At 38.1% G+C, this 72,089-nt stretch overlaps 4 protein-coding genes across 6 annotated transcripts; 1 reads left to right on the forward strand and 3 right to left on the reverse strand.

Annotated features, from left to right (window-relative positions):
- Positions 1 to 1,651: 1,651 nt before the first annotated feature.
- On the reverse strand, positions 1,652 to 38,838 carry LOC148863808 (AAR2 protein family). Of its 2 annotated transcripts, none has more exons than XM_088979715.1 (13): positions 38,545 to 38,838; positions 38,166 to 38,248; positions 20,833 to 20,890; positions 18,268 to 18,327; positions 16,883 to 17,012; positions 15,703 to 15,926; positions 8,310 to 8,402; positions 8,141 to 8,212; positions 7,940 to 7,972; positions 4,141 to 4,281; positions 3,680 to 3,736; positions 2,538 to 2,630; positions 1,652 to 2,117 (listed from the first exon to the last, which is right to left on the reverse strand). In XM_088979715.1, the coding sequence occupies exons 1-13, from the start codon at positions 38,683 to 38,685 to the stop codon at positions 2,058 to 2,060; spliced, it is 1,245 nt and encodes a 414-aa protein (XP_088835841.1). In that variant the 5' UTR covers positions 38,686 to 38,838; the 3' UTR covers positions 1,652 to 2,057. The 2 variants fall into 2 exon arrangements, with proteins under 2 accessions (XP_088835841.1, XP_088835842.1); XM_088979716.1 differs by having other exon boundaries at positions 38,541 to 38,838.
- A 12,691-nt stretch (positions 38,839 to 51,529) lies between these two features.
- On the forward strand, positions 51,530 to 54,323 carry LOC148863809 (multicopper oxidase LPR1-like). The gene is made up of 3 exons (XM_088979876.1): positions 51,530 to 51,872; positions 52,468 to 53,925; positions 54,065 to 54,323. Exons 1-3 carry the CDS (start codon positions 51,636 to 51,638, stop codon positions 54,116 to 54,118), a joined length of 1,749 nt encoding a protein of 582 aa, XP_088836002.1. The 5' UTR covers positions 51,530 to 51,635; the 3' UTR covers positions 54,119 to 54,323.
- Positions 54,324 to 57,569: 3,246 nt separating this feature from the next.
- LOC148863810 (multicopper oxidase LPR1 homolog 1-like) lies at positions 57,570 to 59,984 on the reverse strand. Its single transcript, XM_088980070.1, has 4 exons — positions 59,915 to 59,984; positions 59,439 to 59,687; positions 57,892 to 59,358; positions 57,570 to 57,789 (listed from the first exon to the last, which is right to left on the reverse strand). The coding sequence occupies exons 2-4, from the start codon at positions 59,661 to 59,663 to the stop codon at positions 57,739 to 57,741; spliced, it is 1,743 nt and encodes a 580-aa protein (XP_088836196.1). The 5' UTR covers positions 59,664 to 59,687; positions 59,915 to 59,984; the 3' UTR covers positions 57,570 to 57,738.
- Positions 59,985 to 67,705: 7,721 nt separating this feature from the next.
- Positions 67,706 to 70,624, reverse strand: LOC148863811 (multicopper oxidase LPR1 homolog 1-like). 2 transcript variants are annotated; one of them, XM_088975152.1, is made up of 4 exons: positions 70,444 to 70,624; positions 69,736 to 69,994; positions 68,032 to 69,492; positions 67,706 to 67,922 (listed from the first exon to the last, which is right to left on the reverse strand). In XM_088975152.1, exons 1-4 carry the CDS (start codon positions 70,497 to 70,499, stop codon positions 67,872 to 67,874), a joined length of 1,827 nt encoding a protein of 608 aa, XP_088831278.1. In that variant the 5' UTR covers positions 70,500 to 70,624; the 3' UTR covers positions 67,706 to 67,871. The 2 variants fall into 2 exon arrangements, with proteins under 2 accessions (XP_088831278.1, XP_088831279.1); XM_088975153.1 differs by having other exon boundaries at positions 70,172 to 70,530.
- Positions 70,625 to 72,089: the final 1,465 nt, after the last annotated feature.

Raw genomic sequence — 72,089 nt, forward strand, 5'->3', positions numbered from 1 at the left:
AGAAGGAAGGAGTTTTGATTATCTTTGGAGATTGAAAGGTTAATTAGGCAAATTTGGAAACTAAAAGTTGCTCCTAGTTATAAGTAGTTTTTATGGAGGGTGATTCCGATTGCCTCTTTTGCTCATAAGAGGTTTTAATATTTCCAGTTCCTGTGTCTTTTGTTGTGATATAAATGAAAATGCTATACATCTATTTTTTTTTACTGTCTGGTGGCAAGAGCTTTGTGGTTCAACTCTCCTTGGAGAGTGAGAGTAGAATTCTTTGTTAACTCTGAAGCTGCTGATACTATTATTGGTATTTTGAATCTTTTTGCTGCAGTTACGGATAAAGTGAATGTTCTATCTTGATTGTGATCTCTTGTTATTATATTTGGATTATTAGAAATAATGTTATTTTCAGAAATCAAACTCTTTCAGTTAATCGTTTGGTATCTACTATTAGTGTGGTTTTTAAGATGTTCTTATGCTCTTCTGGAGCACAGTGTTTGAGCGATCAACTTAGACATTTCCTGTCATGTGGTGCCTCGATCTTTTATTTCCTCGTTGCATTATATTTTCTGCGATGGAAGAACTACTGATGCAGACAAGGGTTCTTGGCTTTGTTTGTTATAACTCTAATGAAACTTTTCTTGTTGCCGCAGGGGGGAGATGTTTGATTCGAGAAGGACCAATAGAGACAGAATTGTGGGCAATATAGAAAGCCTTGTGTTTTGCAAAGGAAAGGGATTTTTTTGGCCATGTTTATCTTCTCAGATTGCTCTGTCCTAATTAATGCTTTAACTTCTGCTTCTATTGGGGATGTTCCATTTTCTTATTTATCTTTGCTGGACAAAGTTACTGACCTTTTTAGGTCCTTTTTGTTTTCAAAAGTTTAATATGCTATTAGAAGTTTAGAACAAGTAATATTGCTGTGCTCATTCTATGGTGAGCATAGCCAAATGTACTTTGGATGATCTTTTGTGGGAGTGTGTTCCACCTCCTTGAGATACTTTCTTATATTAGTAATGCTATTTTAATGATAAAAAAGAGTTTTATTATACCCCTCTGGCCCTATCGAGTATAGACAACCACAAAAAACGCTTTTTTTTTTTCAGTACATAAGACATACAATTGCCACAACCACATACCAACACACAGAATACTTCTCAAATTACTAATAAAGAATTAGTGAAGGACAGCGTTTTGGGCACATTCAGGAAACATCTCAGTGAATAAATAAAATATTGTTTAGAATAATAAAAGAAATTCCACAGAGGTACTTCTCTCTTTTAAAAAATGTACTCAGTTTGGGAAGACCGCAAGTACAGGTTTAAAAATATCAGTATACCCTTCCCAAGCTAAGCGCCTAAGCCTTAATAATTAGAGAATGTCTGAATTGTAACTTTTATCCAAAATAATAATAATAATAATGGTAATACTAATAATAATAATAATAATAATAATAATAATAATAATAAAGTATCAATATGTATCCGTTTTTGAAGTTACGGATATGTGGCACTGGCTACCGGTGGATATGAACCCAACACAAACTGACAGTGAAACTGTCGGTTGATGACTTCTTGCCTTAGATACGTCACTTGTTGCTTCAAGTTTTCTCAGTTGACAAATATTAAAAATTATATAATTTTAAATATTAACACAAATTATATTTAGTTTCTAAGAATTAAGATAGTCTCATGCATATTTTAGTGTTTCTCATGTATATATGACTTGTTTATGCTCATCTAAAACATTGATTAGTGTAATTTCTACCTACGAAAATGGAACAATGTTTTATCCATTCCTTGAGTCATTTGTTCTGCGTTCACATCAGAACTTCAGATCTACAATTTAAATGCAACAGTAGCATGATATACATACTGGAAACTAAGTTTTGCCCTCTCTGACTACAAAAACGGGTTAATGTATGCTTTGAACCATGGACAGCCATCACGTCTGGGATCAAGCGATTGAACACCCTGGCTATGGCAACTGCTGATCAATGAGATACCACAGAATCGCGTTGTTTGATTGAACTTGTTACACATCAGAGCTTGTAATTGTCAACTGTCGCTTTAAGCAGCTGAAGCTTCACTGAAACTTGCGTCATCCAACAGTTCAACAACAGGAGCAAACTACAAAATGGATAAGTTTCACCATTATTTACTGAGCAAACATGGATTACTGCCTTACTGGAAATTAGAAAAGAGAGGTTATCCAATTCCATTTGCTGGATTGACCAAATCCATGTGCCAGATGACTTCACCCCCTAGCCAGTTCGACAGCAAGTCAACAACATGGCCAATCCACAATGTACATCAGATAGGTAAAACTTGTCTTAGAAGTGCCACATCTATACTCCATCAGATGAGGGCCAGCGTTTTTCCCTGTGGGGGCTATTGAACTAAAACTTGCCCTCAAGAATATGGAGAACACCATCACTTCTATGCCGCAAGAAATTGCCATGGGTAAGATTCCTATCTTGTCTCAACCTCTTTGCTACATGTTTACTTCAAGCAAGCCCGCAATATAATGTCTCAAAGTTCCAGATGTACCTCATCATCATTTTCCGCATAGATGCCATCTACTGCACTGTCCTGGAATTCCCACCCTAGAGTGGTCTCTAGCAATTCTTTAAGTTTGTATGTCTACAATATCAAAAGACTGAAGTTAGAAATTTCCCAAAGCAACATCAATTAGTTTCTGCCATGTAAACAATTGAGAATTTGGGTGTACAAGTTGAAAGCCACAAAAACCAATATGAGATAAACCAATATGGACCTCAATCAACTGAAACTCAAAACTGCATCTACAATGTATCAGCCAGATGCCATGGGATATTAATGCTAACCACCAATTTAAACTCCTAATGTTTACCGAGGTTTGAAACAATGTGGGCTAATTCAGATAACTTTCAAAATAGAATCTTTCCTAGTTTCAATGTAATAGTATTCATCCTAATACCTCTAATGCAGAATTCCATTAATTAAAGCTTTATCCAACTTTGGCATCAGAGACTGAATTGTTTCGAAAATGGCAAGTTCTGCTCACAATGGCTCTATTAAATATATGGATGTCATCATATCCAATTTTTGTTCAGAACTCTAACATTCAACATATCATAAAGCAATAGGAGTATCATCTGGTAAGAAGAAGCTTGAAGCTGGACATACGATAGTTCGTAGTTCATACACTATCAATTGAACATGACACATTGAATGAACTATGAAGTGCATAACCATCTGAGGAACCATTTCACAGCATGCATGCCTTGAATCCAAGTGAAGATGCTGGGAAGAAAACTGTTCTCTCTGACACTTAACTAAGATGCTTATCAAATAGGTATATTTAAATTTCCTCTACACAGTTGATGTAAATCTCGTGCTTGAAAGCATGAGAACGTGGGTTCAAGTTTGAGAGCACCCACTTTGTGCAAACAATGCCAAGGTTAGGACCGTATTCAGTCTACCCCTCCCAAGACCCCAGATAGCTATGACCAATAATGGGCGATGGCCTTTAGTCAAAAGCAAGTTAAAATGCAAATATCCTGATGAATTAAATAGCCATGAGTTTGGCATTTCTTTGCATATAATCTATTAATCTTTGAGAATCATTATTTGAAATTAAAGCATGAAGAACATTGAGAGACAAGAGAGAGACAAGAGAGAGACACAGAGGATGGTATAAGAATACAAACCCATGATAGAAGATCTCCATCAACAACTGAGGCTTCTTTTACTAAAGAAAAGAAATCCTGGAAATAAAATTCCCATACAAATATCAGAAAATGTAATGCTAAAAAAATATAAGATCAACAGAAGCGAGAAATGCCATTTAAGGCCATTAAAAAAAACCCAACACTGAGTTCCTTCAAGAAAAGTGACTTTAAAATGCAACCAAGAAAAATTGGTGACAGTGTATTTCCTGTAATTTATGACTGGCCCACCAGATGTATCAAACATTTTAACAAGTTTCTTTCTCCATAGAGTTGCTTTGTTACAGATCCTTGGTGACAGTTACAGTTTTCAGATATTTAAACCAATGTTTTTTTTTCACGTACATCATGATTCAATTATAGAAAAAAAAAAACTACCTTACCAAATCCTCACCCGGCCAAATAAAAAGAAAAATAAATAAATTATAAATAAATAAGATTACCTTGCAAAGACGGTGCAAAAAACTGTCCTTTGAAAGCCATGAATCATCTAAGAGCACTGATGCCCCCTTTTGCACGGCTGATGTATTTATAGAATCTTTCTGAAAACCATACTTCAACTGGTAGTAGACAAGTTTTATAAACTGCAGTCTACAAACCGTCAGATAGTAGTTGACATAAAGGATGAAGAAAACAATTAACATGGACATTTGTTGTGATTAATATATTCATTGTTGTTATTATTCTATATTATTGTTTTAGATAAGAAATTGTTGCAACATCAATTAACTGGATAAAGCAATCTGTTGATTCTATTCATCAAAATTGTCCAACAAACATTGAATAAACACCATGAAAATGGGTATACACACTAAAACAAAGTAGGACATGTCAACATTCCTCTCCTTTCTTTCCCACCCCTTCTCTATTTTTGTGTTTATTTATTTATTTTTTGTTTTTAAAGTTGAACAAAATAACTCAAGTAGCCAATCAACTTTAAGACTTTCATATTTCCTCATCAACTCACCATTAATTCTCTTCTGTTTCTCATTAACTTCTTTGATTATCTCTCCTCATTAATAATGCCATTAACTCTTTCTCCTCTAATAACTCATTTCACTAATTCTCTCTCCTCTCAATTACGCCATTAAGTTTCTTAAAATTCATGGACTCTTTTTCCTTTTTATTTTTCTTTTCTTTCTTTGAAAAAATGAATAATAAACCAATCATGCTTTGCTTAGGGGTGATCATTTCAGCTAGGCCTGGGCCTGCATCAGACCCACAAATTTCAGGGCCAAGCCTAGGACTAATACTTCAAGCTCAGCTTGGCGCACAAACAAATAAAGTTAAAAAATTAGGGCCCATTTGGCGCGTCTTTCCATGCGGTCTTTTGTCTGTTTACAAGCCGGGCAGACCGATTTTCGGTATATTCCCATTTGGCTCGCTGAAGATCTAGCTGCCAAAAGCCAGAGCGCCGAAAAGACACGAGAAGCCCATTTTGTGCTGGTTTCAGGAAGCTCCAAATGAAGCTTTTAGCATCTTCCGCATTTTATTCTCATGCAGAAAGACATGGAAAGACGTGCATCTTCCAAACTAGCTTCAGGCTGCTCAGATCTTCATGCAAAAGCTCAATGCGTCTTTTGACTATCAGAGCTACCAGAAGATCTTCCCAAAAAGACTTTCCAAACAGGCCCTTAGTTAATAAAGATATTATAAATAGTTAAATCACCCAAAAATAATGCTTGGGTTAGACATAGAGGGCTCTTTGTATGTGTGTGTGTGCGTGCGTGGTTTTTTCTCCTTTTTTGAATCTTTATTTTTATTCCACATCATATTACAGAAATAACCATTCATGAGTGAGTCCCACCAATTGGTGGCATTCCAATAGTTTGAATGCCAAGAGTTACCATCATCCCAAACGTTTGTTTGGGGGGAGGGGGAGTTTTACTCTCTTTAAATTGCATTTATTTGTTTTATAGTCAAATTCTAATTAATTCATTAATAAAAAAAACTATATTTTGAAATCTAATAATTAAAACTAATAAAAAATTAAACTTCAGCAAGTTTTTATCTAGCAGTTATTAAAAATTAAGAAACTAATAAAAATTAGTAGTTCATAAATAAAAAAATTAAAATGCATTTGAATTCCATTTAAAAATAACTAATATTAATAGAAAAGTTAAAATTAATAATAAAAAGTAAAAGATCATGTAAAGTAATAAAACAAATAATTTGCATTCCATATAAAAATAATAAAATTAATTAAAATAAAAGAAACAATAATGGCTTAATTGGAAATGTCATAAGGCTCCTTCTACTTAGAGATGACTATTTATAACCTAGCCTAGACTAGCTAGACCTACAAATTTCCGAGCTCAGGCAACTATTTTCTTCTAGGCTAGGCTAGGGATGGAAATGTTCCCCATTTCCCTGATCCTTGCGGGGATTTTCCCCAAAATGGGGCAAGCATGGGGATGGTTTCCCCCTGTAGAAATGGGGGTGGGGAAACTTTCATCCCGTTGGTGAGGACGGAGCGGGGGTGGGGAGAGCACTCCTCACCCCACCCCATCGAGATCCTTGCTATATATATATAATTCCAAACCATAGATATTTAGGTTTTTAGTAAACTTAAGGCTTTGAGGTCCAAAACTTGGGATTTATGTTGAACATTTGTGTTTTTCTTATGAATTAGTTAATGAATTTGTTTCAATATTTTTTAACTTTCATCCCTTTGGTGGGTATGGAATGGGGATAGGGAGATCCTTTCTATATATACAATTCCAAACCATAGATATATAGGTTTTTTAGTTAATTTAAGGCCTTGAGGTCCAAAACTTGGGATTTATGTTGAATATTTATGTTTTTCTTATGAATTAGTTAATGATTTTGTTTCAATACTTTTAAAAATACGGTCGAATATGTTTGAATATACTTGGATCTATTTTGATAGGATTGTAAATTGTAACTATTTTATTTTTAATTTTTTTTGGAATCAAATGAAGTTGACATCTTAAAAGAAATGGCGAATGGGGATCTCTATGGGGATGGAGAAATCCCTATCCCCAGTGGCAAGGATGGGGATGGGGAGGGTCTCCCCATTCCTACCCTGCCCCATTGTCATTCCTAAGCTAGGCCTAGCTTGGAACCATACCTAGCCCACACATAGTGCAAGTTGGGCCCAAGCTAAGCAACCCCTAAGTTCAGCTTGGAAGTTATATACGTATATTGGTAAATATTATTATATAATATTTAGATAACAAATTTTATATAGGTATATGGTATATATTAATATATAGACCATAATTTTTTATAATTTTCTATAGTTGACTAAAATTAAATAAAAACTTTAATTTGTAAAAAGTCATAGTTTACAATTAACATGGGCAAGCATGTCCCTATCCCAAGCCTAGACAAATTACTAGTCTTCAGGTGGGGGCTAGACCGAGCATGGGTAGCCTTAAAACTGTTAATACACTATCAAAATTTGGCTCAAGATCTTTTATGTTCTTGCTTCATTGGGCTACACAATGGAGGGTAGCCCATCTCCCATACCCATAACCCCAAAACCCTTGGTGACACTAGGATTCGATCCCAAGTCTACTAGAACAAGCCAGTGGTAGTACCAACTGAGCCCCACCAATCAGTAGCTCGGGATCAACTTGACCCATTTCATCTATACTTGGTACTTTAATTACATGAGCTCCTTCGTCTTCAATTTTTCTTAACAAAGCTCATGCATCACATGGGTCCCAACTAGTATATAGCAGTGTTTTAAAAGGCGTGGGAGGTGTACGCCTAGAGGCACACCTCTAGGCGAGGCGCTCCCAAAACGCCCTGAGGTGTACACCTCTTGCACTTTTTTCATGAGGCGTGCTAGAGGCGTACGCCTCATGCACATCTTATATAAAAAGACAAAAAAAATGAAAAAAAAAGGAAAGGAAAAGAAAGGGAAGGGAAAGAAAAAGAAAGAGAAGAAAAAAAGTGAAAAAAGAAAGACAAGCCCCCCCCCCTTTCAACTAATGTTATGCATCTTTATTCTTCTTAATATAAAAGATTTTTATTAAAAATAAAGAAAAAATGAGATCCCCCCTCCTCTTAAGGAGACTTACGCCTCCTTGTGTTCGGGAGGCTTACGCCTCTTGCATTCTGAAGTACACCTCACACCTCTAGGTAGTGGAATGCCTCCATGTTTTAAAACATTGGTATATAGTAAGATTACCACAACTACACAATTGTTTGTTTTCACATGATTAAGAACCTAAGAGAACTGTTTCAAATTAATGAGGGAATTCAACACATTACCTTTATAAACAATTGAGTCCTTGTGCAAAACGGCTGCAAAACAGTATATAAAATATGTCTGTTTAGACAATTATATGGCAAGATTAAAAATTTATAAAGCAACAACTGGTTTTATGTCCATCATAAGCTGCTCAATGATGTTTCAACCTAAAATTTCATTAATGTTAGAAAATTGGCAAATAAATGTTAACCAATACTTACAGCTTCTGAACAGCTGAAAAATAGACTAACTATAGCTTTCCACTGAAAAAATGCTTCAAGTGATTGCCCCATCTGCATGTTATCAAATGTAATATAGATTTAGATAATCTTTTATTCATGTATAGTTAATTGATAAATATACAAAATTTCCATATTGGAGTGCACATACCAGAAATGCAATAAATGCAAATTGCAACTCCCCCAAAAGTAAATCTTCTGCACCTCCATACTCTTTTACCAATATGGTTTCTAACAGTTGTGTCTGACACAGAAAGAAATATTTCTAAAATTAGATGATACAATAATTCAATAAGATTTACCGCATCTTTTTTTTTTTTTTTTTTTTTTGGGGGGGCGGGGTGGGTGGATCTTAAGATTGTTCTTGTTACATTCTTACTTTTCAGCAGTCTTATTCCCAGCGAAAGAGGTGTGGAGCAAGCAGATCCTTCCTAAGATTTGGGCTTTTGTTGGGATTTAGAAAGTGGTACTTAATAAGATTAATACATGAAATATGCTCCTAAAAAGGAGGCCTAAGAGCTGTTTTTCACCCAATATCTATTTCCTGGTGCAATGCCAATGATGGAACTATATCCAATCTAATAATCCCTTGTTTATTTGGGTCTTGTGTTTGGGACTATATCCCAAAAAAGGAAGTCTAACAGGTGCATGTAAGGTTAATACATAAGCCTGGTCACCTTGTTCTTGGCACAAACATGCACTTTCTCAAAGGTTTGCCTTTTTTTAATTACCCTCTTATACATTCGTATGTGTTTTACACCTTTTTAATGGTTTATTAAGTTCTAAATTGCCTTTTATTGGTGCTTGTGTACTAATAATGGTCTATCAACTTTAAAAAGATAAGAAACAAAGACCTTTTGAATACATGAGCCCTAGTTGTGGAAAAAATAGAATCTCATACAGCAAAGTTTCCACTGAAGAAGATACAACTAATCTATGATCTCTAACCCTAAAAATAGAATTAACTATGGCCAAAATCATAAAACCAACCCTCTAGATCAGCCATATGTACATCAGTCACATACTCTATCTTGTATTGGAGTTTTCCTTGAGAAATACCAACCATCCAAAGTTTGCATCTTTAACTCAAAATATGTGCCAAAAGAAGGGCTTCTTTGGCCATGTGGAAAGGGATTTTAAGCTGAATTTAGGCCCATGAATAAAGGGCAATGAGAGGAACATGTAGGATCCTTTCTCTTTACCATATTGGTGCAGGGAAGATTATATGATTCTGTTAACAGGTCAACCAGAGAAGATCACTAGCTGACCCCACCTGGTTTTGCTCAGTGAGGAATCATGTGTATGATCTGGATTCTAGACCATTATTGGATAAGGACTTCTGAAATGGCCAGATGTTAAAGGGGTTTGTTTAGCTCTGCAGCAATGGTTTTTTAAACTAAATTTGCCTAGTGAAAGAGGGAGACTTGGAACCCAGACCTAAACAAAGGATAATAACTGCCTAGAAATCCAACCCCTAAAACAAGAATTATCCATAAAACCCCTTACCAAACTAATAAGACAATACTGACATCATCCATCTTCCAACACCAACAGCAGCAACACTCTTACCAAACTCTACCCTTTCACTCAATATTACTTACTCAGTCCCTTTCTTAACCAAGCTCATCACTTAATTAGTAACAGCAACTACAATTTCAACACTATTGATGTCATAGAAATTTCTTCCTCTCAATCAAGCCTTGTATCACCAGATGGGAATACATGAATCCTGTTGCACTATTCCACTTTGTTCGGTGCCATAATCCATTGTTAAATACTTTAATTATGGGCCTTCAAATCATTTCTCACTACTTCAACCCATGTCTCTTTTGGCCTGTCCCCATCTCTTCTAGACCCTTCAACCAGCAACAAATCACTTCTCACTAGTGTCATAGAGGGTCTTCTCTGTACATGAGTCCATGACCAAATCATCTTAGTTTTCTTTTCCTCATTATATCACCTATTTGGACTACTCCTAGATGCCAACATACACGTTCAAAATGACTATAGCTGAGATGAACGAGTGGGAAGACTAGAACGGCAGAATTAGAAAAAAGTGCATTCATGGCACTCTCCATGTATCAAACATGATTACTGTTAAAAGCTACTTATTTTTTTATTTAGAATCATTTATTTCTTCTCCATCTCTCAAAAAGTTGATTCAATTCCATTTTCCATGTCCTCTCATTTCACCCAGTGATTTAAAAGGCATGCCTAGGCACACAAGCGAGGCATATTTTAGGGTATGCGCCTCACCTAGGTCCCTAGGCACAGCCCTTTCAAAAGGCACATGCTTGGTGCACCAGGGTGTGCGCCTAATGCGCCTTGTGCCTCAGCCCAGGCATGTCCCTTTTGAAAATTTCACATTTTTTTGCTTTTTTTAAACCTAGCAGCTAGGCCAGGGGCTCTGCCCTCAGACCCCTGTACCACACCCCTTGAGGCAAGCCCAAACAAGTCCATGTTAGGGTCTTAAATCCTTAGTTCTCACACAAAAAATAATCATTTTGTAATTTTAATTGCTTTTTAAGAAGATATTTTATTAGGATGAATGAACGAACAGCATTAACAAATAGGAGGTTGCCTCAAGGGGCATGGCACAAAGGCAGCTCATAGAATCAGGAATGCAATATGTTTTACATCAAATTAGCTACTTGAAGTAATGCAATATGTTTTATATGTTTGATTTTATTTTTAAACTTTCATTTGAATACGCTTTGCATGTTATGTTATGCCTTTTAATTTTAGATAATAGGTTTTTTAAAATATTTATTTTAAAATTTAAGTTTATATTTTTATCAATATTATGCTTAATATTTTTTTTTTGAATTTTTGACATTTTTTATTTTTTAGTTTTTTTTTTTTGTATTTTTTTGTGCCTTGCTTCAAAAAGGCGTGTGCCTCACCTTACGAGGTACAGCCTCACTGTTTAAAAGAAAACAGCACAAAAATTACAATTGGGCCCAAAACAACGAATCCCTAGTTACTCCTTGCTTAGCTAGATAGTCAGCAAATGCATTAGCCTCCCTTCCCACTCATTGTATAGTCAAATTCATATGTTGTGTTACCCATTTGAATTTCTTCATTTCATTTCTATAACACCATATCAAGGTTTTAAAAACCAACCTAGAAACAGAACCGTTCTAACTACCGGTTTCCGAGTAATTTCTTTGCAACCTCTACAATCTTCTTCTTCTTCTTTGTACTGGATCTCATATCTGAGTTTGTGTCTCAGACTCTCAATTCTTCTTGTGCTGAGATCCAAGTTCGTGTCTCAGACTCTCAGTTTCTCCCCTCTCTATCCTCTACAACTTTCTTAAATCACAAACCGCTGTCCGGGTCGAATGAATCGGCGATTTGACTGCCCGGGTCAGCAGTTTTCTGACCAAGCCAATGGTTTTTGACCCAAGAAGGAGTTAAGGGTGAAATGGAACCGGTTGCTTGGATGGTTTTTGGGCCAAACGGTCCGATCATCTGAGTCAACAACGGTTCAAAAACATTGCACCATATCATTGAGTCTAGGTCTCTAAGCCAACTCACCACCACCTTGGAGTCCCCTTCTATCACCAAATTCTCCAAGCCTATCTCACTTGCAATCTGTATACCTTGTAGGACTGCATACAGTTCAGCCCTTAAGGAGTCTCCATTCCCATTGGTCCTGAGTAGAGTGCTCTCAGATTCCCGTCCTTATCTTTTATGGTCCCTCCAATTCCAGAAAGGTCTAGGTTGCCCTGACTACTCCCATCAAAGTTCAGTTTCATAAAGCCTTCAATGGGAGGTGTCCAAACCAGCCATGTTTTACTCTTCTACACTGAACTATAAGCCACTGAAAACCAATTCCTCCAAATGACATCAAAGGAGAAATGTCTAAACAGTTCCATGGTTTGTAACCAATGTATGGTTCTGGTCATTACACAATCCATAATTTGTTGTTTACTTCTCTCCTTCTCTTGGAAGATTCTAGCATTTCTTTCTTCCCATAATGTCCAAATCATTGCTGTTGTAGTGCACCTCCATATTACTCTTCCTCTTTATCTTCAGCCAAACAAATGTAGATGGGTCAAACAACATCTTAATCTCCATTGGCATATTCCACCTGCATCCACACAAAGAGAAACACCACTCCCAAATTTCTGCAGCAAATGAACAGAAAATTAGTAAGTGATAAACAAGATTCACCATCTGATTTACAAAGAGTGCACCAATTTGGGGAAATACACAAAAAAAGGCCTCTTCTTTTGCAAGTGATCCAGAGCGTTAATTTTCCCATATACCACTTCCCAACAAAAACCCTTAATTTTAGGGGGAATCGGCACACTTCCTTCCAAGGAAAAGACTGAGAGGAGGGGGACTGACAAACAGCTTTCAAAAAAAGAGGCACAAGAGAAGAAGCCTTTAGGATGTGGACACCAAACTCTCCTATCTGGTTTAGAAGCCTCTAAGCAGACTTTATCAAGAAGTAGGAAGTAAATCCTTTAAGGGTCGGTCACCAAACCAAGTGTCTTCCCAAAAACGAATTAAGTTCCCTAAGTTAACATCATACTTGATAAGATTAAGGAACTTAGGAAGCAGATTGTGAATTGCTTTCCAAGGTGTTGCAAGGCAGCCCGACATGATACACCAGCATCCCAGCCACTCTCCAATCTCCCATGAATACTATCCACTACCTCAACCCACAAGTTTTCCCTCTCTAGAGGCCACCTCCATAACCATTTTCTCAAAAGAGTTGCATTCTTCTTTCTTACATTCCCAAGACCTAGCCCACCCTCTTCCTTTCTTTTGCACACAATCTCCCAGTTAATTAAATGGTCTTTTCTTGTCTCTCCTAGCTCCCAAAGGAAATCCCTAATAATTTTTTCTAATTTATTTTCTTCCCTTGGAGGGATCCTAAAAACAGAGAGAAAATAAATAGGTAGGTTAGCCAAAGTAGATCTTATCAAGGTAATCCTTCCTCCTAAAGATGTGTAACTCCTCTTCTAGGCAGTCAATCTCTTTTCACATCTTTCTACAACTGAGTTCCAAAATCTGCTTTCCTTAGGATTGGCCCCTAGAGAAAGTCCAAAATACGTCAGAGGCCAAGGGGTAATATGACACTCTAAGCACTCCTCTACCAAGATTAGAACATTCTCCAACAAATTAATCCCTGCTATACAACTCTTGTCCAAATTGATTTTCAGATTATGATATCATCTGCAAAGTCTCCCCCTTCACAAAAAATTATGATATCATCTGCAAATTGGAGATGAGTAATCGGAACCCTATTTCTACCCACTTTCTATCCTTTAACTTCATCTTCCCTATCTATCTTAGAAAGGAGTCTGCTAAACCCTTAACAAAAAATTATGATATCATCTGCAAATTGGAGATGAGTTATTGGAACCCTATTTCTGCCCACTTTCCATCCTTTAACTTCATCTTCCCTATCTGCCTTAGAAAGGAGTCTACTAAAAATATTTGCCATCAAAGTAAAAAAGAAAGGATGGAAAAATGACAAGACCAAAGGCATCCAAAGACCCGATTACACCACCTTTCCCCAAACCCTCGTTGTTGCAAGAAATGAAAAGATCCAAGAAGGAAGGATTTATGTGCAAATTGGATTTAGAAAAGGATTATGACTTGGTGGATTGGAAATTTTTATTAGAAGTAATGCATCTACACATTCATTAGCTATCAAGATTTGATCAATTATTTGTCTCCCATGAACAAATGCCCCTTGGAACTAGCTTACGAGGAAGGGGAGTATTTCTTTAATCCTCGAAGGCAGAACCTTAGCAATTATTTTGTAGATACTAATCATCAAACTTATGGGTCAGAAGTCCTTAGGTTGACTAGCATTTGGGTTTTTCGGAATCAAAGCCAGAAAAGTTGCATTAACTCCAGGGCTAACAATATGTGTGTTTGAGAATTCTTTTAAGACTTTAATCAAGTCATCTTTCAATACTTCCCAACAATCCTGATAGAAAGCCATTGTAAAGCCATCTGGACCCAGTGCTTTAGATCTATTCATGGAAAAAACTGCTTTTTTTATTTCCTCCTCCTCAAAGTCCCTTTCCTGCCACCTTGCCACCTCCTCTTCCAATAAGGGTCACTCTAATCCTTTTAACCTCAATCTATCCCCCAAAGGTCTTCTGTAAGGATTTAAAATGGTCCACAAAGATTCTGGCTATTTCATTCTGACTAGAAATCACTTCCCCATTAATCTCCAACCTAGCCACAAAGTTCTTACACCTTCTACCATTGGCCATCGCATGGAAGAATTGTGTGTTCCCATCCCCTTCCTTTATCCATTTTTGTCTTGATTTTTGTCTCCAACAGATTTCCTCTCTGCTTAGAACTTCCTCCAAATCTTTCTTCATTTTGCATCTCGATTCCCCTTCTTCCTCATTAAGGTTTCTCTCATTCTCCAATTTATCCAATTCTTCAATCTGAGATGTGAGAGTAAGCTTCCTTTCTTTTAGTCTTCCGAAATGGTCTCTATTCCACTCCTTGATCTTGCTTTTCAATCTTAGCAATTTCTTATGGAATTTGATTCCCTCCCACCTTACCCCCCTTAGATCCTCCTTCCACCACTCCTCTACTCTGTGAGTAAAATCTGGATGTGTCAACCACATATTCTCAAATCTAAAGGGAGTGGGACCAGGTAAAAAAAATTCAGATCCTAATCTAATGGGATGGTGATCTGAAGTGACTTTGGGCAATGCTCTAGACACCAAAAATTCCCAATGATTTTCCCATCCTATATTAAACAAAAATCTGTCCAGCTTTGAACACAGTGGATTTTCCTAAAAGTTGTACCAAGTGAAACTAGTATGCAAAAGAGGAATCTCCGTCAACTCGCACATGTCTATAAATTCATTGAATTTTCTCATACTGGTGATTATTGACTGACGGGGGTTAGAAGTTTCTTTTTTTTTTTTTTGACAATTGGGGTTAGAAGTTTCATTAGAGAACCTTATCACATTGAATCCGCTCCAAAACCCCAAGAACCCTCCCACAGGCCCCATATTGCATACAATTCCTCCCATAGATCCCACCTTTCTCTATGACTATTTGGCCCATACACATTAGTTAATACCCAGGAGAACCCGTCATCCACATTCTTAAACCTTACCGATACAGTATATCTACCAATCAGCTCCTCCATTGAATCCAATACCTCATCCTGGGGGGCCTCAGGGGGTACAGTGATATTATGGAGAGACTTGTAAATAATGCAGGCAACTAAAGGATTCTGTCATGGATGGTGGGTATTGCAGACAGTGGATTTGAAAGGGGCATAAAAATAATGTGGTAACAAAAGCCCTGATTTAATAAATTTCTCTTCTGATAAATAACTCTAAGTTTAATCAATATAATTTCCTAGGAGCATGTTGTTTAATGCTATGCAAATAACTGAATAAACACCACATAATAAAGAGAACATAATTACACAAAGATACACTAAAAGATCTAAATGGCTAATCAAAATAGTGAAATTGTATAAACTTGCATTCACAAAGCCACCAATCTTTTAGCTTAAAAATTATTTTCAGAAGGTAGAGCATTACTTTGTCAATGTTCAAAGAAGTAAGTTCTTGTCCTGAAATGCCCTTATTCTTGACAACACGGGGAATTGATGTGTAGTAACAGCCTCGTCTCTGGGATTTTTCAGCAGATGTTGAGAACTTACTATTCCTTAACTGCTCTGCTAAAGCTTTCTCCATGACTGTCTTAGGGACTTGTTCAACCAGTCCAGATTCACACACAACAGTAATTTCACGTCCAATTGGTTCTGTAATTCCCAAAAAGAAGGAATACAAGGATTCTAAAGATACAGTAAAAGGAAATCAACAAAGACATAAGATGAATTCTACAAGGGCAAAATGGAGGAACAGGGGCACCCATACCTACCATCCAAAACAAAACTCTAACAAAAACTAAGGCATTTCTAAATATTAAGTCCACAATAAGTACAGCACAATGTTTTAAAAGGTTCAGGCAAACTAAAAAAACACCTGGAGGTGCACAGTGGAGGCATGGAGACACTTAAGGCATAGACCTCCAGCTTAGTGGTGTATGGGGCATATGCGTCTGTTGTGCTTTATACAGGAAGCATATGCTTCATATGATCTTAATTTTTAAGCTATCTTTTTTTTATGAATGATAATAAATTTATTAATTCAGAAGCAAATTTTTAAGCTATCTTTCTATATTAAGAATGTTATAAATAAAAGTGGAAGAACCATTTTAGCGTGCTCCCCATTATACTAACATAATACCTAGGATGGTAGCCCTCCAAATTTGTTTTCATGTTCTCCATTATCTTTTAAGCTGGCTTTCAATCTGAGAAACTTTCTGACACCCTTCACTGCAATCATTCTACTCCTTTGCCTTCCTCTTGTACTTGCTCCTCCCCACTTATGGAAACTTTCCCTTTACTCCTAATTTAAGCTGATTTTGTGCCTCTTGTTCTTTCCATAACTTCTTTAGCAAGAAGTGGAGGGGCATGTTGTTGTGTCCAAAGCCTCTTTCCTGATGAGGTTATTGGGTGACATATTAGACTCGATTTGGGAAGAGTACAAATACAAACATGTACAGTGCAGATACAAGGTTTCGCACTGAACATATTTTAATTTGCGCTCTTCCTAAACTGAGTGTTAGTTCCCATAATATAAACAAGAAATACATAAGAGCATTCCAAGGGTCGCTCTAGATTAAAGAAGTGACACCAAACGCCACAATGCATACCAATCCGTTCAATGGTACTCTTTGTGATGTAATTTGAAATCTGCTTCCAGGTCCCAAAATGATTCAATGCATAAGGCCCCAGTTGGTTGTCAAAGTCAAATCTCTTAACTGCATCATGATACTTCTCCTCCTACAAGGAAAAGAGTAACAAGTTCAATGGTTTCCAATACAATTGCATGTACACAAAAGGAAACTGGTTATCTTTATCGAATTCAATATAAACTATAAGAGAATCACACTTCAGAGAATTTTCCACCAAATTTGGGAGTTACTATCTCAGTAATATCATGACAATGGAACATGACACGCCATGACCATAATATACATGTTCACAGACATGAAGACTATAGAGAGGTGGGTAAAACCACCTGAGATTTTCTAGTTTCTTTTGAAACTAGGCCTGGATCTTCTACAAAGCCTGAGCTGCTATTACTTTTACAGGGGTTTAGCTATGGTTCTTATGGGCTCTGCCGATCTGGAGGTAGAAGGATATTCTAGAACAGTAATTGGATGGATGGTGAGAGGAGCAGTGGGTCTATCATGTCAAGGTGGGAATCAGGATGATGTGGGTTGATCTATATTACCCAAATATGGCATACATGGCTGGATAAAGTACTAGATATGAAATTTTTACACTAAAAATTAAAGTATCTGACACAATATGGCACCTTTGTGGGTGGTCACTACCCATTTATGCTCTATTTAAATAGGTTGATGGATTAAGTGCATTTATTTTCTCCATTTTTAGTAATACATTTTTGTAGTCATCCAAATTCCAAAAGTCAAATGAGTACTAAAGAGAACAGGTTTAAGCATCCCCTTTTTTTATCAGTAACTTAAGTCTTTTATTAAAATTAAAATATATACACAAAGTGTACAAGAATACACGAGATAATCCACTGTTAGGCTATCCCATCAAACATAACCCCCCACAACAAAAACCTTTTACAATGGAGCCCAAAACAACCATTCTTTAGCCATCCCTTGTCTGGCTCTGGCCAAAGCATCAACTAAACTATTTCCTGACCTAGGAATCCAATGAACCTAAGTGTCCCCTCTCAACATAAAGAAAGAAGTTCCCTGATCATCTGCACTTCAGAATATCTCATGAAACATGATAAGAATAAATTTAAAGAAAACAGGCTACAGAATATCCAGACTTCTATCCCCGGTTTGCACTGTTTAAGAATATCATTATATATATCTACATACATTTTACCAACTTACAGCAAATATATTTATGTTTATATGTCCAGAAACCGCAGAATCGAGGCTTTAAACTCTAAAGCTAACCTGATGTGAGAAACATCAGGCATTCAGGGTCATCAGCATGCATGATGCATCATATACACAAGGAACGAATGAAAATTAAATTGCTTACTGACCTCTTCTTCAGGCAGTTTGACTAACCGTTCCTCCTGCTGATGCCATCTACGAACAATTACCTATTAAAGTCAACAGACAACATTGGCAAAGTGCCAAAATCATGCAGCAGTGCAAATTCAAGGCAAGTTTCTTAATTGAAATCACCATCTTCAACATACATACTGTAATACAATAACTGGGACAACTCTAGGAAAATCCTACTTTGCCTCCTATCTGTTTCAGGATCACTTGCACCTAATGCATTTCCTACTATAAGCAGCATATTAAAACTAGCCCAGAGGTTGAAATGCTTTTCTCTCCAGGTCAGCACCTCAGAATTTCAACCATCCAGGTCTACAGGTCAACCCATGATGCCATTATCATCATCTAAGCTTATCCCAACTATATGGGTTGACTACATGAATCCTGATTTGTACTTCTTTTCTGCTTAATACCATATCTGTTGAACGCCCAAGCATATCGTTGCCCATTTGACACCAAACTGGGGTTAAGGTGTTGCACATCACTTCTGGAGAAAACCGTAGCATGAGCATTAAAAGATAATTTGGAATCCATGATCATGATACTTTAGCAAAAGACATTGGAGCTATTCAGAGACTTTTCAATCAATGGCATTGTTAGAACTTGGACTGAAGTGGCACAAACAGGTTAGACACATTGAAGAAGTGAGAATGGGTCAGAAACCTCCGGCTGTGAATAAGATGAAGCTGAACTTTGTTGGAAGCTCTATGGGCAATCTGGGTAAAGCAGGGCCAGCACGCATTGGTAGAGTGATAGGAAACACCAAGGAGTGGAGGTAATGATGTATTCAGGTCCAATTGGCTTGGGAGACTTGGCAAGGCTGAAATCATGGCACTCTTACAAGGAATGAGATTAGCACTACAGCTTGGTATTAGGGAGTTGGAAATTGAAGGAGATTCACAACTATCATTCACTGGACCAAGCAAGTCAAATCAACACCTTGGAAATATAAACATGCTTTCAAGGAAATTGATGTCATAGCAAAGCAAATAAATTCTAGTTTCAATGGGGTGAGAAGAATTGTAAATGGGGTGGAAGATTTTCAAGATAAATTGACAGACCTCATTCGTTTTGGGAAAAATTGTAAACTCATGTGACAAGGGTGTGTTGGAAATTTCTAGAGGTGTAAAACGGGCCGGGCCAGCACGGCACAGCACGGCCCGTGCAAAGTGCGGGCCATGCCACTCTCCCCTGGGACAACTTGGGGGATCGGCCCGGCACGGCCAACGGCCCAAGCCCATTCGGGCCTGTGCCGTGCCGCGGGCTAGGCCGTGGACCGGGCCGAAGCTATTTATTTAAAAAAGATTGAAAAAAAAACTTAAAATTTTAATTTTATATGAAGTTTGATGTATACAATTGCATATATAATTTTAATTTTATATAATACAATTCCCTATACACAATAAATTAAATAAATTAGTATTATAGGGAGAATGACTGATCAGCCCAGCTCAGAATTCTTTAACCCCACCGTACAGGGGGAATGAATCCTGACCGTGGATTGATGTCAAATCCACAGGCTGGATGCGGTTTATAGGGTGGCTACTAGTAGACTATGGGGGGGCTGTAATTCGGAATTCTGCTGTGAGCTGTAGAGTACTTTTCCCTATATTACATATTATATGTTATTATATAATTATAACTTATATAATATATTATATATTATATATATGAATAATATATATGGGTCGTGCCAGACTGGGCAATGGGCTGGGCCGTGCCGGAACACGGGCCGCAGGCGGCACAGCCCGCTCAGTCGTGCCGGCCTGCAGACCTAAAACCGCAGGCCCAGCACGGCCCACAGACCGTCGTGCTGAGCTGCGGGTGGCACGGCCCGATTTACACCTCTAGAAATTTCCAACAATTGTACCAAGTTTTTATATATTTTATTAATGGCATCCTTTTGCTGATGAAAAGAAAGTTTTAAATGCCAGCTGCCAACCTGATGCAACCTTCCTTTATCTGGGCTTGGGACCACCCATGTAAGACAAGCTCAAACCAGCAGAGTTCAACCCGTGATGTCATTCTTATAAAAAATTCAAAAAATAATAAAACACAAGCAATCCATTGAATGGGTCAGCAGTTCAACCATTCAGGTCAACAGGTCATTGACCAAGTCAAAACTGGGATTGTGACCAGGTAACTGGTCCAACCACTCAGGTGAATGATGGGTTAAAACACTGACTGTAAGGGCTATCACCCAATGTTGGTCTCAGCTATGGAGAGATAGGCTGGATACAGACCTAACGCTAGGCTTTTCTTTTCTTTTTTTCTTCTTTTTTTTTAGGCACAAAGTGGGCTGGCAAAGCAAGGGGCATTGAGGAATCAATTTTACTAGGGGCAAATACCTCAAGGGGAGTTGTAACTGAAAAGTCTGAGGCTGGTCACCCCCTAGATGAGCAGTAATATAGAATTGTACTATGACAAATCTTTTTAAAGTAACTAAATGGTTTGATAGTTATCTATCAAAAAAAAAAAAAATCAAAAAGTTGCATCTTAAAAGGGGCATACCTGAAAAGGAACAAAATTAATAGTTCACATACCTCCGAAGGACAAGCATCAAGGAAAAATCCAACTACTGGTGAGAACTCATTGCCATTCCTACACAGGAAACATTCCATAAGATTGGGATGACTGAAACATGGAAAGCAAGTGAAGCCCAAAAAAAATGAATGCACACACACACGAAGGAAAAGTAAAAGAAAACATAAATACAACAAAAAAGAAGCCTTAATTAACAAAATCCTCACAAAGGTACTACTAACCAAGATAACAAAATGTAAATAAAGTTTGCAATAATAATGAAGTTAGTCTTTTTAAGCAAGAGCAATTAATTTTATCCCACACTAACCTCCCATTACAAGTAACCATACACATCATACTTCTATTTTTTTTTATAAGTAAAATAAAAATTTCAATAAAATATAAGAAGAATACAAATAGTTGGTGATAAGGCATCACCTGCTTACATCAAAAAGAAAAGAAGAAGAAGAAGAAGATGCCCAGATTCAATACAAACTTTCCAAATTACATATTTGAAAACCCAACACTTCCCCCAAGTCCTCCTTTTTACATTGACTGAATTCTGGAAACCATAACCCAATCAGCCACTGATTTTCTAACTGCAGCTACTATCCTGTCCAAATTACAGATTTTGCCATAAAAAACTCATATGTTCCTCTCCTTCCAAATATTCAAACAAATTGCGAAAGGAATGCAGCTCCAAACCACCTTTGCCTTCTTGCTACCTCTTAACTTTGGCCTAGAGGTGTAAAGTGGGCCGTGTCGTGCTGGCCTGCGGGCCGTTACAGGTTGTGCCGCCCTCCCCGGTGAAAATTTTGGGGGTTGGCCCGGCACGGCCTACGGCCCAGCCAGGCCTGCACGTAGGTTGAGCCTTGGGCCAGGTTGGGCCGTGCATCGGGCCAAAGCTATTTATTTAAAAAAGAATTGACAAAAAACTTAAAATTTTAATTTTATATGAATTTTGTGTATACAATTGCTTATTTATACAATAACTAAATAAATTAGTATAATAAAATTTAAAAAATTATTTATTTTATTAATATATTACATACTATATATTATTATACAATTATAAATAAAATAATAATATATATATGGGTCGTGATGGGCCGACACGGCCCACTTGGTCGTGTCGGTCCATGGACCTAAAACCCCAGGCCCGCATGATTGTGCCGGGCCGGTCCAAGTTCGTGTGGGCCGTGCCAGGCCATGGGTGGCACGGCCTGATTTACACATCTACTTTGGCCATGAGGAAAAGATTTCTGAAGCTGAATTTGTAGGAAAATCAGACTCCAAAGGGCCCAAACAAAGCTGTGAACAATCTCCATAGGAAACTAGCAATCTTGCATTCGAAAAAATAAATGTTTACATATTTATCAAAAATAAATAAATGTTTACATTCTCCTCCTGATCTTTGCATAAACAGAACCGATTGACCATATGGAAGCCTCTTGGTTTCAAATGATCCACAGTCAAGACACTGTCCACAGCCACCAGCCATGCAAAAGCTTCTACCCTTGGGGGTACCAGATTTCCCCACATGCCTTGTAATTGATCTGATTCTGAACTGCTTCTGCTGAGAGCTAAATAACAAGATTTCACAATGAATTTTCCATTCGAATATTCCTTCCACCACATTTAATCCATTGTCTGAGAAGATATTTTAACATCCTCTAACTTCCCAAGAGAGAGATGCATCTGTCCACCTCTCTATCCAGCAAAGGCCTCCTGAATTTTGGGTTCCATGTCAACTGATCTCCCTTTCTTTCATAACAGCAGCTAATAGGAACTTCAGCCTCAGCTAGCCTGTATAATATTGGGCATGTCTCACTTAGCTTGCCAACCCCGCACCAACATCCTCCCTAAACCTTAACTTTTGAGCCATCTCCTACTGAAAAACTTGTTAGACTTCTGAACTCCCTGTTAAAATTCATAATCCCTTTCCACACACTCACCCAATAAGAAGACCTCACCACTCTAGATTCCCATCCAGACCTTACCACCCCATACTTCCCCACCACCACCCTCCTCCACAATGAATCTTCCTCACTCCATAACCATTTGCCCATCAAGGCCCTATTAAAAACTCTTACTTTTCTAAGCCCAGCCCTCCCTTCTCCTTTGGTTTACAGACTTTGTCCCATTTCACCAAATGAAATTTCTTTCCCCCTCCCCCTCCACCCACACCCTCCCATAAAAAATCCCTCTGAACCTTCTCACTTCTTTCAGCCACTTGAGTTTGGATCTTCAGCAGACATATAGTATAAGTTGGTAGACTTGAAAGTACACTTTTAATTAAAGTTATTCTCCCCCATCCACCCAGTGAAAGATATTTTTCTTTCCACCCATCCAGCCTCTTTTAAACCCTCTCCAAAATTGGTTTCCACAATGCACCTGAATTTGAAGCCCCCCCCCCATTGGTAAACCCAGGTAAGCAAAGGGAAGCTCACCAATTCATGAGCTGTGCATTTAATGTTGGACGAAGATGTAAAACTGTCCTTCAAATTTGATAATTAAACCTGATTACAGCAATAAAAGAAAAAGATGTGATTACAGCAGAAGGAAGAAGAAGAGAAAGGAGAAGAGAGTTTGATGGTTTTCTCCTCTCTCTCTCTCTTAATCTTTTATTAAACTCACTTAACTATGATTAATTACACCTCGGCCCTTAAGTGGGCAGCCAGCACTTAAATAACTTAAAGGAAACACAAAACAGGTTAACAGGCCCATAATGAAAAAAGGCCCATTAACACTTAAAATGTAAGCACGATGCTACTTTAAAACATAAACAAGTACTAGGGCCCATTCGGCCCAGTCTCTCTACAGACGATATGACAGAGGATTTTGGTGAATTACAAGAAAGATGAATGAAAAGATGAGGGTTTATTATTATAAGAGATTATTAAATGAGGACTGAGCTGTCTGCTATAATATGCCAACACAGGGGCCCTTTAAGGCCCTAAGCCCCTAATATGCCAATCTGGTTGTATTTTTCTATATGATGTAGGGGAGACACAAATTTGGGTTTGTATTGTCCTTGATATTCTTTTAATGCCACAAGGGATACCGTTATCAGTGCATATTGTGATCTTTACAAAGAATAAAGAAAAAAATTTCCTTGGTATGATTCAGGTAACTGAAGTTAGAAGAACCATTGACAAAGATGGAGATGAGAAATGTTTTAAGCGAGAAATACTTCCAATAGAGATCTGAAAGTATACTGGATAAATTGGTATATCTTGGCTAACCAAGTCATTCAACAAGATCTTAAGCAACTGGTACAAACTGAGAAGTGCTGAGCTATATGTCAACTATATATATGTATATGCATATGTCAACTAATATAAAACAGAATAACAAATCAAGAAGAAAATAAGAAGAGGAAATAGAGAAAACACCAAGATTTAACGTGGTTCGGTTTGGTAGCCTACAGTCCATGGGAAGAGAGGGAAAAATATCTACTATGAGAACCATAGATACATGGCTGACCTCTCTACAGATTCACAGCAAAATATCCACTCTCACTCTACCCTAATCCCACACAACCAATGGCTTAAATAAGCAAAAGGTCAAATTATACCAGAATTTCACATAAGTCCCTCTTCATCACATAAATACATACAAGTCCCCGAAATTTATCAACATTACAAATATACACTTGTAACCTCCAAAAACCCAAATATAACTAAATACAATATATCTTTTGACACCCTCCCTCAAACTCAAGGTGGGGAAACCAACTTGAGTTTGCAAGAAAGATGTTGAAGTAACCTCCATGAAAATAGGTATACTTTTGAAGCAGCAACCATTAAACTTGATATGTTAAAGGGGCACCTTAGAAACCAAAGTTGGATGTTAGAAAGCTAAATGAACTCATGTCAAAAAGCCAAAGTAGAGCCGAGTCATGATCTAGTAATCACCAAATTGAAGTTGGCAAATGAAAGCCAACACATATCATGCCAAAGAATCAAATTTAGCCATCAAAAGGTTAATACAATCTCCGAACAAAAGAACCAACCATGTCAAACAACTACATCATTAGAAATGTCAATAGAATTACCAAAACAGAGTTGGCTAGCAAAAAGCCAACTATGCTGAACTCCATAAACAAGAGCAAAGGTCCAGAGTTGATCAATGGAAAGCCAACTATGAACTCTATAAACCAAATTGAGGAATCAGAGTTGGCCAATCGGAAAGTCAACTAGATAAAGTGAATCAAAATCCCATGTCACCGAAGGAGATCAAAACTCGAAAGATTTCTTCATAACTCAGAACTGATGAGTATAATAAAAGATCATGGCTAAAACATTTCGTAAAACATCTTCCATGCAAAACATGTCTGATGTAAAAAACAAAATATAGGTCAATGATAATAAATCCATCATTCACCAAAATAGTCCAAATATCAAACCAAGACACAAACAATATCAGATTAGAACAGATCATAACAATGGAGAACCATTGTAGAAATTTGCACCATCGAGACATTTTCTCAAACACCAAATAGTCACCTTGAGCTCCAGTATCACATGTTGATATTGATAATCATAAATAGACCAAAGAAATTGCAGAACTTCTATAATACTTACTAAAAAAAAACTAGCACTCCCAAAGAAAACACCAAACTTGGCTAAATGACCAACAACCAACCTTTTAGACAATAAATCAAACAGTTGATAATGCAACATAGAAACCAGAATTTGCTTGAAGATATGAACAAGTTTAGATGCTAGAGAGCATAACCCACAAGACGAGGAGGGAAAATATAAATCCTTCTAGAGAGCCAACAAAAGAGAAATCCAAATAAAGCTTTAATAGCGTTAAAAATAAGGATCAGAAGATGCCCTAATATACGAACCAAATCAAATTTCCTTGCCCAAATGACCATTTGATCTTCTTTCTCATAGAAAAATCACCTGAACTCTAAAAGCTTAAGTCTAGATTCCACTAGGTATGAGAGAACCAAAAGAATATCCAAATCTGATGTTACTTTTTCTTGGGTTTCGAAAGAAGCAATGAGAAGCAATATCATCCCTTTTGGAGTCTGGTAAAATTCTAGAAAAATGATGAAAAATACTCACAAGTATTCTTCATTGAATGGTAAAAGTCCCTAACAGATTGCTTCATAGATTCAAGCCCCACAGGCCTCGCGTGAACAGTAATGCGAACAGGGATCGTGAACAGTACCTCAATTGCTAGTTTTCCATAGTTCACCAAACTAATTTCCACACTAAATCTGCTATGGTACCATATTGGCTAACATAAAACAGAACAACAAATCAAAAAGAAAATAAGAAGAGGAAATTGAGAAAACACCAAGATTTAATGTGGTTCGGCTTGGTAGCCTACATCCACGGGAAGAGAGGGAAAATATCCACTATGAGAACCAGAGAAACATGGCTGACCTCTCTATAGACTCACAACAAAATATCTACTCTCATTCTACCCTAATCCCACACAATAAATGGCTTAAATAAGCAAAAGGCCAAATTTTACCAGAATTTCACATAGGCCCCTCTTCCTCCCATAAATACATACAAGTCCCCAAAACTTATCAGCATTACAAATATACACCTGTAACCTCCAAAAGCTCAAATACAACCAAATACAATATATCTCTCGACAGTATATGCATGAAAGAAAACTCACTCAACCATAATCCAAACAATTTGGGTTTGGCTAATACAAAATCCGTCCTGCCATGCTCTATCAGCTATCAAGAGCCTTTTAGTTGTCAAATTATAAATCCTTATATCAGTTTTTAGTTCTTACCATTTCAGCCCATGTTTGTTTTTATCTTCCCATTGCTCTTTCAGAGACTTCTATTTGCATCAAGTCATTCCTCACTACTGCAGCATTGGTCATCCATGCAGACAATCAATCCATTTAAGTTGATTTTCTCTAATCTTGTCAACAACCAGGACTACTGCACTTATATCTAATATCCTTTTGAGCAAAAGGTAGTGTATTGTATTCTGTACTGAGATAATTATATACAAAAATACATGTACAGTGAATCACTATATGTATGCCCAATACTCAAAACATTAGGCTGACCACCCCTTCTTCTTAAGAAAATAATATCTCAAAATAAAAATAAAATAAAAAGGTTAATGAGGAATATCCTTGAAACTCTCCAGCACTAATAGCTAAGAAAACAAGGAGCTACTTTTGTTATTAAAAATTCTGTAGTTTCTGACTCCAAATACACCAAATTACTGCTACTAGAATCGTATCCCAAAGTCTTCTGCCTCTCTTGATTAGGCCTTTTAATTTCCAACCCAGCAAATGTGGGCTTTAAAATAAATGATTGTACACCTCTCTTGGGAAAATTAAGAAATAAATGGCCTGTTGTTTCCTTCTCCTCATCACATAAAACACAGCATGATTCAGCACTGCTGTCCAAAGCATGAAACCTGCTTTGGAGGGGTGGGCACGCACGCACGAGGGGGGGATAATAGGTCTCCTTGATAAAGGCCCCCCTTGATGCTTTGAAATCCCACCAATTCTCCATTTATCAATCTGGAGAATTTTAGGGTTTTGATGCACACTTTCACCCAGTTTCTCCATCTTATTCCAAAACTTGTTCTCTTCAATATATGATCATAAGCCTTATCAAGATCAACTTTGCATAGCAACTCTGCCTTACCACTTCTGAGCCTTGATTCTATCAGCTCATTGGCTATTAAAATTCCATCTAGCAGCTGCCAATTGGGGACAAAAGCCCCTTTAAGGTGTAGATACGATTAACTCCAGAACCGATCTCATTTGATTTGCTATAAGCCTTGTGAGAATTTTGTAAAAGCTTCCCATAAGACTTATTGTCCTGTAATCTTTGATCTGTGTAGCATCTCCAACCTTTGGGATCAACGAAATGAATGTCACATTGAGGCTGCATGCCAATGAAGCTTTAGAATGAAATTCCCTTATTGCCTAAGATGTCTTCCTTGATAACCTCCTAATTCTGTTTATAAAATAGGGTGGTGAAACCATCATGACCTAGCATTGTCCCCTTCTATTTCATGTTTTTAATTTGGGTTGGTGGGCCTGGTGTCTTCTTTGGTTCACCCACTTGAAGCAGTTCCGTTCAGTTCATCATCAGTTCTTGTTGGTTCTTCTACAAGAATAAACCTTGTTAAACTTTTATTCTCTTGCCCATCCAGCTGTCTCCCACACATCTCCTCTTATTTCGTTTCTTTCACATGTTCCTTGATCAGGATTTTGAGTTGTTGTCTAGATGTGGACCACATATTTTGCTCACCCTGATTTATTTTGAATTTCGCATGCTGGATCAATCACTCAACCTTCTGGGCTGTCAGGGATCCTATGGCTTCATCGATTTCCCCACTTTCGACCCGATAGCCATCCAACAGATGGTCGAACTCTCTCTGCTCAGGTCTGACACCATCCACCTTCCCTGCCTCTGCCTAGTGGACCATCTAATTCTAATTCTATCCTTTCTAGTCCTGCCACCATCTATCTGGGCCATCTTAACAACACTTGTCTTTTGGATATGTTATTTCTTGATTGTCCACTCTATTCCACATGAAATCAGAGAAAATGACGATGAAGCAAAAACTAAGATGTAGAGGAATCCACTCTATCTTCTTACTTACACAATTCAAAGAGAAATTCAAGAGAAGAGGAGTCCATGAGAAAATAGATATAAAATTACAGAAAGGAACTTCAAGTTGATCCATTGACATGGATAAGAATCTATGCAAGGAAGCAACAACCAGCATGAGAAAATTGGTAAAAAGACCAGAAAGTTTCCAGGTTCAACAATCAGCAAGAGCCCCCATGGGGTAATGTTGATTGATTAGTTCAAAGATGGGGCTAAATACAAAGCTAGAAAGAAGAAGGCTCTTTAAGTCTAATGCTCTCAGTTCTTAAAATGAACGAAACAAAGGATGGAACATAAGTAATATAATCTTAGCAAAATGACCATAAGATTCTCAACACTATCATTCAATATCCTGGTTCAACTATTCATCAGAATGGAGAGGCTGAAGAGAATGCAACCAATAAAATTAGAGTTCAGTGGATAAAGTGGAGACGTGAATCAAGGTTATTTTTTAATTGTACATACCAATAAAGTTGCATTTCACAGAGCAAAATGTTGGGCAATCAGGAACTAGCACATAAATAAGATGACTATAGTAGAGATAAGGATCTTGAGATGGAGGAATGGTTAAACTAAAAGGAATAAAACTAGAAATGACTTTCTATAGGAGTAGGACCAACTACCAAGAAAATTAGAGAAGTAGTTTATGACGGTTTGGCCATGTAAAGCAAAGATAATAATGGCAATAATTGATGCTTGGAGCAAGTTAACTTCTAAATAGACAAGTAGAAAGCCCCAAAAGAGTTGAACTTAGATAATGAGCAAAGATGTGTTAGCTAGTTCTTTTATGATATAGCAGAATAAAGGACCATGAGTTCGGTAGCTGATTGCAAACAAAAGTCACGAGCAAATACACACATACATGCTAATGATTTCATCATGATCTTCTCAACCTGTAAAAAAATGGCCATATTTCAGGACTACCAAACCTGAAAACAAGAAAGAATTTCCTTTAAAATTTATCAATTTCCTAAAAGAACACTAAACCCAAAAATAAAAGATAGGTACCTAACTATCAAAGAACACCTTATCCTTGCAATATTTTGAGCCAATTATTATCTAACAACTCAAAGTAGTTGAAATCATTGGTTCCTATTACTTTTTGGAAAATATTTATGTAAGCCAACAAGGATAAGGATGGTCTAAGAGTCATGAAAGCAGATCAAAAATGCCTTCGGGAGGGAAGACTAGGTCAGTGAAGGTTTGGAAAATGACCAAGTCTGGGATTGAAAGAGCGAGCAAATGAACATCTGAATGAATGAATCTCCCATGTCTTTCTTGCTTGCCTATTTATAGAACCCAAGAGGTAAGTTGCATGCATGGTGGTGCAAGAGTTGGGATATTCTCAGTCCCAACTGTTGCTATGGAAGCTGTTGAAAGCTGTTATTTTCCTAAGTATAGTACCGCAGGGGTACTATTGTATTTTTACCCTTTTATATTTTTAGTTGCTGTCGCCCTAGTATATATAACAAATAGCTGGTGCCGCCAGCAAGCTTTTGGCTCTCAAATCTTTCTCCTCTCTTCTTCTCTCTCTCTCTTCTCTCTTCCTCCTTTTCTCCTACATCACTGCACTGATAACATGGTATCAGAGTGGGACCATTAGACCTGAAAAGGAGAGATTGCACCAGATTTCCAGATCTGCCGCCACCATCTACAGTTCGAGTGATTGAAGATCTGCCGCCATCATCTACAGTTCTCACGCCTGAAGTAATCTCTCTCCTTCCCTCTTTTTTTTATGGTCGTGCACCAGGGCAGAACCCGTATTAGGTCTGCTGGTTGGATGTGAGGTGACCAGCACCTCAGTCTTTCCTTTTTTGTGGGGTCGACTGACCCCTGAAAAATTCTGTAGGTCGGTGAGACCTTTTATGTGCTGCAATAGCAGCTTTTATGCTGGACCTGAAGGTCAAGGTGACCTGTACTTGCTGTAACAGCATCCATGTTTGATGCGTAGATCAAGAATTGACCTGTCCGCCCTGTAGCACCGGTGTTTATCAAAAAGGGGCCTGTTGTTAGACAGTTTTGTATGCCCTTAGCTTCAATCAAAATGATGTACTTTATGAGTTTATTGTAAATGAATAAAAGTGCATATTTGATTCATGTTCCCTTGGTATGTTTCTGTGTAATACCCTTAAACTGGACACTTAATGAGACTCGTGTTAGTTTAGAACGTTCACAGCCAGTGGGTCGGTCTGGGGAGACTTATCCTGACAAGGCTGATACTGTGGTGCCACTAAGTCGGTTGGGGTGGCTTGTCTCAGCTACTAGGGCGAGACCCTAGGCACATACAGTGTGGGATTAATTGAATCTTTGAACTGGACCAGATTTCCAGTATTGCCCTGGACCTTGGAGATTGATGGACAAAACTGGAAAGTTACACCCGACCCCTAGACTCGATTATGATACTGCACTAGGTGTCGGATTGGGCTGTCTTTGATGTACCAATCAGTGAGATCCTTAGTGGGGGTCAAAACCTGGGTATGTTGGGACAGTCTGAGAATTCATCTGAGTGGGTGATCATAGTGACAGGATCAACCCCTTTGTCGGACAAAGGTAATGATCGGGGATGCACTCTCACTAATGGAAACCAAGACTGCCGGCAGCCAATTTCAATCGTTGAAATTTGTTTTGCAAAATATATTTTATATGAGATATAAAAGTATATAAATTATGGTTTCGAAATGATTTGCAAAAGGTTTTAATTCCCGGGATCCATATTTGAGAGAGTGCAACACTGTTCTTTGCAACCGAGGGAGAGGTCCTCTCTTGTCAGGTAGTGTATGATCATTATGGGCTGAGAGGTTAAGTGTAAGGCCATTGAGGATAATACCTGATGGGCTAATCTTGCATCTGCCCACAGTCCCTGGGTGTTACAAGGTGGCTTGGCCCAGGGACCACTTAGGGTAAGTGTTGGGCCCATAGAGCCCATCTGATGGGTTTCAGGGGGTGCACTGTCCATAACAGTGTAGTCGGCCAGGCCTTGTAACAAAGGCTGGGCTGAACCCATGTGGCTAATGTGTAGATCAATGTTTGGAAGGCTTAATGAATACATAACCTTAAATGGGCCTTAAGCCCATTTCAAACTGGGCTAATTTGATTAGTCTTTAAGGGGCGAATTCTGAGATAAGATCAGCTGATAGGATTGGGCCCACACCCTATCCACTCAGAGAGTCCAAGATCTAAATGGGATTTAGATTTGGAAACCTCCTAATTGGATTAGGAGCTGGCTGATCTAATCTACAGATAAGATAAGGATTATCCCTTATCTTAAAGGGACTTCTAATCCAGATATGATTCGGGTTAGCAACTCCTAATGGGATTAGGAGCTGATCCCTTTAAGTTTATAAAAGGAAGAAGGGGCGGCAGCCTTTAGACACATCATCCAACAGACTCAAGTCTTGTCTTCAGAGCTGAGATCACAGAGGAGAAAATTCTGCACCCTGCAAATTCTCTCTAGCTGCCTCCTCCCTGCAGTCGCCGCCTATAGCAGTTCGATCTCCATTCCTTGGGAGAAATTAATATTGGATCTTGATTCCAATCTTTTGGAGAAAAGATTGGTAGGAGCTGTATTCACAAGCTGTCCAGGTGATTCTTGGGAAGAATCAATTTCTTAGGAAGGACACTGTTGATTCTGCTCCACCTTGCACTGCGCCATCTTCAGTGGGAGCAGATTTTGGTTTCTACCTTGGGCGTGAACACCTCCATTGAGAGATATTGTTTCTCTGTATCAGGTATTATCTCTCTCTCCTCCTTTTGGTTCAGATCTGGTTCAGTTTAGGGAATTCGATTCCCAGATGAAGGGAAAGAAAAATTTTTGAAATTCGCCCCCTTTATTCTGCATTCTTGGGCGTCCATGTGATGGATTTCCTATCCCTTCACCAGTTAGTGCTGTAACAACACCTATGTTTTTCAAAAAAAGGGGGGTGACAGCACATGGTGTTATCAAAAGGGGGGGTTGTGTTTCTGAAGAAAAAAGGGGGGTTCCCTTTCTCCCTTGGTGTTAGCCGTTTTTTAAAAGTTTTGCCCCCACTCTTAAGAGTCTTTTTTGAATCTGTAACCATGAGGGTGAAGATTCTGCCACGTCCGGTGTTTCCTCAATGCAGAATGGAATGAGTGGGGGTGCGGACCTATCCTTTCCCATGGCTGTTATTCCTCTCGACGGTTTAAATTATTTGGAATGGTCAAGAGGGATCAAGTTGTACATTACTGCAAGGAGAAAGATAGGTTATATAAATGGGAGAATAAAAGAACCCAATTTTGGGAGTGTTGAATATGACAGATGGAACCAGGAAAATAGCATGGTCATGTCCTAGCTTTTAGTGTCTATGCAACCCCAAATAAGGAGGAGCTTTATGTGGGATGAAACAGCAAATGAAATCTGGGAACAGGCAAAATTAACCTATTCTGAGCTGCGCCACTATGCAAAGATTTATCAGTTATAGGCAGAATCATCCACTTGTAAACAGGGGGAGAGGTGTCTTTCTATGTACTACTCAGACTTAACCTCTGTCTAGAAGGAGTTAGATCATTATCAGAGTGTGGACTGAAAGTGTGATGAAGATGCAAAATAACACAAGAAACTTGTATCTCAGCGGAGAGTGTTTGCTTTTCTACATGGCTTGAACCCTGCATATGAATCTATCAGAGTTTAGATCCTAGGTAGCAAGGATCTTCCCTCCGTCCAGGAAGTTTATGCTCTTGTACAATCAGAAGAAAGTAGAAGGAACTTGACGAATAGTTTTGGAGTGGATGCAGTTGTGGACTGAAAGTGTGATGAAGATGCAAAATAACACAAGAAACTTGTATCTCAGCAGAGAGTGTTTGCTTTTCTACATGGCTTGAACCCTGCATATGAATCTATCAGAGTTTAGATCCTAGGTAGCAAGGATCTTCCCTCCGTCCAGGAAGTTTATGCTCTTGTACAATCAGAAGAAAGTAGAAGGAACTTGACGAATAGTTTTGGAGTGGATGCAGTTGGGTTGGCAGCAAAAGGAAGTGTGATTACAGGTGGTGGGAATACCTTTAAGAGGGGGGACTCTCAAAAAGGGTGGATGACAAAGACAAACAGTGGTGTACTCATTGCCAGAAACCCCGACACACCCGAGATACATGCTGGGATCTTCATGGGAAGCCGAAATGGGCTCAAGATTTGAATAAGAAGCAAGATTCAAATCTGAATAAAAAGTCAGGACTGAAAAGTACAAAAATAACACCGTGGCAAACATGGCCTCTCGGGAAAATCAACCCCCCATTACTACTGTGACCCCGACTCACGTCTCTGTATCTGACCCAAGGGAGGATATTATTAATTCCTTCCTCGACCAATTAGAGCTCTATGGTAGAGCAATTCATCAGATGGATGCTCCTCCCTCAACTTCATTTGCGTTTACATTAGGTAACTCTGCCACAGATTTCCATGTTGCATCTCATACCCCTGACATTCCCTGGATCATTGACTTTGGAGCGTCTAAACACATGATTGGTACGTCCTCTTACTTTCAAACCTATCACCTCCTTTCTAGAAGAGACAAGGTGAGACTAGTTGATGGATCATACACTACCATAGCTGGTCAATGAACCATTTCTCTTCCTTTTGGCCTTACCCTCTCTGATGTATTACTAATTCATTAAACTGCTCAGTAACCTTTTTCCCTTCTTACTGTGTGATCCAGGATCTAGCCTCGGGGAAGATGATTGGTAAAGGATATATGGTGGATGGACTTTACATGTTGGAGAATAAGGATGGTCTTCAAGTCACAGAGTCTAAGAGTCAGGTCTATTTATGGCATTGTCGTCTTGGTCATTTATCTTTTGAGTCTTTAAAAGTGGTGTTTCCAGAGTTGTTTAAGTCAGTGTCAGTTTCAGATTTTTCTTGTCAAACTTGTCAATTGAGTAAGTAGTGTAGAAATCATTTTCCTTCAAAGAATATTAAATCTGAATTTCCTTTCCACATTATTCATTATGATGTGTGGGGCCCTGTTACTTTACCATCTGAGAGTGGCTACAAGTATTTTATTACCATTATTGATGATTATTCTAGATATACATGGGTATATCCCATGCGGACCAGAGGTGAAGTAGCAAAAATTATCCAAGATTTTCAGCGAATGATCTTCACCCAATTTCAAGCTGAAATCCAAATCTTTCAATCAAACAATGCCAAAGAGTATTTTCATAGTGATCTCACGGAATTTTTTGCTTCACGTGGTTCACTTCACCGTAGCTCTTGTGCCCAAACACCACAACAAAATGGTGTTGCCAAAAGAAAGAACCAATACCTCCTTGAAGTGGCCCGAGGTTTACTAATCCATATAAATGTCCTAAAACGATTTTGGCTTGAGGTTGTCATTTGTGCTACCTATCTCATCAACCGTATGCCCTCTTGTTGGTTAGAGTGCAAAGCCCCACATCAACTTCTTTTTCCTAAGGCTCCCCTTCTTTCCATTCCTCCTCGTGTGTTTGGTTGTCGTTGTTTTGTCAAAAATCTGTCACGCACTCTTGGAAAATTAGACCTTCGTGCTATTTCTTGCATCTTCTTGGGGTATTCTTTCACTCAGAAGGGATACCGCTGTTTTGATCCTGTTTCTCATAAGTTTTATGTTTCCATGGACGTCTCTTTCTTTGAGAGTAAGCCCTTTTTCCCTGATTCTCCTCAGGGGGAGTGTAAGAATGAGGAGAAACTGGTTCAGCTCCCTTCTCTTCCTGATCCTCCTCCTTTTCGTGTCTTATTTCTTCATTACAGAGGCCAACCAAGTTCAAGAGCTATGGAGAACCTAGAAGTTGTACCTCTAATGCCATCAAACTCTCCAGGGGCAGATCATACTCACTCAGGTATCTTGGTTCCTATTGATGTCCCTGACCCTACCGCTATTGATACCTCAATTGCTAATGACCTTGACCTTTCTATTGCTCATAGGAAAGGTGTTAGGTCTTGCACCACTAAACACCCCATTTCTCACTTTGTTTCCTATGAAAACATTTCACCCTCTTTTCGAACCTTTCTCACTTCCATTAACAGTGTTCCTATCCCTAAGAATGTGGCAGAAGCTCTTTTAGTGCCTGAATGGACATATGCTATAAAGAAAGAAATTAATGCTCTACATAAGAATGGCACATGGGAACTAGTAGATCTTCCTAAGGGAAAGGATCCAGTTGGGATGTAAATGGGTATTCACACTCAAACATAGGGCTGATAGCACGGTGGAGCGACACAAAGCTCGTTTAGTGGCAAAGGGGTTTACACAGGTGTATGGAGTTGATTATGCAGAGACTTTTACACCCGTTGCCAACATGAACTCCATTAGAGTCCTTTTCTCCCTTGCTGCTAATCTTGACTGGGAGGAAGTTTACATGGTACAACCCCTTGGTTTTCAGGCTCAAGGTAATGAACAGAAAGTGTGCAGGTTGAAGAAATCATTATATGGGCTGAAACAATCACCGAGAGCCTAGCTCAGCAGGTTCCATGCAGTTCAGCAAAAAAGATACAAGCAGTGTCAATCAGATCACACATTGTTTGTGAAAAGAGGGGAAGGAAAAATTGCTGCTCTGATAGTATATGTTGATGATATAATTATCACTAGCGATTGAAAGGATGAAATCCAAAAGTTGAAAATTTTTCTTGCTACACAGTTTGAAGTAAAGGATCTAGGTCCTCTAAGGTACTTCCTTGGAATTGAAGTTGCCCGCTCACAAAAGGGTATCTTCATTTCCCAAAGGAAGTATGACCTAGATCTACTCCAGGATACAGGAAAATTGGGAGTGAAGCCAGTTGATTCCCCTATCGATCCTAACCACAAATTAGGTCATTGCCAAGGTGAACTTATCAAGGATGTGAAATAGTTTCAGAGACTTATAGGAAGATTGTTATATCTTTCTATGGCCCATCCCGACATTGCTTATGCAGTCGATGTTCTTAGTCAATTCATGCATGCTCCCAAGACCACTCATCTTGAAGTAGCAATAAGAGTTCTCAGATATCTTAAGAAGTTCCCAAGTGCAAGCTTGTTGTTTCAAAAGCACGGGCATTTGAAAGTTGAAGTACACTGATGTAGATTGGGCAGGATCCCTGAATGACAAAAAGTTAACTAGTGGCTATTTTACCTTCATAGGAAGAAATCTAGTTACCTGGAGAAGCAAAAAGCAGAATGTGGTAGCTAGATCTAGTGCTGAAGCTGAATATTAGGCAATGGCTCATGGAGTGGCTGAAATTATGTGGCTAAAGAATCTATTGAGTGAGTGGGTTTTCTAGTGGACAGACCTATGACCCTATTCTGTGATAACAAAGCAGCCATAAACATTGCTACTAATCCAGTGCTACATGATAGAACTAAACACATCGAAGTCGACAAACACTTAATTAGAAAAAAGGTTGTCACAGGGGAAATGTGTACTCCTAATGTCAGCTTTGAGGATCAACTTGCAGACATCTTTACAAAAGGGTTACACCATTCATGGCATCATGATTTATGTGACAAGTTGGGCATGATTGACATCTATGTCCCAACTTGAGGGGAAGTGTTGAAAGTTGTTATTTTCATAAGTATAGTACCATAGGGGTACTATTGTATTTTTACCCTTTTATTTTTTTAGTTGTTGTCACCCTAGTACATATAACAAATAGTTGGCGCCACCAGCATGCTTTTGGCTCTCAAACCTTTCTCCTCTCTTCTTCTCTCTCTCTTCCCTCTTCCTCTCTTCTTTTCTCCTACATCACTGCACTGATAACAAAAGCAAATCCCGCATTTCTCTCTCCTAAGGACACATGTCCTTAAAGACCACATGGTTTTTAGAGCACGCTTTTGAGGCCCTCTAAGAAAGTGATGCGTGTAAGTATGGTTACCAAGTATGGCCAATCGTGGTTTCCCTGGAACAACAATCACATGTCTATCATTCTCAAAGCAATCCTCAAGTGCTGAAGTTTCCCAAGGTCATCAAGTTTTGATTTTATTTCATCCTCATGAGGTAGTGAGGTTAGGCACCCTTGTGAGGTTGCAAGGTTGAGCACTCACGAAGTCAATAAGACAGTAGACCCGCCTTGCGCCAGGTTCGTGAACTCCTACCTCGCGAGGCATTTCTTCGTGAAGCCTTGGTCTCACTTTTACAATTGGGCCTCACCTAAGCGTTTTCAGCTGTGAATTTACTTCTTAACCCTTGAATGTATATCCATTGTCTCACAATTTCCTTTTAGAAACTACTGTTAATCACAAAAGTTCTAAAAGATATTTTCTTAATTTTATTTTCTTGTTATTTAAGGCAAAACTTTAAAATGGACCCAAATAAAGCAAATGACTCGGATGGGGGTCCACCAAAACATCCTACTGGCAGAAAGGAGGGAGAGTCCATGGGTCAAAGCATTCCAACAGAATGGTAAAAAAACAAGTCCAATTTATTTCTGCAGTTCAGAAAATAAATTCCCTCAAAAAATTCAGGAATTGTTTTCCAGGTTTTTCTTTACTCTGAGCAAAATATCACCAATAAATTAAATTCCCTATCGGAACCAAATGACGGGAAATTTTAAAATCTGGAAAATATTCTGTATCAGTATTTTCCTGCGAAGCGAAGTCCATAAATGCTGAACAATAACCGAGCTCAACAAATAAGTGGAAAATATTCGTTTGGTAGTAAATGGATAAAGAACATGGGAAATGCCGAACAATGAAAACCACTGCACATAGAAGTACTTAATTTATCACCTTCTAGTCGTTACGAGTACTTGAGAAAACACAGAACACACACCTGTCTGCGGAGCTATAGTATACAAAATGAGGTCCAGGAGGAATCACTTTTATGCCCTTGAAAAGAGGCCCCACCGAAAACATCTGCAAACACATCAAATAACATTAGTTGAGAATGTCAATTTGAAGAAAAATTTGGAAATGGGGGAATTTTCAATGCATTAATCATGTAAAGCTGCAATAAAGGATAGGTTTCCATAAGTTGCAGAGGTCAAATGCGAGTGGTTGTTTGGGTCGGCACTGTATTCGCTCACCAACGAGCTAACTACTAGATTTCGGGGATTTGCCATGATTAGATGGAACGAATCAGCAAACTATGAATGCCAATAGAACGGAGCGTTTCCGATTTGGGAATAGATGAAAAAAGAAGCCTTACTTGCCTGAGTATCGATGCCTACGAGAGTGTACTGAGGAACATCGAGAAGGAGGAGAGTGGCGCCGTGCTTTACAAGCTTCAGCGCTGTACCGGAGTCCATTTGAAGATCGAAAGGATGAGTCTTCTGCTCCGAACTTGCTTCCATCTCCTTTCGGTCGCTAATTTTTCTCTGTTCTTTTGCAAAATGGCGAGAGAATAATGGAAGGGAAACGAAATAACGAACCACGCTACTATCAGAGCTTACTGGAAGCCTCTACTTTTATCTGTATGGCCTGAAGTCCTGAACCTACTTTTCGTTATAGAGTAGGAATGACCTCCGTATTAAGTACAAGACCATTAATCTGAATTATTTCAATTTCTTAAATTATTTATATCAGAAATTTTGATTTAGGATTTTTATTTGATTTAAAAGACTTAAGGGGCAGTTACAGTATTATTTAATTTGAAATTTACTATTTAATTATAAAAAATTAAATTAAAAAACTAGCATGAATTTTATATATCTTGTTATTGGCAATCTATTATGACCTACTTTATTTGAAAATCACTATTAATTTATATTATTTTTAATATGATTTAAGAGATTAGATGAGGTCTTATTTGTAAACAGCAATCCACTTTAATTGGTATTTACTATTTATTTGATAAATTTATTTTTAAGAGCTAAATTAAGTTATGTTTCCAAAAAATAGTTAAATCTAATTTCCAATTAATAAACTATTTCATTTAAAAGAATGAAACTCTCACCATTTGTATTAATTATTTAGTCATTTGTATGAATTTCATTTGTTTTTATTTTTATCCATTTAATATTTTGAATATTTTTAAGTTACATTATTTGTTTAATGGTTACTTTTGAAATGATTGTATTTGAACAAAATTAACATTTGAAATGGCCACTTTTTGGGATTAGGATGATACGTGTGTGTGTGTAAATTTTAGGAGAGTGGAGTTATCACATTTTTATGAGTGGATAAACTTTTTTAAGAGTGAGAGTTTAACCTCTTATAAGATTATATCTATTGAAATTTTACAATGCTACGTGTCTAAAGGGTGAGGGCTATCCCTTGTATTGGATTTATTCGCACTTTAAAAATGGTACCGTTTTGTCCAAATATGAATTCAAATCCATATTTGATTTAAGATGATCTAAATATGGGTCGTTTTATATTTGCATCATATATGGATCTATGCTGGTTGGATCTGATTCAATAATATCCAAATTGATTTTCATAAAATAAGTTATTTTACGTATGTTATAAATACCAAATTCATTTTTAGTTTATTATATTTATTGTTAACAAATGATACTAAGATACTTTTTAGTTTAATTCATTAATAGTAATTCAATATCCAACCCATGACTTGGTATATGCATACGTTTGGGTTGATATGGGTATATCCAATAAAATTCCATCCATTTGTAGCCTGTAGGGTATGAAATGGAACCGTGGAGGGACCGAAATTTGTCAATTGATGATGGGATCACCGAGGGAATTACAAAGGTTAAGCAATTAGAAGTAAATCCTTAGGCGTCGTAAAAACCTATGAAAGTTAAGTCACTCTCATTTATAAGAGGGTTTGGAGAAACTTTGTGAAGTCCCAAGCTCGTCAGTCTAATCGCAAAGTCGACCCAACCCATGAACCCAATCCAACCCGAAAGAATAGGGTAAGGGTATCATATTTAGCAATTCGAGTGTGAAAATGACCCGATCCGATTCGATCTGAAAAAACTGGGTTGGGTTGGATTGGGTTATGGGTCAATCCGCTGACTCGATTGTCAAGTCTAATTGGAATTATTTATGCATTGTTAGAAGTTTCCACTCTTTAATTTTTTCTATTTAGTCTTTACTTTTTATTGTTTACTCTTTAAATTATTAAATGTTCAAGTTTTTATTTTATATTTGGAATTTTAAGGTTAATTCTTTTAATTTTGACTTTTTTATGTAATTTTTCTTTATTTTTTAAATTTCAATTATTTTTTGGGATAACCCAAATTGACCCATGGGTCAATCCTAACCCAAACATTTAGGGTTAGGGTCTAGCATTTGATAACTCAACCTGAAATTCAACCCGACCCGAAATCAACCTAAAATACCTTGACCCAACCCGAAGCCGACCCACCCAACCCGATTGCCAGGTCTAATTGCAACTCTATTTGCTTCTCTCAGCATGTGCACATATGTGATGTTGAGCTCATTGTGATGTTTGATATCCATACAAACTTTGACGAAGTTGTTGATGTTCCACGGGGGCTCCATCCTTCCATATAGGCAGTTGATAATAAGACTTAAATCACCTTCAATGACTATTTTATGATGAGGAAACCTTCTAGCATTTTCATGGGCTTCTATGGCCGCCAAGCTTCAGCTTCATTTTTATTGTACATTCTCTTATATCCCTGCAACTATACCATAATGCTTGACCAAACCCACCTCTTATAATAACTCCTAGAGCACTTTTTTCATTTATCTTTTGAGATGCATCAAAATTGATTTTTAGTTCCCCATAATGTGGTTTCACCCAGCCCATTGATAGATTTATGATGAGGAAACCTGCTAGCATCTTCATGGGCTTCAATAGCTGCCCAAGCTTAAGCTTCATTTATTGTACATTCTCCTATATCTTTGCAACTATACCATAATGCTTGACCACACTCATCTCTTATAATAGCTTCCTAGAGCACTTTTTCCGTTTATCTTCCAACATGCATTAAAGTTGATTTTTAGTTCCCCATAACATGGTTTCACCCAGCCCACCCATAGATTTACCTTTTTCCTTTTTTCTCATGTTTGTTCACCTACGAGATGTTGGAAAATTCAAATATATTAGTTCTAACCTTTTCCCCAATTATTGAAGGGGGAATGTTCTTATTATTCAAAAGGGTAAACCCCACCTTTTGGATATTGAGGTTGAGTGTTATTATTGATGTGACTATTTTTGGTCATGTATTATTTTTTCATGATGTGTTAATTTTTGGCTAAGTATCTCATCATCTAGTCTGCTCTCAAGTGGCCTGTGACTCAGAGGCTGAAGTGGAGCTCTCTGGTGGCAAACTACCTAGTGGTGAACTACCTTGATGAGCTGCTTGGAGGTGAGCTACCTTGATGAGCTGTTTGGAGGTGAACTACCTTGATGACGAGCTCCCTAGTGTAGTGCAACCCGACTGCTATCGGTAGGAGATGACCTAGCTATCAGTAACGATGGGAACTGAACTGGCTACTCCCTGCTGGCAATGATCTGCTCATCTTTGTAAGCGGCGGGAGTTGAGGGACCTGCGAGAACTAAATCAGAGAACCTGGGGGTGTTTACCCGGTGAGGTCACTCCAATGGCTAAGTTAGCGCAATATAGTAGTAGAGAGCTTGAAAATGATAAGAGGATGAGAGAGCTAGAGAGAAGAGGTTACCCATCCCTTCTCGCATCGTACCTTTGCCCCTGGGGGGTGAGGTCTTTATATACTGGAGTCTTCATGGGTTATGTGGAGCAGTTCATGGATCTCAGCTGTGATGGGACTGGCTTGCATGTTAGGTGGGTGAAAAGCCATCAAACGGTAATATTGTCCCTTCCCGTCAGAATTGGGAAGTGGGTGAGCTAATATAGCCGTTACAAGTCACAATCCCATAAAATGCGAGGTATGGAGGTGTGTTCCTCGAGGTTGTTAGGTTGGCGCCTGTGTCAGGCTGCCAGGTCGGTGCTTGGGCCAGGCCGTCAGCTCGTGCCAGGGCCAAGTTGTGCCAAGGCCAAGCTGCCAACTTGTGCCAGGGCTAGGTTGCCAGCTCGTGCCAGGGCTAGGCCGCCAACTCGTGCTAGGGCCAGGTTGCACCAAGGCCAGGCTGCTAGTTCATGACAGGGCCAGGCTGCCAGCTCGTGCTAGGTCGCACTAGTGCCAGGCTGCGCCAGTGCCAGGTTGCGTCAGTGCCAAGCCGCGCTTGTGCCAGGCCGCGCCTGGTGGGACACCACCAACTTAGCAAAGGCAAGTTGTTGTCAAAGTGGTCTTGGGTGTCGCCTAATTGTTCTGAGGTGCCAAGCTAAATGATGGCAAGCTTCCTAGTGGCAAGCTGCCTGTGTGTTGCAATGATGGCGAGCTGCCTAGTGGCGAACTGCCTGTGAGTGCTACATGGTGACGAACTGCCCAGTGGTGAACTGTCTGTGAGGTGCTGCATGGTGGCGAGCTCGAGTTGTCTACCTGTCAAGGGGCTGCACTTAGTTGGCATGAGGTGCCGGGTGTCACAATATCAATGGAAGGCCAAATCCGCCCTTATCAATTATCAATTTGAATTCTATTCCACCACTCCAACAACTTTTCATTTGGGATCCAAGTGAGGCCGGTGTCCCCCAAGGAATTCCAAATAAGTCTCGAGTCTCGGTAGTAAAGGAAGACGTGTTCAGCATCTTCATATTGGCCACAGAATGGGCATTCAACTTCAGTTCTTAGGCCCCAGTTCCTTAACTGTACTTTGGTTAAAATGTTCCTTTTCAAGCACAGGTAAAGAAATAAAATAACCCTTTTGGGATATTTCAATTTCCAAATATTTCCTAGACCACCATAGGAATTTGTGTGATCCCAATCTCCTTCCAAAAGCCTATAGGCAGTCTTTATCGAGTACTTACCTTTGGAATCAGGTTTGCAAATCATGGAATCACCCTCATTCATTTGGGATGGGGATAGCTCTGATTTTTTCCCATAAATTTTGGGGAAGAGTCTCTATTATTTTTCTTTGTCCCACATCTTATCCTCCTTAATGAATTCACACACGTTTCGATTCTGGATATTATAGCTTGAGTCCCTAGTGCTTTGTAGAGGTGAATTTCCTACCCATATATTAATAGATTCCTTCTTAAGAGTATCTCTGATTTCAAGAATGCCTCTCCGGGCCCATCTAGTAAAAATTTTCCATCCTAATTTTGCCAAACTTGCATTATTTACCCACTGCAACTTTTTCAATCCCCAACCCCATTTAATTTGAACTTACAAAGAGTGTCACATTTAATTAGATTTATGCTTTTATTTACCTTACCTCCCCATGGAAAGTTTCTCAGCTTCCTTTCCAAATTTTCCACTATAATTTTTGGGATCTTAAAAGACCTCATTAAATACTGAGGCATCATTGAAATTGAGGCTTTTAGGAGGGTGACTCTACCGGCTAAGGAGAGGGAGCTTTTTTTGTTACTCTATCCTTAATGAGAGGGGCCCCAAGTAGTTTTTTTGTTACTCTATCCATTGGGATTTTTATTATTATCCTTTTATGAATATTTTTGGAGAAGAAAATGGTAGATTTGCTACAATTTGGCTTTTGACCAGACGCTCCAGCATCTCTCCATGATTTCCTTTATTCTCAATGCATTATCTATATTTTCCTTTGCAAACACAATACAATCATTAACAAATTGCAGAATTGGAAACGTTGGCCCTCCTCTAGAAGGTTTAAACCCAATGATTTCTTTGTCTTTTTGGTCCCTTTTACTAAAGAGCTTACCTAGTGCTTCAATACACAACACAAATATGTATAGTATTGCATTAATTAATTAGAATCTGGTAGAACACTTTGTTAATGCATTGCATCACCCAATTTATCCACCTGCCATGAAAACCCATTTTGATCAGCGTTTTCCTATGAATTCCCACTCTAAATTGCCATATGCTTTCTCCATGTTGATTTTGTAAGCCATTACGCCAACTTTGCCCTTTTTTTCTTCATTATATCCATCATTTCATGAGCAATCAAACTGTTATCTATTATTTTTCTCCCAAGAACAAATGCACTTTGGTAAGGGGCAATAATTTTCCCTAGTAGAGGTTTGAGCCGATTTATTATGATTTTTGCAATAATTTTATATATAGTATTGCAAAGGCCGATTGGCTTAAATTTTTCCGTAGAATCAAGGTTGTTAGTTTTTAGGATTAATGCGATAAAAGTTTGATTTAGACCTTTGTCATTCCGCCTGAGTGAAAAAAAAAAAAAAATCTTTCTCTATGTCTTCTACTGATTTTCCAATGATTGGTTTGTATTTTTAGAAAAAACACGCATTTAATCCATTGGCCTTGGAGCTTTGGTATCTATGACCATAGAGTTAACTGCATCCCAAATCTCATAAGAGGACACTTCTTTAATTATGTCTTTATTTTGTCTCTTCATTATTACTTGTTCCAATTCACCAATCACATTGTCAGTAACTGTCAAGTGACCCCCTTGAATCTATCTTCAAATTTCTTTTCTTGAAAAATAGCTCTTTAATTGTTGGAACTTCCTCCACCCAATTACCATTATCATCTTTAATTTTATATATACGGTTTCTATTTATCCTTATAAAGGTAGAGGTATAAAAGAATTTTGTATTTTGGTCTCCTAGTTTTACCTGTTACATTCTTGATTTTTGAGCCCAAAATATCTGTTCCTTAATTACAATTTTATTGAGTTGTTTTCGAAGGGCAGCCTCATAATTAATTAGCTACTTTTTGTTTAGGTTCTCTATTAATTTCCCTTGGACAATTTTTAATTGATCTGGAATATTTTTCTTTTTCTCAAATATATTCCCAAAATTTAGTTTGTTCCAAATTTTAATTTCTCTAATTTCTCTAATCGTGTGGTTTCTCTTGCTAATAAATTGATGGCCTTTAGAACCCTTATCCCTTTGTTCCCATGTGTTTTTTAATTATCTGTTCCAAGTTTGGGTCATTATCCCATATGGATTCAAATTTAAACTGTTAATAGCCAACGTCAATATTCTTATTGACATGTACCATGATGGGGTGTGGCCTGAACCCAAGAACAGTAAGTTTTCAGCAAAGGCATATGGGTATTTGATCAACCATTCCTCATTAACTAGAGTTTTGTCTAGTTTCTCAAAGGTGGTTTTGTTTTTCCATATATATTTGGCGCCTCTTGTTTCTAGATCTATTAGACTACAGTCTTCAATTAAATTGTTGAAAGTGTTCATGTGGTTCACATTTACTGGTCGTCTCCCACATTTTTTGAGAGGAGATCTCATAGCACTGAAGTTGCCAGTGACCATCCAAGGTAAGTTAATTATTTAATATCACAATTTCCCGTAGGATATCCCATGTGATGTCTACATTACAAAGATCATTTTCCCAAAACATTCAAATACCACCTGAATATCCAATTGGATTGACTACAGAGTATAAACCATCGATCAAAATGCATTATACTAGCCAGTTTTCCTACATCAAAAGATTGACATCTTGTTTCTAACATTGCAACAATAGTAGGATGATTACTTTACTCAGGATGGGCCTTCCAGCTCCTTTAACATTCCATACAAGTACTTTCATTGGGATTAACCTTCTCAGTTGGCGTTGGACACATTTCCTCCATCATGCATGCAATTTCTTTCACCTTGCTATGTTCATCTATAATGGTGCCCCATGGGTTTCTTGTGACAAGAGAATAAGTTTTGTCATTTTGAACTATCCACTATTGATCCATGTCTTCAATAGGATCTTCACATTCATCAAGGAGGTCATCGTCATCATCAAGATTATCGCACTCATCTTCATCATCTTCGTAAACATTCATATGTTCATTATCCAAATTATCCACAATATTAACTATACTAAATCCCACAAGGTCTTCAAGGTTTGTGTAGAATGAGCCAGTTGGGCCAGTGTTTGATTTCTTGACCACCCATTGCTTATCTTGGTTGGTAGGAACAAGAGAGGTGCAGCCAGGTCTAATAATTTTTATCTTGGCCAATGCTTTCGCCTTGGATACAACATCCCTTGTTCTGTCTTTGTACCATGAGCTTTTCACTTTTGAATGCATCATTAACCACTAAGCCAATACTTATTTCATGATAATAAATGAAATACCTTTATTTTTATTCAATTTAATGTCCATAACCAATTGAAATAAATAATATATATTATATTCAACCACCTCAACTATAATTTAAAAAGAATAATATTTAAAATTAATTGTTTATAAACTAATAGAACAAATAATCTATCAAATCCATATTTATATCAAAAAAATAATTTTTAATCTCAAGAAATTATATAAATAAAAATATGAACAATAAAATAATTATTTTAGTACTTAAATTTTATAAATTTGCACATGATATGTATCTTAAAAATATAATAAAATATTAATTAATATTTTAATTTGTATTAAATAACAATGTATTTATTATTTATAAAAATAAAAATATTATTTACAAATTATTTGAGAATATAATATAAATTGAATCTATCAAATCCACTAATCTACATTTAAATAAACAAATTGATAATTTAAAGAAATAAAAATATTAATTATTCCATTATTATTTTAGTAATTAAAAATTATGAATTTACATATGATTTGTATCTTCAAAGTTTTAATATATTTTAAGATAATATAGTTTTGTAAATTAATAGTTGATATTTTAATTTACATTCTATAATAACATATTTATTTTTTTAAAATAAAAATATTATTTACCAAACATTTGAGAATTAAAATTTTAATTGACCTTTTTGTTAATATTAAAAATTAAAAAAAGATAAATGTAAAATAATTGATATAATAATTTAAATATAATAGTTGCATATGTTTTTACTTTGCCTTGGACTTTAATAGAAAATAAAATAATAATGGCCATCTATGTATTAATTTGTGAAAATATATAATATATGTTTTGGACTCTTGATTAATGTTAGAATATACATCTCCTATCTATCTATCTATCTATCTATCTACACACACACACACACACACACACACACACACACACTAAAGTAGAGCTTGCCATGTCAATAGTCTCTCCTTGCTCCATTACCCAAACCAAGCAATACTAGAGGGGGTGCAAGATTACCTTTAGAAGCACTAGGAGTTGCCATCTAACATGGTTTATCTCATTTTCCCTCTCCTTTTTATTAGGAAACTAATTATCCCCCACTTTTTCCTAAATCATCTCTAATTCCTATTTATCCTCTCCCCCACTTTTCATCTATATCTATCTAAAAAAAGTTTCAATTAAAACATTTAACAATAAAACATTTGTTAAAAACACAAAAAATAATTATAATAGGTTTAATAACATTCATACTATTAATAATTTTATATTTTTATAAAATTCATAATGAAATTATGTAATAACAATATAAATTATAATTCTATGGGTTATTAAATTTAAAAATTAATTAATATTTTTAAATTTTAAATAATGATATTATTTAAATAATTAAGTAATATTATAAACAACTATTTTTGAAATACTTTAAATATCAAAACATTAATAACTAAATCATATCTTATATATTATTTCATAAACAAAAAATAGATTAAATAACAAAATTATGTCATAACTTTAAAAAAATTATCAAAAGCATAAAAGTAATTATAACTATCAAGGCCCCATGTGATGCACAGGATGTGGCGCCCCTTCCTATCCCTTGCCCCCGTAGTCAAGACACTCTACCCCATCCCTGCCCCGTCCTTGGTAGCGAGGCGGGTTGGAGGAGAGGCACCCATTCTCCATCAAAAGATGGATAATCTCTAAATTTTTCCTACCCCGAGGCAACCACTTCAAAATAATATATTTTTTGGATATTTTACAAATAGGATTATGGGAATTTGGGGTATTTTAGGAATTGGATTATGACAATTTGGGGTGTTTTATAAATGGAATTGTGAGATCGTAGGATTATAAGAATATGAGGAAAAACTTAGAGATATTTTAAAAGTCAATATTAAATCAACTAATATTTTAATAATTTACCATCGGGTTTAGGGAATTATATGCAAACCCCGTCCCTGATTTGGAGCAAAAATATTTTCCCCATTCCCACCTTGTCTCTTCCTCATCCCTATTTAAGATTCGAGAAAACTTGCCCCGTTCGGGGTGGGGTAGGATATTATTTATGTTTTATATACTATTTTTTAAACATTATTTAAAAAATAGATTAAATAACAAAATTCTATAGTAACTTTAATAAGAATAATAAAATATAAATAAAAAAATAAATATTATTGAAATAGTGCACGTAGATTAAATAACTTAGAGGTATTAAAGCTTTTTATTAGTTATGTATTATAGTTTTGCTATAAATTTTCAATAATTATTGCATATTAAACTATTGTTATTTGTTAGAAATTAGACTATTAATTTAACTGAAATTAGGACTGCTCACTAGGCAATTCAGTTCGGTTGGAGATTGTTTGGCTAGCCAAACTAGTATGGTTGTGTTAGGACTTGGTCACTTGAAACTGACCAATCATTAGTGAAAACTAACCATTGGTTAATTAATAAATGTTCAAATTTTTAATGTTTAGTGTAATTTACATTAATCATTGTAATTTAATAAATTTTCATTAAATTTTTACAACAATTATTTATTCATAAAAGATATTGCTAATTGGCATAATTTACTAATTTCTATAAAATCAATAATTATAGTTAACAATTATCAAATAATTCAGGAAAACTCTTTAACTAATAATGCATAATTTTTAAATAAATAATAATTAAAAAATTAGGAAATTAATCCATGAAAAAATATTATCCAAAACTATTTAACTAAGAGTCCATTATTATTTTTCAACTAAATAATTATTAAAAATTTTTGAGAAATTAAATTAGGAAGTTAATCTATCAGAATTTGTTTCATATTTATTTAAATAACAATTTATTATTATTATTATTATTATTTTTATTTTTATAAATAATTATGAAATAATTTAGGAAAATTATTAAATCTATCCACATCGGTCTAGACCACTTAGTTGACTTCAACCATACTTGGTTTTACATTAATTAACAACAAATGATTTACTTTTAATTAAAACTAATGTAATTTACCATAATTACATTTATTTACTATAATTACATTAATTTACTAAAATTACATCATTTTGATTAATAGTAAATAATTTATGCTTAAAAGGTAAATACTTTACATTAATTCACATTAATTTGTTGTTATTGTAAATAACTAATTTACTATACACTTTTGCTAATCAACAACAATTTCAATAATTTTTGGAAATTATCATAAATATTATAATTTATTGTTATTTAATTTACTATTAGTTAATTACTTATAGAAAGTAGATGATAATTTTCCCTATAAAACTAGGGCCCTACCCTACCCCACCCCAAACGGGGCAAGTTTTCTCGAATTTTAAATAGGAATGGGCAAGAGACATGGTGGGGATGGAGAAAATATTTTTGCTCCAAAACAGGGATGGGGAAGGGATGGGGTTTGCATATAATTCCCCATACCCGATGGTAAATTAGTAAAATATTAGTAGATTTAATATTTATTTTTAAAATATCTCTAAGTTTTTCTCATATTCTTATAATCCTAGGATCCCACAATTCGATTTATAAATACCCCCAAATTGTCATAATCTAATTCCTAAAATACCCCCAAATTCCCATAATCCTATTTATAAATATCAACAAATTAGATTATTTTTAGGTAATTGCTTCGGGGTGGAGAAAATTTAGAGATTCTCCATCTCCGATGGGGAATGGGTGCCTCACCTCAAACCCACCCCACCATCGGGGAATTGGTTTATTTAGTTTTATTGAATTTTAGAACCCAAAGAAATAATAATTAAAATAGAAAATCGCTTCTCATTTAAAGCTGATGTAGCAGCATGATTCAGTAAGGCATTAGGTGCTGTACCATTTTAGCTGCTACAATAGAGATTTCAGGTATATGTGGGAACATAAACGTTCCCTTTAATACTCAATTGAGGGCAAACTCATCAACCCAAAGATCTGTTTGATACATTACGTGTTTTTGACTTTTTGTCACTTATTATCCATCAAAATCTGCGGCAGCCAATAAAAACTTCGAATTTTCGAGCCAATGAACAATAATACTCGATACAACATGGGTGTCAATTCTCAATTGTCAATTGATTAATCCGATCCAGCTCATTACAAATATATCATGTCCAATCCAATTCAATAAATATTTTAGATCATTTTGGACTGATCCAGTTCAATGTCATTTGATTCATTTAATTCAAGTTTGATCCATTGACACCTATATTCTTATCTTTTATCAATGGATCAGATATTGGTTTAATACAAACAAATCCAATAAAAATTCATTATGGATGGACCAGATCTAATTCAATCAAATAAATATTTTGGACTATTAAGTCTGGATTGGTCCAATTCAATATGTCTTAATGGTCCATTCAATCTGTTCAAATTGATTTTGATTTGGATGGGGTCCAATTAACACCCTAAAATATTAGAGCTGCAAGTCAAGTTGGCCCAAATCAATAGTTTACACTGTTTTTAGTTCGGACTTTGGATTGGGCCTATTGAAAATTTGACAAACTCCCAACCCTAACCCAAAAAGGTTGCAAGGTATAGAGGAGAATCTCCTCAGGAGAGCAAATGGTGAGCTTGTGTTTTTTAATTTCAAAAATCTTGAGCAAATGAATGACTAATCTGTACTTTTGGTATGTGAATTTAAAGAATTTGCCAAATAAATTTGCAATAAAGCTCCACTAAAGAATTTTAAGAGACTGGAGGGGCCTCCATCAAATAATCTGTACTAACCTATCTAGCTACATTCCCAGTGCTGAAATTTCAGAGACTGGAGTCCCTTGTAGTTCAAAAGAACTTTAAAGTTCAAAAGAACTTTATTCCCTTGTACTATCATTGCCTAAGGTCTATATAAAAGGCCATATACCCTAATCCATAAGGCCACAAAGTCAATAATCACTGATTTTTTCAAGAGTAAATAAATAGACACTCAAGTGAACAAACAAAAAGAAGATAAATCAGAAACCATACACAAGATCATGGATGCTGCCACAGAAAAAACCTTTTCTTTTATCACTGCACTACTTATTTGCTTTCCAACTTTTCTTTTTATTTTAATATTTTTGGACACATCAAATCCCACTAGGGAAAAAAAAAGATGGCCCCCATCTCATAAAACTACCTGCTTTAGGCAATCTAAAGTCTCAGACATGATTATATATACAAGTACCCATTAACACAAGAGTTCAGAACTGACCCACATTCTTTACCAACTCTTCTTGCACAAAGTTCTTCTCCTTTCTACCTTCTCTTCTTCTTCTTCTTTCTTTCTTTTTTTCAACTTTGATTCTTTCATTTGGATGAAGAAAAAGACTAAGAAAGATACCATGAGAGCTCTTCATTTCCTGCTCATCTTCTCTGTAGTCCTGTCATGGTCTCCTACTACATGGGCAGCAGATACAAAACTAATCAACCCATCGAAGTTGGAAATGTTTGTGGACGAGCTCCCAGACATGCCAAGAGTTCGAGGTTTCAACATTCAAAACGGTGTCCCTGTGTCGAAATCAATAATAATTGGCATGTTCCAGAAGAAATGGGTAAGCTCCTATCCTCCAACCCATCACTTGAAACTAGAAATTGGATCTGTTGATCTGTTTATGGAACTATTTTCATTTTAAAATTATAAGCTTCTGGGTTTTCCATGGGCTATTTTAATAGCTTGTGGGTTCAAAGAACAAAGAAGAAGAGAATCCTTTGTCCCTTTGCCTTTCGTGGGTTCCATCTTAGCTATTCTTAAGGGTGGGCGTGGGACCCATCCAATGTGTGTGCATCATGCTTCATGCATGTTCATTTATTCCAGTGCTAGTGTCCGCACGGAAGTATACATAACTCGACAGAGTCAAATTTGAGTTGATGATTTGTATGGTGGGTCCTGTATTTTGCTGGCTAATCAACTAATCAAGCCTACGCTGCGGCTGACAAAGCCACTATTATCTTTTGTCACTTGTCAGTAAGTCAATTAAGATAAATTCACTAACCACACCCGATAAACAAGTGATGAGTCCATTATGGGACAGCTCAAATTTCCATCATCAGCACTTGTTTGGAAATTGGGATCCACTACAATAAATAATACAGTAGTGCGCGCAGCATCTGATAATTTCTTAATGATTCGTGGTTCTTGCTTGGCAGAAATTCCACAGAGATCTCCCAGCCACTACTGTTTTCGCTTTTGGGACATCCAAGAAGGTGGCAACTGTACCGGGCCCAACAATCGAGGCCCTCCATGGTGTCGAGACATACGTGACGTGGCAAAATCATCTCCCTTCACAACACATACTGCCGTGGGACCCCACCATCCCCACTGCCAGACCCAAGATGGGGGTCCCAACGGTTGTGCATCTTCATGGTGGAATCGATGAGCCCGAGAGTGATGGGTACGCAAAATCATGGTTCACCGCTGGATTCAAAGAGAGAGGGCCCACTTGGACCAAGAAAACGTATCGCTATCACAATGCCCAACATCCAGGAAACATGTGGTATCACGATCATACGATGGGATTAACAAGAGAGAACATCTTGGCCGGGCTGATGGGGGCCTACATTCTCCGTCATCCTCCGGTCGAGGCCCCACTAGGAGTCCCCTACGGTGACGAGTTCGATCGTCCGTTGATCGTCTTTGATCGTAGCTTCTACACCAACGGTACAATCTACATGAATTCCACAGGACATACTCCGTCCATACACCCACAGTGGCACCCGGAATACTTCGGCAATGTGATCGTCGTCAACGGTAAAGCATGGCCCCGGATGACCGTACGCCGTAGGAAGTACCAGTTCCGTATAATCAACGCCAGCAATTCCCGGTTTTTCCGATTCTTCTTCACTAACGGTATGAGATTCATCCACGTTGGATCTGATTCCGCTTATCTGGCTCGACCAGTTAGGACCAAGAAGCTCCTCCTGGCCCCATCCGAGATCGCTCATGTGATCGTTGATTTCTCCAAATCAACGTCCGACATGGTGATCTTAGCCAATGGTGCAGCGTATCCGTATCCGTCTGGTGATCCTACGAACGATATCAACGGGAAGGTCATGAGATTCGAAATCAACGGGCAACATGAGGTTGACACGACACGCGTTCCACCGAGATTGATGAAGTATCCGAGTCCCGATATATCAAGTGCTTCTACAACCCGATACATATCAATGTACGAGTACACGACACCAATGGCAATGGATATGCCTAGTGTCCTGTATTTGAATGGGAAATCATTCGATGATCCAGTAACGGAGATGCCAAGGGCGGGGACCACCGAGATTTGGAATGTGATCAATCTGACGGGTGACAATCATCCGTTGCACATTCACTTGGGCTTGATCACGGCTTTGGAGCAGACGAAGCTGGTTGAGCTTGAAGAGTTCAAAGAATGCATGATGATGAAGAACGACGCGATCGAGTGCCAAGTAAGCAAGTATGCACGTGGCAAGAGGAAACCGGTGCCAGCTCATGAGAGAGGGTGGAAGAACGTGTTCAAGATGAGACCGGGTTACGTGACCAAGATCCTAGTCAGATTCTCTTTCATCCATTCAAATGCTTCCTATCCCTTCGATGCAACAGCGGAGCCTGGTTACGTCTACCATTGCCACGTAAGCTATTCTCCTCTCACTTATGCCACTTATCCAGTTCTGATTTCTAAATATATTCATGTCTAATAATCTTGATTTATTTGGAAGTCTCTTTATTCATTTCTAACAATCCTATTTCCCTTTCCCCCTCTTAATGCAGATATTGGATCATGAAGATAATGCAATGATGAGGCCTTTGAAGCTCATATCTTGAGCAATGAGCCCCAACAATTCACATAAAGGCTAGAGCCTCAATGAGAAAGAAAACAAGGAAGAAGAGGCCATGAATTCAATAAAAATCTGCTTGTATTTTATGGGTTTGTGTATTTTGATAAAGTAAAGTAGTAAAGGTTGTAGGCCTTGTGGCTTTCACTTAATAAAATGAGATGCCTATGGTTTGTTGCCATCAGTTTCATTTTTTCAATTCTTATTCATTATGGACAAGAATCAATTACATGAGAGTTTTTAAGTTACCAAATTCTTGTCATAGGCGTCAATCATTTTAGAATGAAAAATGAATGCATCATGGCACAATAATTATGTTAGCATACAACACAAAAAATGACAGTGTTTCATGTTGCTCATTGTCATTCATCAAATATGCTCTATTGATAGATACAATATACATACCATATTCATTCTTCTTCGAAATGATAGTACTTCATTGTCTTTAGATTTTTGACTACAACATACATACATACAAATACTTGTAGTGAAAATACATAAGTATATACATGTATACATTTATGGATGCATCAATATTTGCACATACGCATATGCATACATGCATAGATAATAAAAATTTATAAACATAGATACATGTTCGTATAATATTATATATACAAATATGAAGTTAGGTTAAGTTCAGGTTGGTCATGGACTCAACTACCCTAACTCAACCTTAAGTTAAGTTGGAATCAACCATAACCCTAACCAAAACTTCAACCCGATCCAACCCAATCTGGTTTTTCATTTTTTTAGGGGTGGGGGGCTGGGTTCAGGCTAACCCAGCCCAAATTGTAGCCCTAAGTATAAAGAAGCAACTTTGGTTTATAGTGCACTTGTCTATCTACAATTTATTCGTAGTTCATTTTGCCTCTATATTCAATTCTTTGACCACTAATCTTCTTTACAACATTTTAATTGAGGATGAATTATAAAAATTGATAAAAATTGGTTGGGTCTGATCAACAAAATAAAAAATATCTTAATTGAATGACTTAATTTCATCTCCAGCCATATTAAGCCATTCAGTTCAGCCACTTCAACTGTTATCAAATGGGCCCTTAGTCATGGTAAAGGAGATCTAGGCGGCTTTCTTAGATATTGTACATGCATTTATACACTGCCTACTCTATGTTATTGCATAAGCTTAGCGAACATATTTAGTTAATCGGTTGTCTCAACTAATAAATTTCTAGAATGATGACTTGGTGTTGGTAGGGGTGTCAATGGACCGATTTTGGATTGGATCCTGTTCAAACCAAATCACTTTGGACGGATTGTATGGACCAACAAGGCATAATGAATTGGACCAATCCAGAGTTAGTGCTCCAAAATATTTATTGGATTGGATTGGACCCGGTTCATCCATAATGAATTATATTGGATTGAGCCAATATCTGATCCATTGATAAAATATAAGAATACAGGTGCCAATGAATCAGGTTTGGGTTAGAATTACTCTAAATTAAAACAAATTTGAACAGATTGGATGGTCTAAACATTGAATTGGACCTGTCCAAAGTATTCATTGGATTGGACCTGCCCCATATGTAATGGACTCACATTGGATTGGACCAAATCTAGTCCAAATGACACCCATAGGTTTTGGTTGTTTGATTATTTTCTTGCTTGATTGTCATAGGTCTAATAGGAGAATTTATGATGCTGCAAAGACATGGGTACTGGAAGAGCTTGGACAAATCAAAACCCACACATGAATTTTGATAAATTCCACCAGATTGGTTAACACTTTTATGATATTAGTTGACTAGTCACAAGTAGACTTGTTCATGGGCCAAGCCGGGCTTGGGCCGGGATTTCACTCTGTATTAAAAGAATTTTCTAAGGCCCGAGCCCGAGACCGGCCCGACCATCGGGCCTACAACTTGGGCCCGAGCCCGACCCTCATAAAAAGTCCAAAGCCCGGGCCCGAAATTTAGCCCATACTGCTAGTGGCTGAATAGAGAGAGAGAGAGAGAGAGAGAGAGAGAGAGAGAGAGAGAGAGAGAGAGAGAGAGAGAGAGAGAGAGAGAGAGATTATAAAGAAAAGAATAAAAAATGTATATATTAAATTATAAATATATATTTTAATAAATATTATATTATTTATATATTTTATATAATATATAAAAATACATATTATATATTTTATAAAATATATAATGCTGAGTTGGGCCGGGCTGAGCTCAGGCTGGGCGTTTTTGACAAATCTCGAGCCTGATCTGAAACACAGTCGGGCTTACTGTATTAGGCCCGAGGTCAGGCTCGCGGGCCTAATTACATAACCAAGCCTGACCCGAGTGCGGGCCAGGCTGAGCTGGGCCATCGGACTACCCGGTCCATGAACAGGTCTAGTCACAAGTTTTTTTGACAACGTGTCTTTTAGGGTGTCATGGTTGAATCCGTCTAATAGGCAAATACCTAATATAAGTAGGGCTCAACATGGACATGATTCTTATTAAAACTAGTTAAATAGGCTGTGTTTGTTTGTGATGCATGCAAATCTGAACTAGATAAAAATTTTGAACCCATTTGTTTGTAATTATGATTTGCACTCTTACGGGATGCAAAATTTGCAATTTTTCTTTCATTTGCATCTATCTATTAGCCGTGTAAATTTTATATTTTAAAAAATGATGCGAAATAATAACCTCCCTCTTACTTCATTTCTCTTTCATATAAATTGGGGAGTACGTCACTTTATTTCTTATTTTACTTCTTAAAAACAAAGAAAACAAGGTAAAATCTAAAGCACACATAAACGAAGATTTAAGCTAAGCCCAATTGCACTCTTATGCATTTGCCCCAATGCATATGCAATCAAACGGAGTAGGGGTGGATTCGGATCGAATCGAACCGGATAAAACTCGGCTCACCAAGGTGGTACAAGGCTCGAATAGATCGTGGCCACCCCTAAAATGGAGCCATAACAAAAAAAAAAAAAAAAAAAAAAAACAAACTAAAACATAAAACGTTAAATACTTTTAACGAAGGGTTAACTCAAAACCGGCTTTAGATTCAGGTTCAATGGATTGCTATCCTGGAACAAAGTTTTGACCCTTTTGGATGCGACAAGTAACATTAAATTATTAATTACATTGATACTCTTTTCTTTCTAACACACGACATAAGAAATTAAAGGATATTAGATTTCTACTGAGTGCTGTACATAATTCCTTTCCTACTAATATATGGGTTCTGTTCTTTTCCTTCTTTCTTTTTTCCCAGACCAAACGGGTTGGTGGGTTAGTGGGCGAATAGGATTTTTGCACGAGGCCCATGGTATCAACACCCGCAATCAAGTAGGTTAGCGTATAATTATTAGATTAAGCTCATGTTTAGTTTGTTAGTCTTTACTTTAAGCTTGCTTTCCTAATTAATATAATATGAGCAGTTTCTCCTATATATAATATGGATATCTTTCTACGGTTCCGGCCGACTTCAGACTCCAAATCCAAACCCTTATATTTATTATTTTCAAATCTGGCTACAATTGTTAATCCCTAAGTAGGATTACGAATCAATTAGTGCCATCATCGTGCACTTATTACAACTCGTTATATTAAATCAAACACAGTCATCTAATCTGATCTCTTGCTTTCAATCAAATCAAACCAGCTGCAATGGTCGTATCATTGCGTTATCTTCGTGATCCAGAATCTGCGATCCATGAAAGTTAAACATAAACAGCATTTAATTAGTACAGTCCAAATGATAAGAAGAAATAGCATGCACACGTACTGGGAATTGAGGGCTACTTACGTGACAATGGTAGACATATCCCGGCGTCGTGGTGGCGTCGAACGGCAACAGCGAATTGGTCTCGACCAGATTAAACTTGACGACGACCGTTGTTTGGGTTGCCGGTGCCATCTTCACCGTGTTCTTCCATGTCATCTCGTTAGCTGGCACGCCATTGCCGGTGGACGGCGGGGTTAGGTATGATGCTACGTTGCAGGCAACGGCGTCGTTCTTTTGCGCCATGCAGCTAGTGAAGTGAGTCGGATTGGAAATCGACTGAACCTTGATTGCTTGGAAAGTAGCCAAATGTATGTGCAGAGGGTGATTATCGTTGGTCAAGTTGATCACCTCCCAGATCTCTGTGCTACCGGACTTGGGCGTCTCTGTAACCGGGTCCTCGTATCGTTTTCCGTTAATGTAGAGGTGTGTGGATGACCCGGATGGTGTCGTATATTCGTACAACACAATGTACCTTCTCTTGGTTGCAGTGTCTGTTGTCGATGCCTTGTAACTCACTAGGCTCGCTGGAATCCTTGATGAATCGGGGATGGTTGGGTTTTTGGGTACAATGATGAATTTCATGACCTTGGAGTTAAGGTTATCCACCGGGTTACCCGACGGGAATGGGTAAACTGCATTGTTGTTCATTACGATCTCCGTGGTAGTAGATGTTGAGAAGTCAATGATGACATCGGCAATCTCAGAGGGTGCCAAGAGGATAGATGCCATCTGTACGGGTGCGGGTAGGTAGGATGCATCGGATCCTACTTGGGTAAATGAGAGCCCTTTGCTTAGCGAGAGCTGCAAGTATCGCGCGTTGGAAGCGTTAGTGATTCTGAAGCGGTACTTGCGTTTCTGTACCTTCATGAAGGGCCAGGCCTTACCGTTGACGATGATGGCGTGCCCAAAATACTCCGGTTGCCATTGCGGGTGAATGGCTGGTACGGTGCCGGTGAAGTTCATGTAAAGGGAGCCGTCGGTATTGAAACTCCGGTCGAAGATTATCAGAGTCCGGTCGAACTCTGCTCCAGATGGAAGGTTTAGGGAAGCATCCAAGGTGGGGTCATGAATAATGTAGGCACCAATCAAGCCTGCTAGGAGATTAACACGTGTCAATCCTATTGTATGATCATGGTACCAGAGGTTTCCTGAGTGTTGGACGTTGGGGTAAGTGTATGTGCTTTTGGACCACGTTGATCCAGTTTCTTTAAAGCCAGAGGTGAACCAGGCAAGCGGGTGCCCGTCGTGTTGGGATTCATGGACCCCACCGTGGAGATGGACTACCGTCGGGACCCCACCTTTTTTAGGAACGGCGGTGGGGATGGACGAATCCCATGGGAGTATGTGGGTTTGAGGGAGTTTATTTTGCCACGTCACCGAGGTTGGGACTCCTTTGATGGCCTCAATGATTGGACCCGGTACAGTTGCGGCATCTTCCGACGTCCCAAATGCGAAAACCGTCGTTGCAGGCAAATTGCGGTGAAATTTCTGTACGAGAACAATCACGAAAAACTTGGTTACTACTTACTAGAGAGAGAGAGAGAGAGAGAGAGAGAGAGAGAGGGTACCCATTTCTTCCGGTACATGCCAATGGTGAGGCTGCCGGGTTTAGGAGAGGTGGGTCCATTCGAATACCCCAAGAGCGAGGGCATCTGTGGGAGTTCATCGACGAACATTTGCAGAGAACCAGCAACCTGAGTCAGAGTTGCGTCAGTTATCGGAGGTAGTGTGGCGGCTCTGCTGCGAATCGTCATGACTAAATATATAAGAGTTAACAATAGTTTAGCCACCATCTTTTCTTCTCGTTGTCAACTTTTCTGTAGGAAGAAGAAAAGAAAACAAAGTAATTTCAAGAAAATAGTTAGTATTGAATTGGACCAGTGGATACACAAGTCAACCAACTCGAGTATGGACTTTGTACAAGTTCGAGTTTTGTGTCCACATTGCAATCATATCTCGAGCTAGTAGCTAATTAGAGAGAGACTAAATTGAGAAGAAGAGAGACACTTGGAGAGGAGAGATAAAAGGGGTTCATCAGACTTACCTTGAAGAGAGAAGTTTGCTGAAAGTAAGGAGGAAGAGAGCAGAAGGGGTGACTGTGGTGATGAATTCTCAAGTCCAAGCCATACATGCACACTATAAATGGACAAAGGGTCGAGACAGGGTTGGTAGCATGTTTGGCTCTGCATTGAGCAAGGACGATGTGACGCAAAACCCACCACCGTGGGGTCCAAGAGGAATCAGCCGGTGACGCAAATTTGGTCTGATCCAAGCTGAAGTTCAAGTAATTTTTAATCTTAATTGACGGAAAGAACTGAACCAGAAAGTTTGATTCCATAAGCCAGCAACAACCTATATATATATATATAATTAAACATTATTTTTCGTCAAACAAATTAAACAAACTAATTGAAAGTTTTGTTAAGTGTCATTTTTTTTCCTGTTTAGTTAAATGGTTGGTTTAGTTTGGCAGTTGTAGTTGTACCTTGGTGCCTCAATTGGGACCCACGGTCACATTAATATATATGATCAGTTTATTTTTTTGGTAGTAAGATTAATATATGAATTTCCATGAACAAACGCTGAAAACCAATGTAGGGCTCTGATTGAATTGCACCGAGACAAATGTATGATAGTGCAAATGAGAAGAATATAAATTCTAGTGATTAGGTAAATATCGATACCACCTTCAAATAAGGAACTTTGCTAGCTTTTTGCTCGGTCAGTCACCTTGCAAAAGGACTGCCCAGAGGTTGTGGAGGCTTGTGCCTTTCGGGAAGGGCTTGATTCGTTGCAATGAATCAACCTTTGGGCCTTTCAAAAACATTTCGAATTCTATAAGATCAGTTTGGAAAGAGTACAAATACAAATATATACAGTGTAAATATATTAGATTAATATAAAAATAAAGGTTTTTCACTCTACATATTTATATTTATACTCTTTTCAAACTGAGCCTTAGGGTATGTTTGGTTTGAAAGTAGAGGAAAATAGAAAATTGAGGGAAAGTTTTTCACAAAATTTGTGATCTAAATTTTCTTATTTTGTTTGTAAGAGGAAAAATAGGAAATAAATTTAAGTGAATGGAGATGGAAGGAGAATTATTTATTTGGAAGTGAGGTAGGAAGCAAGATGATGTGATCTCCATTTTGTATGAAATGGTATTGAGGTATAACTTAGAAGGATGATGGTGCTGCAAAATTTACCTCAGTTGTAATGCAATTGTAATATTAATGAGTGCAAATGAGATAGAAAGGTAGAAATTTTATATTTGCAAGTAGGAGTGCAAAATCATAGTTACAAACAAATTGATCGATACAAAAATGAACCAGGTGCAAAATTTGTATATAGTTCAGGTTTGCACTGCAAAAGAATAGAGCCTTAAGAACTTGCCACAGCTTTTGTTTTTCTGTTATTTTCTTTCAAACCAAACACAGCCCTAAAGTCTCCTTGCATGCATGACTCATTGACTCATGACCGCATAATGGGCCCCTGACCCATTCTGGGCCTATGTTTTTTTATTAAATCCAGCCGAAGATCAACATTGCTCCTTCTGATTAACGGCTGTACAAATAGGCACACATGGGTCCTCCTCTACCTTTTGTTTTTTCTGTTATTTTCTTTCAAACCAAACACAGCCCTAAAGTCTCCTTGCATGCATGACTCATTGACTCATGACCGCATAATGGGCCCCTGACCCATTCTGGGCCTATGTTTTTTTATTAAATCCAGCCGAAGATCAACATTGCTCCTTCTGATTAACGGCTGTACAAATAGACACACATGGGTCCTCCTCTACCTTTTGTTTTGTTAAGATGTATCAAGCTAATTGTACTAAACTCGTCAACCTTCAATTATATCTACTTGCTGGATTGATTATGTGATACTAAATAAAATTTTGGGCTGTCATGTGTGAGTATGCAGGTTCAAGTCATCCTCACAAGACCACAGATAGTTGAGACCAACAATAGATAATGATTTGAAGCAAAATTATAGAGAGGATTACTTAGCGGTTGTTTGGTAAATAAATGTTTTGTATGATTTTGCTTTGAAAAATGAGACAAAATCTGTTTTTAATATTTTGTACGATTTTTTTTACACTTTAGTACCATTAGGCGCATAGGCACCATATAAGCCAAATAATAAAAAAAGTCTTAAAAAATGAGAAATGTCAGATTTGGCGCGTTTTTGATAAATTGCTCTCACGACTCTTTTCTGGGATAATAGCATATAAGGGCAACTTTTGGGTCATAATATCAATAAAAGTAACATTTAAAAAAAATAAAAAATAAGGTAACTTTTGAAAAATAATATCAATAAAGGGTAGAATCACTATTCATCTTCTTGCTCTTGCAATCTATTCACCAGCACTGCTGCTCGCCACCGCTTGCCTTGCCCACCTCTGTCTCCACCTCCAGCAATGTTGCCAGAGGTGGGCAGAGGCAGAGGCGGCGGCGGCGGCGCTGGTGGTTATTTCCCTACCCAACACCTCCACCTCCGCCCACCAGCACCGCCGTTGCCTTTGTCTCCACCCACCTCCAGCAACATTGCCAAAGGCAGAGGTGGAGGAGAGCGGAGGTGGTAGTGTTGGGTAGAGAAATAACCACCAACGCTGCCGCCACCGCCTCTGCCTCCGCACATCTCCGACAACGTTATTGGAGGCAGAGGCGGAGGTGGGCGGAGAGAGGCGGAGGCGACGGACGGTGGCACTGGTGAATAGATTGCAAGAAGAAGAAGATGAACAGTGATTCTGTCCTTTATTGATATTATTTTTCAAAAGTTATCATATTTTTGAAAATTTTTAAACATATTACTTTTACCAATATTAGGGCCCAAAAATTGCCCTTATATGCTATTACCCCTTCTTTTTTCGAGAGAGCCATTTGTTTGTTAAATGTGTTTATTTGGTTAAATGGCTCAACCAAATAACTTTTTTGACATTTTTTTGTTAAACGTGTTTATAATGCTGAGTTGACACAATTTCTTTGAAAAGCTATATCGATACCAAACACATCTTAATAAATAGATAGACAGAGAAATTTGGCCTTGTAGGATTGAGGTGAATGTACTCGTTCTGAGCCTGCCCTGATTGCAACATTGAAATACAATGTACACATGGGATTGGTTTAATATGGGAGTATTATATATGGGATGGGTTGTGCCAGGCTTGATATTTTCTAATCATTTAGTTGAGTCGGGCCAGGTTTGGGTTAATTCAGTCTTGGATTGGGTTGAGGTTGAGCCAAACAAATGATGAACCCAACTCACTGACACCCTTAGCTGAATCTGGTCTTTTTTTACTGACCACTTGATTTGCAGGAATAAGAATCTGAAATCAATAGACTGAATTATTCCAATTTTAACTGTTTGGTTGGATGGAATCAAAATCCCATTCTTATTCATGGTGGAATGGCAATTCCCCATTTGAGGGAATGGCCATTCCCTTCCCTTTCCTTCAAAATGAAACCCCATTCCAGTTGATTTTAATTCCTATCTGAATCAAACGATTCCTATTCCGAGAGATTGTGATTTTGATTCTAACTATAAATCAGATGGACCCTTATATCTTTATAACATTTCATATTTTAGCTGAATTCAGGTTTACTATTTCTGAGCCTGACAGGAGTTAGAGATCCTGACCTCTCTCAGTGGACTGGGTCTCGATCATTCGACAGTTGTGAACTTGTGAGGGTTTCACCTAGGCTAACTGCAAGATCTAATCCCAAACCGTCATCCAAGATTCCTTGACGTTATTAGAGATGACGGCAAGTAGAGAATCTGGAGATCTACACGATTGAGGTCCCCATTACTCCGTGAAGAGTCTGTTTGGGAGGGTTTCAGTGTTGATTGAAGTGTGTTGACAGAGTGGCTTCTGAAAAATTATTAAAAATAAGTTGATTTATAATTCATGTTAATCTATTTTTGGTTTTCTGGATTTCTCACAAAACGCCTAAAAGCCACTGTGTGAAAGCCCTCTCGAATGGATGCAAAATCACGTACTTGCGTGAAGCCCATCTTCTTGCCCAAGGCCGCAAATCATGGTTTTTAAAACCGAACCGGTGATCGAATCGTCAGGGGTTTGATTATCGGTTTGAACGGCCCGACTGTTCAACTCAAATGGTCAGCCTGTTCTGACAAAAAAATAAAAAAAATTGAAAAATGGTCAAAATCGTTCGAACAATTAACTTGTTGGTTCAGTGGTTTGTTGACCGAAATCAACGGTTTTGGGAAAAAAATGATTTTGGGGAAAAACATAATCGGTCAGGTGATTGATTCCCGGTTTTTATGGTCCAATTGTCCAGTCTGGTCTGGTTTTAAAAACCATGCTACAAATAATTGGATTGAAAGGAATGGCAATGGGGTGGGGCAGGGTGGGGATGGGGGCACTTCCCATTTCTATTCCCACAAAAATCCCCATTCCTATCTCTGCAAAAATCTTCATCCCTGTCCCTATCCCCATCCCCATCTCCACATGGGGTCCCTATTCTTAGAGATCACATCTCTGCCCCACAAGGAGCCACCCCACAATGCCCCACAGCACATCCCTGTTGTGTATTGGGAACATCTCGGAGATGTTCCCAATACACAACAGGGATGTGCTGTAGGGCGTTGTGGGACGGAGATGTGAGCTCCTATTCTCAACCATTTTTCTGATGCCAAATTCATTTTATTTTTATTTTTAATTTCATTTCAAAAACACTTTATAAAAATAGAATAGTTATAATTTAAAATCTTAACAAAATAGATCTAAGGCCTTTATACTTATCTGGGTAAGTGCATTTACCCATATTCTTTTATTTCCCAGGTAAATGAGACAATGTCCATTTTAAACATAAAAACCCATTATTAAAAGGGGCAATTTTGTCCCATCCAAGTATTGACAATTCCCCCTTCAGGTGAGAAAGTTAATTATCCACAGTAAGTGATGCCTAGAGAAAATAAATTTTCCACGAACCCCACAATCTAAATAAAGAACATGGGTAAATTTTTTATTGACCAATTTTCCTTCCTCTCAAAATCCAAAAAAATGAATAGGTAAATATATTCAACCATATTTAAAATACATTCAAACATATTCAACCATATTTTTAAAAATATTTATACAAATTTAAATGAAAATCCCTATGAGATAGGGATCAGACCCTTAGGGTACAGAGTGTTTTATTTGTCGTAGCTCAACCAACATCTATAAAAATTTCTCATATCCGTCCCTTGGGAGGAAATCATGGGACAGGTTACTCTACAAGGATAGGGGTAATGGGAAAATTGCCATCCCTAGATTGGATTGATGATTTGGTATTTCTATACGATGTCAAAGATTAGGTTTTTGTTAAGTTGAATCCAATCTGCCCTCAACTAAAATAGGAAAGGGAGCATTGAACCCGACCCGAACTGTGTTACATACAGTACACTTTGTACTCAACTAAACTTATATATAGCATAAATATATCAACGCTGCAATGGCAACGGGTCGGACTCAGCACGGGTGTATCTCAACCCGAACCTGACACAAAATCCGATTAAGCCAACCTGACCCTAATCCGATGGGATCAGGTCATTGCGGTTTTAGTTACCACTAAACCCGACCAACTGACTATATGTTACGTACTACGATGGGGTTCATTTATGCCTGCGCTGGTTTCTTCAAGTTCGGCATTTTCAAGCCACTCGCCATCTCACAAATCTGAATTTAAGCAAATCTCCCTAGCAAGCAAAACTCTCATAAACAGATGCATTTTTGTGCCGGTTCAGGTTGAACTTTGTCGCCCGTAGAACAATGAACAGTGAGCCTTGGCCTGTTGGAATACAGTGTACGACAAGAAAAATGGACAAAGCCGGTGGTCTGTAAAGCCACCGGTTCAGGTGTGCCTAAGGTGTGTTTCCTGACCTGCCGGTAGAAATTTGAAGTAAGAAAAATGAAAAGTAAGGCGGCAATTTATTACGACAGTATATTGGGGTTAATCCGGTCTAACCATTTTAAATTAGAATCTCAGTTATATTATTTTTTATATATTTACTATTGGACTCTTTTCTTCACGAAAGAGGGTAGATTTTAACTTTAATTTTGCCGTCGAGCCACTGCTAATATATATTTACTATCTACCTCCCTTACAGTTGCAATTAACTTTTGTTCTCTCCCATTTATTCAGGTATGCTGTTATTTTGTATTTTTTGTTAATGGTTTGTGGTTTGGTTTGGATGAAAGCAATTAACGATGTTTTCTTCAAGGGCTCTGCTTCATTTTCAGTGTTTAACATCCGAACCATTCGACCAATATTTTTTTTCGTCTTACTAGGTTCTTATCAGATGACCTCCTTTTTTCTCTCTTCTTATAACTTGACACACCTTTTCCCTGTTCCTTTTTCTTTAGGCTTGTAATGTTTGAAAAGTAGAAATAAATTATGATTCTTAGTTTTCTAGCGTTTGTTTATTGCTCTGTTTTAATTTTAAATGGCAGGAATGGTTATATTTTTTTGTATGCATCTTCATACCTAATTTCTCATTAATAAAATCTTCTAATATTGCTTATAAAAAAAAAAAAAAAAAGAGAAGTTGAATCACTATCTTAAATAAAGAAGCAAAGTGTCTAGAACAACTACTATCTCATTGTTAAATTGATCCAAGATTACTAAATTCCATGCCCAAATTCCGTTGAGACTATCAAATTTGATTGACAATTGTTATAAGTGTTTCTTTCCAGGTTTTAGTGGACAATGTGAAGCTAATTGTTGGCATAAATAAAATCTCTCTATTAAGCACAGTTTTTGGCTTTCTAGTTTGTTGTTATTCTGTAGATGTTCTTGAATTTTGTCTTGAAGAGAGGAAATTTTAATTTGACTAAACTAATGCTTAACTTTATGTGATTGAATTCAGAATATTTGGCACACATTTTGAGACCTGGAATGCTGGAATACTTGGCCCAGTTGTGTTGAAGGGTCTTAATGAGGGGACAAGAGACTTGTCATGGAAGAAATAGTCTTACAAGGTTTGCCTTCAATTTTCTTCATCGTTATTCTTGCCCTTTTGTGGGAGCCGTACTCAATGGAATTATTTCTTTGGATGCTTCTCTATAAATTGGTTCACAGGTGAAAATCTTTAGGCCTCCACTCACTAAGTGGAAGTTCTTCTGATGAGTGGGAGGGGGAGTTTTTAGTGGCTCAAAAGCAGCCTTTAACATGGTATAAGGTGAGGATTTAGTCTCTATTAAGGCCTCCATGCTAATCTTCTGTTATCAATTTTTACAATATTAATTTCTATGTTTGTCTATTCGTTAAGGTACCCTTCATTTGATTATATGCTTAGGCTATATTTGATGCCTTAACTAGCTAGGGATGAACCACTAGCTCTAGATATATCTAGCATGGGAAAATGTCCAATATGGATAAATGGTTAGAGCATTGGTCACTATTGGCTTGCGTACAAGGCATCTCACACTTGTGGTGATTGTATTTATGCTGCCGTGCCATAAGGTTATGTAAATGAGCAAACCTATGGACACACTATGCATATAAATGTTGTAGGAATATTACTTGTTATGTTTATGTTTGTGCCATTACCTGTAAAGGGTGCAATATGGGCAGGCTTGGGTTGAGTATTTGTTAAAATTTCAAGGGGCTGACTCATGTAGCATTATGATGGTGATGTCCTCTAAAGTCTAAACAAAGTGAGCAAAAAAATTGCTCCAAAGAACTTGTCTGACCAGCTCTTTAGGCAAGGTTTCAATTGTGTCTCATCCCTAAAAACTAGTGTTGAACAAACTTGGCAGAATAGTCACAGAATTTGGACAAGCCATATTGGTTATACTTATTATCGACAAGCACTTATTATCGATCACTTGAGCCGGAATAGTCACAAAATTATGAATAAACCTTGGTAGAATAGTCACAGAATTTAGTTAGTGCCATCAACAAGCACTTATTATCGATCACTTGTTTAATTTTGGAATAGCAGGAATCAGATAATAAAAACACCCCATGCATCTAACTTTGTTTCTCGTCAAATCAAACCAATTGCAATGGCCGTATCATTGCGTTATCTTCGTGATCCAGAATCTGCACACATGAAAAAAATAGGCTTTAATTAGTTTAAAACCCAAAGCAAAATCGAATCAAATTCCGAACTAGTAGTCGAACCAAACAGTGAAAACCATTGAAGACTCACGTGACAATGGTAGACATATCCTGGCTGCGTCGTGGCGTCGAAGGGGAAGGGCGAATTGGTGTCGACCAGGTTGAATTTGACGACAACCGTTGTTTGGGTTCCCGGAGGAATCTTCACCGTGTTCTTCCAGGTCTTCTCTGTCGCCGGAATGTCAATCAGTGGCCCGGTTAGGTAGGAAGCCACATTGCACGCAACGGCATCGTTGTTCTGCGTCATGCAGCTTGTGAACTGGGCCTGATTGGAGAGTTGTTGTATCTTGATTGCTTGGAACGTAGCCAAATGTACGTGCAACGGGTGATTGTCGGCAGTCAAGTTGATCACCTCCCAGATCTCTGTACTGCCGGACTTGGGTGTCTCTGCAACCGGGTCCTCGTATCTCTTCCCATTTATGTAGAGGTGTGTGGTTGATCCAGAGGGCGTTGTGTACTCGTACAACACAATGTACCTCGTCGTCGCTGCAGCATCCGTTGTTGATGCCTTGTAGTTCACCAGACTCGCCGGGATCTTAGACGAATCGGGTGATGTCGGGTTTCCGGGTGCAATGACGAACTTCATCACCTTGGAGTTCAGGTTATCCACTGGGCTACCCGTCGGGTTCGGGTATGCTGCATTATTGTTCATGACGATCTCGGTGGCAGTAGAAGTTGAGAAGTCAATGACGACATCAGCACTCTCGGATGGTGATAGGAGGATGCTTTGTGTCTGTACGGGTGCGGGTAGGTACGACGCATCGGATCCTATTTGGGTAAACGAGAGCCCGTTGCTTAGCGAGAGTTGGAAGTAACGGGCGTTCGCAGCGTTGGTTAACCTGAACCGGTACTTCCGTTTCTGGACGTTCATGAACGGCCAGGCCTTGCCGTTAACGAGAATAGCATGGCCGAAGTACTCCGGTTGCCACTGAGGGTGAATGGACGGGACGATGCCGGTGTAGTTTATGTAGAGGGAACCGTCTCTGCTGAAGCTCCGGTCAAATATCATTAGGTTCCGGTCGAACTCTGGTCCGGACGGGAGGTTCAGAGAAGCTTCTAGGGTAGGGTCACGGATGTTGTAAGCGCCAATCAGTCCGGCTAGAATGTTGACACGTGTCAATCCTAATGCATGATCATGATACCAGAGGTTTCCCGAGTGTTGAACGTTAGGATAGGTATATGTAGCTTTGGACCATGCTGACCCGGTCTCCCTGAAATGAGAGGTGAACCAGGCGTTGGGGTTTCCATCGTGTTGTGGTTCATGGACCCCACCATGGAGATGGACAACGGTTGGGACCCCACCTTGCTTTGCAGTAGCGGTGGGGATGGTCGGATCCCAGGGGAGTATGTGGGTCTGAGGAAGGTTATTTTGCCACGTCACTGATGTTGGGATTCCTTTGATGGCCTCAATGGTTGGACCGGGCACAGTTGCGGCATCTTCCGACGTCCCAAATGCGAAAACCGTTGTTGGTGGCAAGTTGTGGTGGAATTTCTGCATGAGAAGGATAAAGAAAACAAAGTTTTTATGGTTGAAAAGAAGCGAAGATATAGCTCAAAAGTTAAGAAAATATTTTTTCCTCCATTTTACGTTAAAACTTAAAACAAAAGGAGACAAATTAAGGATCGATGCATGGTGGTCGGTCGACAATCTGGGTTTTGAAACCTTGGTGGTTGGTGCAATTCCATATATATGAAGGATGCATGGTGGTAGGAAACAAAGAGGATGAAGTTATACCCATTCGGTCTGATACATGCCAATAGTGAGACTGCCGGGCTTCGGCGAGGCGGCTCCATTTGAATACCCCAGGAGCTTGGGCATCTGAGGGAGTTCATCGACAAACATTTGCAGAGAACCGGCCACTTGAGTTAGAAGTGTGTCGGTTATCGGAGTCGGAGTTACCGAGGCGGCGCTGCTACAAGTGAAGATGATGAGGGAAGATAAACGAGCTAACAGAAGTAATTCACTAGCCATCCTTTTCTTGTTATCAACTTGTCTGTAAAAGAAGCAGTTTAAGAAAAATAATTAGCACGCAATGGATTAATAAAGCGATGAACATACAACAATATGAATGCATGATTTTATTTTAATTTGTGAGTTCTGCCTCGTGAGCGCCAAGCAGGCCCAAGCTGAGGGCATACTCAAAAAACCAATACAAGGTCGAGTTCAGTACTAATTCAAGTGACATATGAGAGATAGACGTAGATGATGGTGGTGGCAACGTCGGCCACGGTGGTGGTGACGGCGAAAGTAGTCTTCGCCGTCATCCAGTTCTTCTCGAGCCACAATTCAATCAAGACTGGCTCTCCACAGATGATCACTTTAGCTTCCTTTCTCATCTTCAGCAACATCATCGTCGTCATCCTCATTATTTGAGTTATATGTGTAATGGGTTCTGAACTAACTAAAGAGTGAGAGTATGAGAGGAGAGGAAAGTGAAGGGACCTTTGGGAGAAAGTAAGTATGCCAAAAGAAAAAAGCAGAAGAGGAGAGGAGAACATGGAGACAAGAGGCGTGTGCCGGGCACAAGTGTACGATGAAGTGGACTCCGAGTCACTCTATAAATAGACCAGAGATGATGACTAGGGTTGGGGACGAGTTCCAATTCACGGCGGGTAGGAAATCTCGACTGGGGGAGGGGGACACGCATTTCCTCTGTATTGACCAAAGAGCCGAATAAAGACAGTGGGTGACGCAAAGCCAGCATGATATGGTCCATGTCAAATCAGCCGGCGACGTAATTCGGTGAGATTCAAGTTGAAATTAGTAATAAATTTAATTTTATTTAATTTACTAATGTTTGATCTTAGTATTAAAAAAACAACTATATACCCCAGATGCATTAATTGTGAAACGAATGGCATATGACCTTAGGCCAAAGAAGAATTGAATGTTGATAACAAAAATAGAGTAATCGAATTAAGAATTCCTCACAAAGAGAAGAGCAAACTGAGAACTGCGTTAGCAGGAAGAGAGGTTGGTGGCTACCGTCACTTGCTCTCCTGTAGCTTAGCTAAATGGTTTGTTGGCTGGCTGCAATTATATATCCCCTGACTCAGTGCATTACTACGTACTCATTTATGCATTATACTATGAATTATTTATGCTGATGATATCAACATATATATATATATATATACATTTCTGTAAAAAATGTGTTGAAAACGAGTTATTGGTTTAGGATTACAACACCTATCAACAGCCCTGTTTGGCTGTAAGGGTGCCTACCGGAAGGGTTAGTTTGGTGCTTAATTTGTACTTTCCGAGCATCGGCATCTCTTTCTATTTTTTTTCCTTTTATTTTGATGGGTAAGTAATGGGGTACGAGTGTTTTTCTGGGCTAGACCTGTCTGCATATTAATTGAGAAATAGACTTTTCTTTCTTTCTTTACTGAACTCGTTCTTCCTTTCTCTCCTCTTATTCTTATAGGCCAATAAAGAATAATTAGGATGTTCTGCTACATTTTTTTCCTACACTTCCATTCAGTATGTGGCATGTTTTCCATTCTGTGTCACAAACTGACCGGCCGGAGGTGTAGGAAAAATATATAAGTTCAGCAAATCCAGACTCAACGAGAACTGCATATATAATATCTAATTGTTGGCCAGGACTATAACACACCATTATTGGGGTTTGATCATCAGGATTGTACTATTCTCTTTAGACCATTTGTGGAGGATGACTTCATGGGTTCAATGACACAGGTCCCTACATTGCTATATAGTTGATCCCATGGTGATTTGTTTGGGCGTGAATACAAACAAAATAAACAGAACAAGAACTGACCCACACTCTCACTCTTCCAGCTTATCCGTGTCTTTATTATTTGAATTATGTATGGTAAGGTCAATTCGCATTCAATTTCCCTTGGCTTATCTTTGATTTTTCAATCAGGGCTTCCATTCGTATTCGCCAGATGTGTCCAAAATGGGTTTTGTTTATTTGGTTAAAATACAAAGGATGGACGTCACGGAGCTTCTGAACACACATGGCTCTGGAGTTTGGACGGTACATGTAAGAAAACATATTGATCAGGACCGGGCGGCCTTAGTCAATAAGACAAAACTTGATGACTGGGCGACCCCAACAG

This window comes from Nelumbo lutea, chromosome 3, assembly GCF_056320005.1.
Source record: "Nelumbo lutea isolate HS-2025 chromosome 3, American lotus-T2T, whole genome shotgun sequence".
Lineage (NCBI taxonomy): Eukaryota > Viridiplantae > Streptophyta > Magnoliopsida > Proteales > Nelumbonaceae > Nelumbo > Nelumbo lutea.

Bases quoted from the DNA above. Each gene is read 5' to 3' on its own strand.
- LOC148863808 (XM_088979715.1), bottom strand. From the start codon at position 38,685: ATGGAAGCAAGTTCGGAGCAGAAGACTCATCCTTTCGATCTTCAAATG. The intron at 8,213-8,309 runs GTATGTGCACTC...GATAACATGCAG, and splicing joins TTGCATTTATTGCATTTCTG to ATGGGGCAATCACTTGAAGC. The intron at 3,737-4,140 runs GTAATCTTATTT...TTTTATTTCCAG, and splicing joins TTTTGCACCGTCTTTGCAAG to GATTTCTTTTCTTTAGTAAA.
- LOC148863810 (XM_088980070.1), bottom strand. From the start codon at position 59,663: ATGGTGGCTAAACTATTGTTAACTCTTATATATTTAGTCATGACGATT. The intron at 59,359-59,438 runs GTACCCTCTCTC...GTTCTCGTACAG, and splicing joins GCATGTACCGGAAGAAATGG to AAATTTCACCGCAATTTGCC. The intron at 57,790-57,891 runs GTAAGTAGCCCT...CATGGATCGCAG, and splicing joins GATATGTCTACCATTGTCAC to ATTCTGGATCACGAAGATAA.
- LOC148863809 (XM_088979876.1), top strand. From the start codon at position 51,636: ATGAAGAAAAAGACTAAGAAAGATACCATGAGAGCTCTTCATTTCCTG. The intron at 51,873-52,467 runs GTAAGCTCCTAT...CTTGCTTGGCAG, and splicing joins GCATGTTCCAGAAGAAATGG to AAATTCCACAGAGATCTCCC. The intron at 53,926-54,064 runs GTAAGCTATTCT...CTCTTAATGCAG, and splicing joins GTTACGTCTACCATTGCCAC to ATATTGGATCATGAAGATAA.
- LOC148863811 (XM_088975152.1), bottom strand. From the start codon at position 70,499: ATGTTCTCCTCTCCTCTTCTGCTTTTTTCTTTTGGCATACTTACTTTC. The intron at 69,493-69,735 runs GTATAACTTCAT...CTTCTCATGCAG, and splicing joins GCATGTATCAGACCGAATGG to AAATTCCACCACAACTTGCC. The intron at 67,923-68,031 runs GTGAGTCTTCAA...TCATGTGTGCAG, and splicing joins GATATGTCTACCATTGTCAC to ATTCTGGATCACGAAGATAA.